This window comes from Ictidomys tridecemlineatus, chromosome 4 (genome assembly GCF_052094955.1).
Source record: "Ictidomys tridecemlineatus isolate mIctTri1 chromosome 4, mIctTri1.hap1, whole genome shotgun sequence".
Taxonomy (NCBI): Eukaryota; Metazoa; Chordata; class Mammalia; order Rodentia; family Sciuridae; genus Ictidomys; species Ictidomys tridecemlineatus.
The window spans coordinates 10,576,873-10,648,961 of record NC_135480.1 but is presented as its reverse complement, the minus strand read 5'-3'; the positions used below and the strand labels follow the sequence as shown (position 1 = coordinate 10,648,961).

At 44.5% G+C, this 72,089-nt stretch overlaps 1 protein-coding gene and 1 long non-coding RNA gene across 3 annotated transcripts; both read left to right on the top strand.

Annotated features, from left to right (window-relative positions):
• Nucleotides 1-41,960: 41,960 nt before the first annotated feature.
• Nucleotides 41,961-66,069, top strand: Asrgl1 (asparaginase and isoaspartyl peptidase 1). Of its 2 annotated transcripts, none has more exons than XM_005331507.5 (7): nt 41,961-42,120; nt 42,699-42,899; nt 53,673-53,815; nt 54,429-54,586; nt 62,236-62,357; nt 64,220-64,330; nt 64,719-66,069. In XM_005331507.5, the coding sequence occupies exons 2-7, from the start codon at nt 42,710-42,712 to the stop codon at nt 64,922-64,924; spliced, it is 930 nt and encodes a 309-aa protein (XP_005331564.1). In that variant the 5' UTR covers nt 41,961-42,120; nt 42,699-42,709; the 3' UTR covers nt 64,925-66,069. The 2 variants fall into 2 exon arrangements, with proteins under 2 accessions (XP_005331564.1, XP_040140155.1); XM_040284221.2 differs by having other exon boundaries at nt 41,996-42,120; nt 42,648-42,899.
• On the top strand, nt 42,906-47,070 carry LOC144376997 (uncharacterized). The gene is made up of 2 exons (XR_013437461.1): nt 42,906-43,194; nt 46,820-47,070. It is a non-coding gene; the product is annotated as an uncharacterized LOC144376997 (long non-coding RNA).
• Nucleotides 66,070-72,089: the final 6,020 nt, after the last annotated feature.

The following is a 72,089-nucleotide window of genomic DNA, read 5'->3' as shown; positions in this document are numbered from 1 at the left end:
GTTCGAAGCAGGTGGCTTTATCATCTGCTCTCCCATAGCCCCAGGGCAACCCCCACCTACGGGTGGCCTCCAGAATTGTTCTCCTTTTGTCAGAACCCACTGTGCCTGGAAATGAGACACATCCATGAAAACCCAAAGCTCAGAAGTGAACTGAAACTGCAGGAATCATTTCTAGTAGAACTGGAAGGTCACCTGCAGGACAGGCCGAGTTGCCTCAGGGCTGTCTCCCTGGGACGTGCTCCACTCAGGATGCAGGAAGGAGGCTTGGGGATTGACACTGGGGGATGGGTTTCCTCAGGAAGGAGGGCCACAGCCAGACCTTGAGATCTGCCAAGGGCCTCTGTGGGCAGGGCCAGTTACACTCACCAGGTACAAATAGCCCTGGGCTCAGTGGCCCTCCAGCCTCCTGAGGTGGAAGTCAGATCCCTCATCCTTGCTAAAGCTCAAGGCCAGTAAGGCACCATGAGGCTGTCTGTGTCCCTCCTGCTGGTCACTCTGACCCTTGGCTTCTTTGAGGGTGAGTATCACTTGTGGTCAGCCTAGAACCAGCCTCTGGTAAGTTCCTTTCTCTGAACACTAATAAGTACATTGGGGGTGAGATTGTGTTAAGGAAGAGAGCAGAATTTGAAACTTCCTCAGGAGCCTTGAACACACACACACCCCAGTTGTGAACTAACCCCTGAGATGGCAGCGCTACTTGGATCCATTTCCTAACACTTCAGTTGCTCACAAGGAAATCACTGGAGGCGGGTCTCGGGAACTGTGCTGCGTGTACTCTCACCGCTGGACTCAGGCGTGTGTTCCAGAAGCAACACGGTGAAATAGAATGTGGTCTCTGCCCCGACCTTCTAGGCCAAGTGCTCAACCTCCCTGAGCTGCTTCTTATCGCTGGTGCTTCAAGCCACCAGGGAGGACCCTGAGAAGCCTGTTAGATCAAGCACATCGACAGCTGAGCTGTAGGCACACACCCAGCCTCTGGGCTGACCAGAGGCTCTCCTCCTGGGGCGTATAGGTGCCAAGTGAACCCACAACTCCAGCCCCTTCGTTTAGACTACTCATAGAGTGTGACAGCTGGGGAGGTGATTGGCGGGCTCCCTGTCCAAGAAGAGCCACTGTTCTCTGAAACTGAAAAAGAAACCTTCAAACGGGCCCTGAGAATAAGCAGCCCTACAGGGTCCCATCAACTAACTGGGAGTCCTACCCGCACTGGCAATAGAACCCGAAAAACCCTTCGCACTAAGATGTCTGTGTTTGCACATCCTGCCCACACTACTCTTGGACGTATGCCTTGCCCTCAAGAACGAACTCTGTCTCCCCGATGCTCCCTTTCCCTTTCGGAACCTCTTCCGTTTCTCTGTGCTGCGTCTGACCCAACCCTGTCCGAATTCTCCTCGTAATGTGATGTCATCCTACTGGGGTGAGATCAGAGCCCTGATTGGGGACCTGTTTACAGTAGATGCCAAAATCTTGGGGGAGCAGAGCCTGGTGGCTGTGGCCTGGATCCCAGCTGCTCAGTGGCTGCAGCAGGAGGATTGTGAAAGCGAGGGAGGCCTGGGCGACACAGGGAGACCCCGTCTGAAGGAAAAAGTGATCCAGAACGGAAACATGGCTCCTCCAGGTCTCCGTCCAGTTCCCAGTGACATTAGGTTTCCTGCTCTCACATCTCTAAGGATCTGGACACAGGGCAGGAAGGAGTCGGCCACCGCCTGCCTCCTCTGTAAGCTCCCATGTGTGTTAGAAGCCCATCATCTGATGTAACTTCAGGTTTGTAGCTGTAACTGCGTGCCACGGAAGAATCCGAAACACAACCTCTCCCACATTTCCACCATCTGACCCGTTCTTTTCCAGATTTACTCTCACCTGTCTGTTGCCTGCTAGGATTCTGATTCTAATGTTCACTTCACACTGGATACCCAAAGGCTCTCCTCTCCACTGTTCAAGACTAATGAGGTGCTGCTACTCAGACAAAACGCACTTCCTTCGGATTTCATGCGGGAATTTCAGTGAACCAGAGACAGTTTTAGAATAGACAGTTTTAGTTGACGGGCTTTAAAAACAGACAGAAAAATGACGGGGAAATCTGGCTCTGTTCCTTGCTGAGTAATCTTGAGGAAGTCACCAGCTTGAGGGCCTGACCATGTCACGGGCACCCTCACGGGATGGGAACCTCAACCCTGCCATGCTGTCTAGCGTCCAGGGGGCCTCGGGCAAACACTCAACTCGCATCAATTTAGTTCTATTTTTTATTCTCTTGCTCCAGCAAATGCAGTGCCGTGTCCAGAACTTCTTAAAGAATGCACACAATTTATAATTTCTCCTATACAATTGTACAAGTTAGAGCTTTCCAAATTCGATGCACCTCCGGAAGCTGTCGAGGCAAGACTGGCAGTGAAGGGATGCGTAGATGAGATGTCCTGGATAACTAAAGCACGGCTTACAAAAATCATGGTAATTTCTTCCTCTTTGATACACAGTGATTCTCATCGACCACACAGGCAGAAGGGAGGTTAGCCTGCTGCGCTATGGGAAATGCTGCAGGGGTCACCCAGCTAGCCTGTCACCTCTTAATGGGACAACCCAGAGCCACAGGGAAGACAGTAACAGCACAGCTGCTGCATGAAACTCAGCTGCACATAGCGGCCTGGGCAGTTCCCTCTGACTCTGGGTGCTCCCTGCGTTTCACCATCCCTTGGTGTCCTAACAAGGAGGCCATTTGGGCCCCGGGCAGGGAAGTTTCAAGGCCAGGCCCAGCAGCCTGTCTGCCAGAGCTCTCCCCAGGGTGAGTCCCCCCCCAAGGTATCACAATCCCCATGGACTGCCCTTTGGTGTGTGGGTTGGGGTGTGTACAGCAGGCAGGTGGGAAGGACTGGGAGCGAGGGCTGGTGTCTGCTGCGGGAGCCAAGAGGTGGAGGAGTGGATATCGTCGCTAGCTCGGCCAGCTCTGCCAGGGAGGCTGTTCTCCTGACAGCAACCTGGCACCCAGTCCTTCCCGGGACCTGGGCGGCCCTGGGCCCACATCGGAGGGGAAAGCATAGTCCACAGTCCTGAGGTGGCAGTGGAGCGACTGCTTGGCTGGTCTTTCCCACACTTCCCTCCCGTCTGCCACGGAGCCACCCTCCTGGGTCCCCTCTAAGTGTCCGCCTGGCTTTGGAAAGGTCCCTCCCCAATGTGCCTAGTTTCCTGTGACTCCACAACCTGTGCCCAAGCACTCTCTCTTTTGCCTCTTGGTTTTGTTGGCCAAACCCCAGGGACTTCTCGGAATGTCCTCTCCGTGAGCAGCATGGTCGTGTTCATCTTTCCTCTTTCCTCCCTTTTGTTCTACTTCAGGGAGAACTCACCACGAAGTGTTTTTCTTGAGATGGGAGATGCATTTGTTCCCGGTTCCTCTGCTCTCCCGGGATACTCGCATCTCTGCTGCCACATGGAAAGATTTCAACGTCTTGCCATAATAAACTGCTTGCCCTGCACTTCTCTGTTTGTCTAGTTACTGCCCTGTGCTCCTGCGTCTTGCGTTGAGGGCGTTTACTGAGGAATCTGATTTTCTCTGTTGGGTAATAATCAACTGCAGAGGCAATGACTTCTGGGTAGCTGGTGTCACAAAAGAGGGACATGTGGTCAGGAATCATTGTGCATCACCTTGAAGAATTCCTTCTCCTGAGGCCTGAGTGCAAGTGAAGATTCAGGGTCAGAGACAACGTATCCCTATCACCTTGTGCCCAGGAGATGAGAATAATCTTCTCCTGGCACAGGCTGTCGATCTCTGTGTAGTCCACTCTCCACAAGTACCTGCCCCATTCTATCCATCAGGAAACCCATGTTGATCACGATCTTTCTTCTGTAACCAAAGCCCTGGGTGGGGTTGTCATGAGCTTGGTAAACGTAGACCTTCAATGATGGCCTCCTCTTCATGAGACCATGTGTTCATGAGTCAGAGGTCAACACCTCGATTCAGCAACTAGGATATTCAAGCTCTAAACATCCCATTACGATTTCAAAGTGAATGGTTTTACTTTCTCTCCATACACTCCACCCCTCCTCTCTCAGCTAACCAGCCATAATAAGGTCTTGCTGAGTTAGGGCCTGGGAAACGCGGACGGAGAAGGGGTACCGAAGCTCTTCATCCACTCCCTCAGCTAAGCGACTAGGCCAGGTCCTCTGGGTCTGCAGGGTGCCTGGTCTCCATGGACCGTTTACAGACTGGTTCAGAAAGCCCCCATTACTAAGATGTCACGTTGTTTACCAGTAAGCAAAGAAAGAAACAGTTCTAGAGAATCAAAATGTGATAACTGGAAAAGGGTGGGGAGGAAAATTGGAATAGTGCCGTGGAAGAAGGATGTGTGTAGTGGAAAAGGTGAGCAATGAAGCAAGAGAGTGAACAGAAGGAGTGGTGGGTGGTGAGCCCACTATGTCCAATGAAGGGAATGGAAACTGAGGCGTACTGTGGAGGAAGAGAGTCACCCAAAATACTACCAAGAAGTTTCCCAGGGTTTAAGCATACGGGCTTGAGAAATCCACAGAAACCCACTCCTTCTGCCCACCTATAACACTTAGGTATTTGCAACATCAAATGTATCGAAAAAGTCTTCCTGAAGGAATCGGAAGTCGTGGGCAAGGTCCGCAGACCTGTAATCTCAGGAGCTCGGAGGCTGAGGCAGGTGGATTGCAATTTAGCGAGGCCCTACGCAACTCAGTGACACCCTGTCTCTATACAAAATATGAAAAAGAGCTGTGGATGTGGCTCAGTGGTTAAATGCCCCTGGGTTCAATCCTTGGTACCAAAAATTTAAAAATGAAATCACCCTGAGACAGTCAGGGAATCCTCAAGAAACAGGACCCTTAGCAATCTGAGATAAACCTCTCAGGAAACAAGGCAGCCAAGCTAGCTCTGGTCTCACGGAAACCAGAAAATGAGGTGTTAAAAAGCGAACCAGTCTTCCAGGCTGTGGGAGTAAGGGACCTGCCAGGAGCCTGGAGGCAGAGAGGTCGGCTCAGCCTTGGGAGGTCATGTGGTCCGCAGAAATGCTAAGAGGCTGGAGCCAGGAAAACAGTGCACTGAAACAGCCCCCTGTCTGTCCATACTGGAAGTGACAGTAGAGTCTCCCCAAGATGACGAGGGGCAAATCCCAGGCAGTGAGGGGCAACAGCAGGGACAGAAGAGTCACTGGAGCCAGCAGTCTTACCTGCACTGGTCAGCTCTGACACATCCCACACTCACTGGACTGATTATTGCATGGGACAGGCTGAAAGAACTAGAGGCAAGGCTTGATGCCCCTTTGGAGAGGTTAACTGGAACTGGGGAATTTACGGACCTAGAGAGTCAATTGAATCATGATCTGGCCAAGTATGAACAGATCACTGCGTGTGCCAAGAGGGCATAGCAAGAAATACCTTCGGGGCCAATCGACTTTGGATTTCCGTCAAATTAAACAGGAATCAAAGGAGTCTGCTGGGTTTCTGTTCTCGCGACTAAAAGGCTCAGGGGTCACTCCAGTTGAACGGGGCTAACTGGGCTGCGCAAATAACCACACAAGAGACACAAATACCTTTTTCTTTGGGGTCGCTGTGACGGCTCCTCTGACCTTAAGGGTCCGCAGGAAGAGAGAGAGCGAGAGCAGGCGCTGACCCCTTTCATGGAGGAGAAGCTGTTCAAATGAGGCAAGGGGTCAGGTTTCAGGAGGCTGAGTCTGTCTTCATGATGTCCACTGTCAGCAGGTTGACTGACACCTGGGTAGGCCACACCCAAGGGCACAGTAAGAGAAGGGGACACACACAAGGCACTTCCATGGAAGATTCCATCCTGAACAGGGCAAGGGGTTAGATTACAAAGGAACAGGTGAGCGTAGCTTCACCCACGGGGCTGTAGCAAGACACACCCATGTACGAGACACCGACCCTCGGACCCAAGAAGGGTGGGGAAAGCTCTGTCCTATTTCTGTGCCTGAGCGCCCCTGCACCCAGCCGGGGAGTGTGACCCAGTCACGGGCAAGGTGGGTCTCCCACAGGGTCATTTTCCGATTGCATGGAGCATCTGTACCAGGCAGCGAGGAACAGATCAATTGGAGACTCAAATGCCTCGGAGTTCCTGGTCAAGCAGCTAGCATTGGAGAACGCCAATAAAGTTTGTCGGAGATCCTTGGACCCCATCGGAAAAAGGGGACAGTTTCTGAGTTTACTGGCCTTTGTGCGCATGTTGGTCCTACACAATTACAAGGTTTTACACTCGCCGCTCTAAACAGGTACTCCAGCCTGGGTCTCGGAGACGCCATGCTCGTGGGTGGTGTTTCAATTGTGGTAGAACTGGGGCATTTGGCCTGGGACTTTGGGCCTCTGTGCATTAGTACAGAGACCTCTCCCAGTTCACACAGATGGTGCTCCCCTAGAGATGACCACATGGCGTGGGAAGACTGGAACAGATATGGCGGCAGGCCCCTATAGACAGATCCAGGCAGCCCTTATAGACAGATCTCCCATACTTGAACCAGTACCAGGTGGAGAACTGTGCCCCTGAGAGACAGACTTGTACTTTGACCTACAATACCACCCGCCATGTCATATGTCTGGGATGCACCCAAAGATTCACAGATCCCTCTGGCCATGAGACTCAGGTTTGGCCCAGCCTAGTGTCAGCCAGGGAGATCCAGAGAGTACCTCCATACTCCTTCCCCAATCTTGGGTGAGACACAGAAGCCAGACTCTGCAAGGTAGTAGGTAGGATTGAAAGTGAACACAGGACATTACCTTGGAATTCACTGCTGGGCTGTTAAAACTACCACTGGAAAAATCCTAATAGCCACTGTCCCCAGGCCTATCCCCATGGACAGAGCCTGAGGACCTACCCAGTGCCAGATGGAGACCCACAGCAGCAATTGAGCATCATCCTATTCCATCTAGCCTCACTCTGGCTTGTTGCGGTGGTCGTGGGCAATGAGGCCACACCAGCTGTGTGAGTATTGCCCTCAGCCCTGTGCTGCACTGGCTTCAGTGGGACGTGTACAAAGGGTGTGGGCAGCATTGCACTGTTGGAGTCCACAGTATTGTCAGCCAAACCTTTCCCAGTCAGCAAACCAGGTGGAATGATTGTCCACGTGGGGGAAGAAAAGGGACTTGGTCCCCAATCATTGCATAGTGGCCTGGGGCTAGACCCTGCATGGTGAGACTCTGAGCAGGTCAAAATCCCACAGTACCTGACCACAGGCCAGAGACCCAGGGTTACATAGAAAGCATCTCTATACTAATGTCCGTCTGAAGAAGTGAAGTGGGAGTAAAATCTCCCCAGTTGGGCATTACTGCGTTAGCAGTGAAATGTCCTTTTTTATTATGTTTTTATCAGTGCATTCTCATAGTGGGGTTTATAGTGACATATAAATATTTGCACATAACTTGATTCACACCAATTCATTCCCCAGTACTTTTCCTTTCCTTCCGCTCTTCCCTGCCCCTGTTCCCCTTCTGATAGTCCTTCTACTTATTTAAATATATCTTTCATTGATAAATTATAATTATGCATAAAAGTGAGAATTATAGTGGTTTATTCACAAAAGAATAAAGCATATTTTATTGATTTTATTCCCCAGTTCTTCCCACTTTCCCCCCTTACCCTTGATGCACTTCCTCTACTCCACTGTTCTCATTTCTATTTCTGTGAGATTCCCCTTTTTCATTCCTTTATGTCCTCTAACTTGTGTATATGGGAGAAAACACTTGGCCCTTGACTTTCCTGAGTCTGGCTTATTGCACTTAGGATGGTGTTCTCCAATTCCATCCATAACCAGCAAGTTTCATAATCTCGTTCTTCTTTTCAACTCAGGAGAACTCCATCTTCTTTACCCATACATCTGTTGATGGACACATCCTGGCTCCTAACTTGGCTATTGGGAATTGAACTGCCATAAACTTTGGAATGCGTGTATCACTATGGTATGCTGAATTCAGTTCTTTTCAATAAGTAACAACAAGTAGAACAAGTGGTTCCAGTCCCAGTCTTTTGAGGAATCTCCACCCTGATTTCCATAGTTGGGCTAATTTTGCAGTCATATCAATAATGTACAAATGTACATTTCTCCCTTTATCTTTGACAACATTTTAAATTATTTATATTCCTGATGGTTGTCATTTGAACTGGGGTGACAGGAAATTTCAATGCAATTTTAATTCAAATTTTCTTAAATGCTAAGGATCTTAAACACTTTTCCCGAAATTTGTTGCATTTTGCATTTTTTTTCCATTTCAGAAAAGAATTTTTAGTTCATTTGCTGATCTATCAATTGCATTATTTGTGGGTTTATGTGTGCATGATTTGTAGTTTATTTGTTTGTTTGCTTTGGTTTTAAGCATTTTGAGTTACTTATTGATTCTGATAATTAGTTCTTGGTCAGAAGAATAACTGGCAAAGATTTTCTCCCCTACTATAGGACCCTTTTTATCACTTTTGTTTCCTTTTCTGGGCAGAAGTTTTTTAATGTAATGCCAGCCCACTATTGATTCTTGGTTTTATTTATTGCCCTGTGGGGGTCTTATCAAGGAAATCAGTTCTCGTGCATACTGCCGCAGTCCGGCTGCAGCAGAATGGGGGGGGGGAGTGACGAATAACTTGTGTACTTTGATACAGCAGGAGTAGGAGCCGTTTATGGTAGGACAACAGAGGTATTTATACATTTTGCACAGCTTATCTTAATTAGCATAAACTAGATACATCAGTCAACCAATAAGGAATCTCCACACTTAATGGCTCGCTTTTGTTACTTCTCAAACCACTCCCTCTGGCAAAATGCCAGGCGCCATCCAGACTTGTTTACGAACTCTAACATTCCCCTGGCAAAATACCAGGTGTTATTTTGACTTGTTTACAGACCTTAACAGCATACATGTTGGACTTTTACCCTATTTTCTCTCATCACCTGCAGTGTTTCTGGTCTAATTCCGAGGTCTACCATCCAGTTTGAGTTGACTATTTGTGTAGGGTGATAATATAAAGTTTCCCCAGCATTATTTGTTTAAAAAGGCTAAGAGCAGAGGCGGGGAGCTGTTTCAGAACGAGGCTTTGTGCTGGTGGGCCTCGACTAGTTTGAACTATAAAGCAGAGTTCATTCCCTCTCACTTCACCAGTGGGAGGGGTATCTCTCCTTGCTGCATGGTCAAAACGGGGGGTAGGTGGACACAAGCCCCTCTTTCATTGCTGCCGTCTTCAATGTGCCTTTTGCTGATATTACACTGAAACAGGCACCGCGGTGTCTCACTTGCAATCGTAGTGATGCATCTGGTGTCTCTGTGGGAAGGCCATTGTGGAGAATCTACCCAGGTGCCATCTGGCTCCACCCCTCTTATTACTCCTTTCACTGCTGTCTTCCAAATCCATTTGACAAATTTAACTTCTGAAAGGTAAGAGAGTTGCATATTCTAAAATAAGAAGAGTGTCAAAAAGCTTCCATTGAAGAACCCGGCTTCTTTACCTTCCCATCCCGACCGCCTAGTCCCAGCTCACCTTCAACTGAACCCTACAAAAAACCGTGACGTGTGGGTAATGCAGGCTTCCTGAAGCACTCTCTAAGGGTGCTTTGAGAGCAGCACCTGTAAGACCAGGGGACTCGGCCTCCTCAGCAACAGTATAAGGCAATGAAGAGCTTCCTCGTTCCCTTCTCCTCCTCTTTTTCTAGAACCAACTCAATAAGACCTAATGGTTGGTTAGATGGGAGATGAAAGGTGGAAGCATATGGATGGGAGAAAGTGAAACCGTTAACTTTGAAACCTTAATTGGATTGACTGGAACTTGAACACTCTAATTTCTGAATTGAGAAGTTGAGCTTTTTTTCATGAAAACCGGAGAGACTTTGAAGGTCTTCTTTTGTCAAGCTCATGACGACACCAGGGCTTTGGTTACGAAACGAAGATTGTTACCATCATAGGTTTTATGACAGATCGAATGGGTGAGGTATTTGTGGGGGAAAATACAAAATACTGTAACCGTGGCTGGTAAAAATCTTTTAACTGTTATAGGAAAGTTGGAGATTTAAAATAAAGTTGACAACATATATGTTAAGAGAAAAACAACATAAGTAAGTGTAAACAGGGGCAAAAATATCTAAGAGTGGGTGCATGGAAATTGTAGAGTTTTGTATATAATTTAACTTATTATTAGCTTAAAAATGGTGTTATCTTTATGCAACATGTGCCATAATTTCATAATTTTATGCCATCATTTCATTCTTCTTTCTAGCTGAGTGGTACTCCATTATGTATACATACCACATTTTCTTTACCCATTCATCTGTTGAGGGGCATCAAGGTTGGCTCCATAGCTCGGCTATTATGAATTGTGCTGCCAGAAACATTGATGTAGCTGTGTCACTGTAGTTTGCTGATTTTAAGTCCTTCGGATATATACTGAGGAGTGGGATACGGTTGTTCATATGGTGGTTCCATTCCTAGTTTTTTGAGGAATCTCCATACTGCTTTTCAGAGTGGTTACGTTAATTTGCAGGCCCACCAACAATGTATGAGTGTACCTTTTTTCCCACATCCTAGCCAACATTTACTGTTACTTGTATTCTTGATAATTGCCATTCTGACTAGAGTGAGTTGAAATCTCAGTATAGTTTTAATTTGCATTTCTCTAAATTCTAGAGATGTTGAATCTTTTTTCATATATCTGTTGACAGATCATATTTCTACTTTTGAGAAGTGCCTTCTTAGATCTTCTGCCCATTTGTTGATTGGGTTATTTTTTTGGCGCGGGGGGGGGGGGTAAGTTTTTTGACCTCTTTGTATTTCCTGGATATTAGTCCTGTCTGAGAAGCCAGTGTAAAGACTTTCTCCCGTTCTAGAGATTCTCTCTTTATGCTCTTGTTTCCTTTGCTATGAGGAAGATTTTTAATTTGATATCGTACATTCATTGACTTTTATTTCATTTCTTGCACTTTAGGAGTCCTGTTAAGGAAGTCAGTTCCTGAGCCAACATGTTGGAATGTTGGGCCTACATTTTCTCCTAGTGGGTTAAGATTTTCTGATCTAATTCCTAGGTCTTTGATCTACTTTGAGTTGAGTTTTGTGCAGGGTGAGAGAGAGGGGTTAAATTTCATTCTATTACATATCGATTTCCAGTTTTCGCAGCACAATTTGTTAAAGAGGCTATCTTTTTTTTTTTTTTTTGTACCAAGAATTGAGCTCAGGGGCATTCAATCCCTGAGCCACATCCCAGCCCTATTTTGTATTTATTTAGAGACAGGGTCTCTCAGTTGCTTCGTGCCTCGCTGTTGCTGAGGCTGGCTCTGAACCTGCGATCCTCCTGCCTCAACCTCCCGAGCTACTGGGATTAAGGCATGCACCACCTTGCCCAGAAAGAGGCTATCTTTTTTTAAGTGAACTTTTTAAAAAGATCCAATTCTCTGCAGTCTAGAAGCAGGTTTATTCATAATTGCCAAAACCCCAAGAAATTAACATCTGAAGAGGCTGTATTATTTCACTATATGACATTCTGCAAAAGGGAAATTGTGGGGAGCCACTCTGAATGACCCTCGCCTTCCATCCTGAAGCGGAGAGGCTCTGACCAATTCCTACATTTCATAGTGACTTGGGCGTTGTCCCCGTTCAGGAAGTTGAAGGTGTGTCTGTCTTCAGATCTATGCTCACCTGTTCCTTTGTGATACTACCCCTTTGCCCTGTTGGGGATAGAATGTTCCATGGAACCTCCCTTTGTGTGTCTCCTTCTCTTGCTGTGCCTTTGGGTGTGGCCTTCCTAGGTGTCAGTCAACCTGCTGACAGCAGACATCACGGAGCTAGACTCAGCCCCCTGAAACCTGACCCCTGGCCCCATTTGAATGGCTGCTCCTCCATAAAAGTGGTCAGCACATCCGCTCTCTCCCTTTCTGTGGACCCTTAAGGTCAGAGGAGCTGTCCCAGGACCCCAAAGAAAAAGGTGTCTCTTATGTGATTATTTCGTGCAGCCCAGTTCACCTGGAGTGACCCTGAGTGTTTTAGTCATGAGGAACGCGACAGAAAATAATATACGTACATGTATGAATATATCACAGTGAATTTCACCTTCATATCTAATAAAGCATTTGTGGGGGTGTACACACACAGAGACACACACACACATATACACACATTATGATTATGTCAAAATAAACCCAGGGGGCTGGGGTGGAGGCCAGTGATACAGCACTTGCCTAGCACATGTGAGGTTCTGGGTTCGATCCTCAGTACCACATAAAAATAAATAAGTAAAATAAAGGTACTGTGTCCATCTACAACTAAAAATGTTAACCTCAATATTATGTATACCTGTAATGAACTAATAAAAATAAATGTGTGAATTTTAAAAAAATTATCCCCAATGTATGTATAACTATAATGCACTAATAAATGAGGAAAAAGATGGGGCGGTGCCAGAGGCCAGGGAGAGGGCAAGATGAACAAGCACGGAGGATTTCTACAGAAATGCAGTTATTCTATATAATAGTATAATGATAAATAAAGTGTATTAAACATTTTTCCAAATCCTTGAAATGTACAAGATTGAGTGAACTCTAATGATAAATCATGAGCTTCATGTGACATTAATATGTCACTGCAGGTGCACTCAGGTGTACATCTCCCTGGTGCAAGGTGTTAGACCGGAGAAGGTGCTGCACCTGTGCAGACGCAGATACAGGGAATTCTCTGCATTTCTGTTCAAATTTGCTCTGAAACTAAAGCCGCTATTTTCAAGCATCTATATTTTCAAAGTCCTGAATGTGATGTTAAAAATACTCTCCTCAAATGAAAGGAGAAATTCATATGAAAATATGAAGAAAAAATAAGTCACCATTTATACATGATCAACTATCATAAGTCTTGGGATTATTGACTGAAAATAGTATAATAATAAATAAACTTTTAATTACTCTTAATAGGGTCTGAAAACCCTGTTAAGATTGTAAAGACATCATTGGGTTCATTAAAGACAAACTCAGCATCTCAGAATTGACTGATCTCCTATAAACCAACCATAACCACTACATAGCATGTTGAAAAAGGCGATATCATTGTCAACAGTAGCAATAGCAGCACCAAAAAATAAGTTGAAGTATACCTAAGTGTAAATAGGCAAACTTTTGAAATAGAAACGTGTTTAAGTTTCCTCTGGACATAAGAGGGAATCATGGAGCACATATATACACACATTATGATTATGTCAAAATAATTGATTAAGTCCTTAGGGACATATCCGAAAAATTTTAAAGGTCAAAGTTTCTCAAAGTTTCTTGTAGCAGGCCCAGGTGAACAGCAGGAGTCCAATATCCATATGAATGCAAATCTTAACATAATCATATCATCTCAATGGCTTGCTGGCGTCACCTTTCAACCAAAAATGCCATGCATCCTATTACTTGGCTGTGGCTCTTAGCACACTTGGGCTGATTTCACCGAATTCTTACAACCACCTTGAGAGGAACTATTAATCCTCCTTTCGAAGATGAAGGAGATTGTTTGTGAGAAATTTTGTGATCAACTATCTTCCACAATGCAAGTCGCTGGTGCCAGGGCCCGGCCTAAAGCAGCAGATCTCGGCCGGCAGCCAGCTGAACAGCTCCCGTTCACCCTGGCTGCCGCACCCGACTGACAATTCTTCCAGCATCTGCACTTGACCTCACCAGGTTGGATTGGTCACCCCCATTTTTCTGTAGGAAAACTGAGTTCCATAAAGCTTTTGCCTACCCTCTTCTTACTATGCATTCTGACACTTGACACCACTGCAGCAATTAAAAAAAAAAAAAAAAAAAGGACTTTGAAGGTAACTTAAGACTGGAAAAGGACTGAGGATGTAGCTCAGTGCCTTAGCATGGGAAAGGCCCTGAGTTTGATCCCCAGGGCAAAAAATAAATTAATTAATTTAAAAATTTAAAAAAGATCTGGGAAAAAGGCATGCATGATTTAGAAATCCGTTCACTCAAACAATGAACTGTGACAAGGTTATTGTGCCGTGCATGGTGTCACTGTTTGGATCTGGAATGTCTCCCAGAGCCTCTGTTGAAAGCACTGTCCCTACTGCAGCAGGATTCAGATGTAGACCTTTAGGAAATGATTGGATCATGAGGGCTCTACCCTCCATTTGCTGAATTAATCCACTTCCATTTACTGGATTAATCCACAGACAGCTGAATGAATTAGAGGAAATAATATGGGTCTTGGGAGCACAATTCAAAAGAGCCACTCTAGGCCACCTGGACTTTCCCATGATGTGGCTCTGCTCCCTGCCTGAGGCTGGAGTACAGGGATAACAGATTAAAGAAACCACCCATCATTCTAAAATCATTAAATCTGAATAAAAAACTGGTTGAATATTCTCTGATTCCACATGTGTTTCTCGACAGAGGGGAAGACTACTTAATTGAAAATTTTATTACCCCTCCCTTTCAAATAAATGGCTGAATTATGGTCTAAGCTTCAATTTTGTGACTTAAATTCATCTAATCTTAGCATGTTCCTCGCCTTACTTTCCTTAATTTCATTTCATCTTCATCTTTTTTTTTTTTTTTTTTTTTTTGGCACTGGGGATTGAACTCAGAGGCACTCAACCACTGAGCCACATCACCAGCCCTATTTTGTATTTTATTTAGAGACAGGGTCTCAATGATTTACTTAGCTCCTTGATTTTTCTGAGGCTGGCTTTGAGCTCATAATCCTCCTGCCTCAGCCTCCTGAGTCGCTAAAATCACAGGTGTGTGCTACCACACCTGGTGACATACTATTTTTACAAGTTGTATTTAGACATAATTCCCATATTACCATATAATTCACTCATTTAAAACATGCAATTAGTCCATTCATAGATATCGGCAAACATCCCACAGTCAATTTTAGAACGTTTTCATCACCAGAGAGAAACTTGTACCTCCTACCTATCAAATCCCCAGCTCTAAGAAACCACTAATCTACTTTCTGTCTGTGTAGACTTGCCTATTTTGAACATTTCATATAAGTGCATCATATACTATCCCATTTTTTGTGAATAGCTTACTTCACTACCATACTGTTTGCAAGGTTCATCTGTGTTGACATGAATCAATACTTCGGTTTTTTTTTTTTTAAGAGAGAGAGAAGAGAGATAAAGAGAATTTATTTAATCTTTATTTTTCAGTTTTCAGTGGACACAACATCTTTATTTTATTTTTATGTGGTACTGAGGACTGAACCCAGCACCCCGTGCATGCCAGGCGAGCACATTACCACTTGAGCCACATCCCCAGCCCCAACTTCATTTCTTTTTATAGCCAAATAATATTCCATTGTATGGATATACCGCATTTTGTGTATTCGTTAATCAGTTATGGACATTTGGGTTGTTTCCATATTTTGGCTATTATGAATAACGCTGCTATAAACATTTACATACATGTTTTTATGTGGCCATGTTTTAATATCTTTTGAGTATATACCTAGGAGTGGAGTCATCTAGTTACACCATAATTAACCTTTAGGCTGTCAGACTATTTTTCAAAACAGTGCAAAATTTCACATTCCCATCATCAGTGTACAAGGGTTTCAGTTTTTCCACATCCTTGTCAACACTTGTAAGTATCTGGCTTTATTATGTAGCTATCCTAGTGGGTATGAAGTGCCATCTTGCACTTTTGATTTGCATTTTCCTGATGACTGACGATGTTGAAATCATTTCATGTGCTTATTGGCCATTTGTATATCTTGTTTGAAGAAATGTGATTGTTCAGGTTCTTTGCCCATTTTTTAAGTGTATTATTTTTTATTAATAAATTGTAAGTATTCTTTATATATTTTAGATGCAAGCCTCTTATGAAATATATAATTTTCATATCTTTTCAATTTCCTTTTTTCAACCCAGGTCCTAGTAAAGTATAAAGCAAAAAAACATATGCTGGCATTATTGTTATTCATATGATTTTATTAAACTGTATTTTTGTTGTTCGTTGTAAAGATGTTTTGGTGGGATGTTTCAGAAGCCCTGTTTGGTCTTTTATTTATTCTTGTTCTGATGTTTTAAATGCTTTTCATCTCACAAATCTGCCTACCAGATGAAACCATGTTTGGAGTGAGGTCCATTCCTCCCTAAGCATGGGACCCGAAGGTCATCCATGTCCCTAAACCCTGGACCACTACCTCTGGCCTCCAGCTCGTCACAGCTGGCTCATCAGTAAATCCTGTTTTTGTCTAGATGAGAAGGATCTCTTGGAGCCTGTCTATGTGGGAAGATTGACAACTGAAGTCGACTTAACAGGAGAGATCAGCCTGAGGTTCAAGGGAGAAAAGGAGATTTAAAAAAAAAAACTTTTAAAAATATCTTCTTATTTTTAATGGACACATAATAATTGTATGTATTTACAGTGTGACGTTTCAACACATGTATACAATGTGTAATGATATCTTTCCGTATCTATCAATCAAGTCAGACATGTCTTGTTTCTTTGCATTGGAAACATTCAAGATCATCTCTCTCAGCTATTTTGAAATATTCAATGTACTGAGGTCAACCACATTTACCGGGCAGTGCCATAGAAGAGTAGTGGCCATTTCTCCTATCTAACTCATGCCCGTGCCCATTAAGGAGATCATTCAGGGAATCTAAGAAACAAATGGACAGCAATGCCCATGAGCACCGCCACCACCACGCGGGTCTGTGCGCCGACGCACATGTGACCTGTGTGCGGCTCAGAAGCCGGAGGTTCTGTTATGGTCCTCTCCATGGTTCCTTCAGTCCTCTAAAAAGATCTTGTAAAAGACAGAACCACCCAACCAGACGGAGACAAAACCTGCTGCAGGTGAGGTGAGAGATACGAGTGCTCTGAGGATCTAAAGGGAGAGGCTGCTTTTCCCTGGAGGCGAACTGGGGTTTGTACAGAGAGGAGGACTGTCCAGCTTGCAGCATCAGAAAAGGACATTTTAGGGAGTTTGTGGGAGACTTGGGGAATTTGCCCACAAGTAAAAGAGATCATCATAGAAGGTGGAACCGTGCCCAAGGAGGTCTTGGGAAGGTGCTGTTTCCTCTGGGCCTCTGTGTCAATGGATTCCACAGAGCCTGCATCAGCTGGGCATGGCTGCCTCCCTGAGCAAGATATTCTAGAAAGGCTGTAAGAATTCACTGTCGTCTTATTTAGCTTCTCCTAGCATCTCTAAAGACTCTCAGCCTCTCGGCATGTCCTACTCCAGCTGACCATTTAGTAAAAAATACCTCCTTTCTGATAAATGAGAACTCCGAACAGTCTTGGTTGATGCTTCCTTGGTTCCCTAAGGCCGTCTGACTTCGATGGCTCTGAAAGAGGTGATCAAACTCTCCAAAACAATGTTAAATTCTTTCAGGTGTGAAGGCAGAGTTGGCCCACGGCCCATAGTTTGCAACCCCTGGTCCAGTTCACAAAAGGTAGACTCACTCAGTTTTCACAAACCTTCATCTCTGTGGCATTTTAACTGTTTCCGAGCGCAGGTCAAAACATTGGTTGAACATTTTCTGTGTTCCAGGCAAGGTGTTAGGTTTGTTATGTTCAGTGTTTAAAAGTCCAGGTTCAGATGTGTAAACTGAGGCTCAGGACCATTTGGCAAACGTCGCGAAGCTCGCAAAGGAATCAGGATTTAAACCTGGTTCTTCTGCTTCCAAAACCCACATTGCTGCTTTGAGGATATGAAGTAATTCCTTCTCTTCTAAGCTCTGAATCAAGTGGAAAATACGTAAGGGAGGAAACTCGTGGATTCCAGACCCAAAGGAACTCTCCCTAGCACTGGCTCAAGGAGCTTTGTAAGAACTGCAGACATGGTGCCCTGAAAGGGCAGCACCAGGGGAAGCAACGAGGAGAAAAACAGCCGGCTTCACTGCCCACTCCCACCGCCCCCTTGCGCAGCCAGGCGAGTCAGCCCTCCTTCCTGTGCACAGGTGAAGCGGGGTTCTAACAGCCCAGCTCCCAGCAGCACAGGCACCACCGTTTACAGCTGCTCAAAAGTAAAAACAGCCTAAGTTTCCACCGATGGCTGCACAGATCGGTGCCCAAGACAGAGATGACCTAGCGAGGAGAGGAAGTTACAGGTGTCCTGGAAGTCACAGGTGTCCCTTCAGTATCCAACTGTGGCCACAGACGGAGAAGGCTCCCCCCAGTGGCCCACTCGATCATCGCAAGTCCTCCGCCGGCCGGTGCTGGAGGGAACAGCGCCAGCTGGTGGCCAGGCTTCTGTAACTGCATCCCGTGCCTTTGAACTGCCCCTGGATGGCTAAAGACCATGCAGGAGGGCTGCTTCATTTCATCTGGCCCTGGTAAGGACAGTAAGAGATGATGATGTCCTGAAAGAGGCCTTTTCAGCCTGGTCTGTAATTCCCAGCTGAAGTAAGGCTTTGTTTATCCCATCAGAAGCCAGCGGATCAATTCACAATAGCTAAGCTGTGGAACCAACGTAGTTGCCCTTCAACAGATGAATGGGTAAAGAAAATGTGGTACATAGACACGGTGGAATATTACTCAGCCATAAAGAAGAATGAAATGATGGCCTTTGCCAGTAAATGGATGGAACTGGAGACTGTCATGCCGAGGGGAATAAACCAATCCCAGGAAACCAAAGGCTGAATGTTCTCTCTGATATACAGATGCTAACACTCAATAAGAGGTGGGGAAGGAAGAATACAAGTTCATTGGATTAGACAAAGGGGAATGAAGGAAAATTGTGAATTGATCAGCTCGATTCTGATGGGATAAACAAATAGGAAAGACAGTAGAATTAATCAGACATAACTTTCCCGTTAGGAGCTGTCCGTGGGTTGCCTGTGGGTCACTGCACATGGAAGCCTTATGGATAGAGATATCTGGTATCTGGAAATGACTAATGGAAATTTCCTCTGGTCAAGTGCTCTGGGACAATGTGAATCTCTATCTCGCTCTGCCTTGGCCCACAGAGCACCTGAGATGGGTGTGACCTGCCAAGATGTCACCCACCTGCCGATTGCAAGACATCAGGAAGAAAGACTCCACCCTTGAGACCTTATCCCTTTGATGTACCCCGTTAAATAAACCACCAGAGCCAATTTTCCTTTGTCTAGTTCCAGAACCCATGTGGACTAGATCTCTCAGGGGGCTTTGTCTTTTGTGAATATATTTCTGAGTATTTGTGTTTTGTTATTCACTAGTAATTTGAGATTGGGTGGCTTACACCCTTCTGGGCAGGAAGAAGAACCCCCAGTGAGATGCTGCCATCGACCCCCTATGTTCATTTCCTATGTTCATATATGAACACATGACCAGTGAAACTCCACGTCATGTACAACCTCAAGAATGGGAAGTTATACTTCATGTAGGTCTACATCAAAATACATTCCACTGTCATGTGTACCTAAAAAGAACATAAAAAACTTTTTGAAAAAGAAACAAGCTGAGAGTCCACTCCTGCTGTCACCCTGTCACCTCCTCATCATTATTAGGGCACAAAAGTTACTGAGAAAGTACTTGGGAAGAAAACTTGTGCCAAAGGGGCCAGATGAATTCCAGAGACAACCTCTGCCCAGGGAGAACCAACCGTCTAAAACGGAAAAACAAAGACTGAGAAGTTGATAGGTCAGAAGTCATCAATATTTGCCAATTCAAAGCAGAGGGTAATAAAGTAATAGAGAAAATAGGATGGATTTTATTTATGTCATCTTAGTTCGTTCAGAAACTGCCAAAGTGAGTTAGGACATTAGAATTCAGGGAATGCTGAATAATTTAGGGACAGGAAGAGCACAAGACTTGGAGCCAGAAGACGGCATTCCAGCCCTGGCTTCACTCTCGTGTGACTCTTTACAACCTTCCTACCTGGAATTCGGGGGCACCAGATTCTCTGTGAAAATCCTTCTACAATCTAACCTTTTACTATGATACTCAAGACTGTTAGGAAGGCTGACGTCAAACCATCCCCCAAGACTCACAAGTGGGTGGGGGAAATCAGGAAGCCGGACGTTGATGAAACTCCCTCTGAAACAGGGAATCTTATAAATCCTGTGGGGACACTTATCATGAACGTGATAAAGAAAGAGCTCCACTCAGGAGGATCCGGGTTGGGTATCTTGAAACAAATGGATGACGGTCTGGGAGAAAGGTGTCGCGGCACAGGAAAGGCCTGGGGAGCAGCGATGACCGTCAAATCAGAGGGGCAAGAACATAAACTGCATCGAGAAAATGGGAGGTGAAAGGAAAGATGTGACTCAGACTAAACGTCAGAGGGTCTGTGCCGTCCTCCTTTCTCCTCTACATGACTTTCTTCTATTGTGAGAGATCACAGAAAGCTTTGCAACACACTTAGCAAGGCTCAGGCAGGCTAGAACACAGAAATGAGTCTCCAAGGGAGTCACTTGAAGACATGCTCTGACATAAGGAAGAAATAAATCGACAAAGTAGGAATGACCTATGAATTCATCAGAGTTGTCCAGAGAAACAGAACCAATAGGTTTCATATATAGGTATATGAGGTATTTATCATGGGAATTGATGGCATGACTATGGAGGCCAGGATAACCCACCCAAAATGCCAGGTCCAACCCTTAACAGTAATGGGAGGCTATCAGGAAAGAGTGAGTGACAAACAGAGGGAGCAACCAATGCAGATAAACACAAGGGGAAATGGGGAGGAATCCAGCAAAATGAGAGGCCTGCAGGATTTTATACTGCACTTGGGAACTGCAGCAACTTACAGATCTGATAAGGCAGATAATGAAAAAAAAAAAGGAACAGAAACTCTAGGAAAAACAAAGGGCAAACAAAACAAGAAATGTCATCACAAACCATGGCCTGGATCCACGATGAGCACACTTTACATCCTAACAACGAAGCAGACACAAGTTGTTGATCTCCAACTCTTAAGAGTCAATCTCTAGTCAAAATATTAAGACTTCTTTGTAGATCTGTATTAAAGGAGGGTAGAGAAAAATGGAGAAGGATTAAAGGGAAGGATGATGTGGCACCTACAGATCAAGAAGGCAAGAAATGCGATTCCCTGTTGACATAATAGAAATTGAGAATAAGTATATTACTTAAATATACAATGATACAACTCAAGAAGAATAAAGCAGAAATGGCAAAGAAGCAGTAAATGGGTTAAATCTGCATGAAGTAATGACATATACTGTTAAATCAGGAAGTTGTATATACAAGTATATATAGAAAACACCAGGAGGATAAAGCTAACAAGTTGTTTTTTGATTTGTTGTTATTGTTGTCATTGTCATCTTGGTACTAGGGATACACTGTAGGAAAAGAGGAGCTCAGACTATCCTCATTTGCTGAAACAAAAATCTCCACCAGGAAGTTTCTAGAACTCATACACAAATTCAGAAAAAATAGCAGGATTTAAAATAAATACCCATAAATCTGTTGTTCCTACCAATGACGTCTCTGCTGAAAGAGAAATCAGGAAAACTATCCCATTCGTGATAGCCTCAAAGAAAATCAAATATTTGGAAATTAATCCTACGAAAGAGGTGAAAGACCTTGAGAATGAAAACTACAGAACACTAAAGAAAGAAATTGAAGAAGACCTTGGAAGATAGAAAGATCTCCCATTGCCGCGCCCCTCCCCTGACTCAGGCAAAGGCAAGGCCCTACTGAGGTGGATGGCGCAAGGCGTCCATCCTCTGGAGGAACGCAGTGTTTCTGGGAATGGGCTGGTTTGTTTCTGTATTCCTTTAATAAGTATAGTTGTGACTTCTCATAGGACCATTAAGTATGAAGGAAAAATCATGACTTTCCCAATTACTTCTAAAGCATAGATCTGTTTGCTCTAAATGCAATGATTCAGCTGTGGAGTGTAAATTGTTAATGTCTAATGAAAAACTCCCTGTATTCCTGTCAGGGAAGTTTTTGAGAAATTAAATTAAAATCTAGAGAAGAAGAATTAATGTTAAGAAGACAGATAAGTGCTTAGTACTGGGCAACTTGTTCTTGTTCCTGTGCACAATGGTTTGTGCTCTTACTTTCGTTTGATTAAAAGTAATAACAAGTCAACCACTTGCCGTAATCATGGCACCAGTTCCAGTCAGTAAGTCAAGAAAGAACAGTCAAGGTATAGGCCAATAGTTTGGGACATTTGTAACTATTATTAAAAGTTAACTAAGCAGAAACAGCTCAAACAAAACTCAAACTGAAAGTACAAATGCTTGCTTATGCATAAGCCAAGATACATTCTTCTATTCTAATTGTAGCTACGTAATATTTTGTTTCTTTGAATAATGATTCCTGTTTTGTAACCACAAAGTACTGTAAGCCTGCCAAAATGAAAAGTATATATGATCAACTTCACAAGTAAAGATTGGGATCAACACCTTCACTTTGGTGTCTGTGTTGTTTCTCCACCCCCTCTTTCGCCGACTCCTCACCATCTGTTCGTCTCCTGAGACCCCCTGTTGGAGCTGGTCTCCGACATCCCATGTTCTTGGATAGGAAGAATTAATATTGTCAAAATGGCCATACTACCCAAAGTCCTATACAGATTTAATGCAATTCCTACTGAAATCATAATGATGTTCTTCATAGAAACAGAAAAAAGCAGTTATGAAATTCATTTGGAAAAATATGAGGCCCAGAATAGCCAAAGTAATCCTTAGTGAGAAAAGTGAAGCAGGAGGCATCACAGTACCAGACCTTAAATTACAGAGCCATAGTAACAAAAACAGCATGATTGACACAAAACCAGACATGAGGACCAATGGGACAGAGCAGAAGACACAAAGTCAAACCCACATGAATACAGTTGTTTCACACTAGACAAAGGTACCGTAAACATACACTGGAGAAAGGGTAGCCTCTTCAACAAATGGTGCTGGGAAAACTGGAAATCCATATGCAGTAGATTAAATTGAACCTCTGCCTCACCCTGCACAAGGACTTAGGCATTCAACCAGTGACTGTGTGCCTGCTAGAAGAAGTAGGTGTAACCTTCTACCACGTTGGCTTAGGAACTGACTTTCTCAATAAGACTCCTAAAGCGCAAGAAACAAAATCAAGAATCAATAGATGGGACGGTATCAAACTAAAAAGCTTCTTCACAGCAAAGCAAACAATCAAGAACATGAACAGAGAGCCTACAGAATGGGGAAAATCTTTATCACCAGCACCTCAGACACAGGATTCATCTCCAGGATATAAAAAGAACTCAACAAACTTAACAGCAAAAAAGTAATAACCCAATCAATAAATGGGCAAAGTAACTTAACAGGTACATCACACAAGAAGAGATATAAATGGTCAAAAAAATATATGAAAGAATGCACAACATTTCTAGCAATTAGAGAAATTCAAATCAAAACTACACTGAGATTCCATCTCAGCTCAGTCAGAATGGCAATAATCCAGAATACGGCAACAAGGACGGGGGTGGGGGTGTGGGGTAGGAAAGACGGTAGAATGAGAGGCCATCATTACCCTATGTACATGTATGATTGCACGAATGGTGTGACCCTACTTTGGGTACAACCAGAGAAGTCAGAAATTGTGCTCTGGTCTGGGACTATAGCTCAGTGGTAGAGTGTTTGCCTAGCACAGGTGAGGCAAACACTGGGTTGTATCCTCAGCATCACCTAAAAAATAAATAAATAAAATAAAGTTATAAATAAATAAATATATATAAATTGTGCTCCATTTGTGTATAATGAATCGGAGAGCATTCTGCTGTCATGTATAACTGATTAGAACAATAAATAAATTAAAATTAAGAAAAGATTACAAGCAACAATAAATGTTGGTGAAGATGTGGGGAAAGAGGTTCACTTATACATTGCTGGTGGGACTTCAAATTGGTGCAAGAACTCTGGAGAGCAATATGGAGATTCCTTATAAAACTGGGAATGGAACTACCATATTAGCCAGCTGTCCCACTCCTTGATTTATATCCAAAGGACTTAGAATCAGCATACTACAGTGACACAGCCACATCAATGTTTATAGCAGTTCAATTCACAAAAGCCAACTTATGGAATCAACCTAGGTGCCCTTCAACAGTTGAACAGATAAAGAAAATGCCGGTACATACACACAATGGAATATTATTCGGCCATAAAGAATGAAATTAGATTGTTATGCTAAGTGAAACAAGCCAATCCCAAATAACCAAAGGAAGAATGTTCTCTCTGATATGCAGATGCTAAACCATAACAAGGGAGGGGAAGATTAGAAGTTCATTGGTCTAGACAAAGGGGAATAGAGGGAAGGGAGGAGGGATAGCAATAGGAAACACAGTAGAATGAATTGAACATATCTTTCCTATCCTCATATATAAATACCCGACCCAGGCAACTCCACATCATGTACAACCAGAATAATAGGATCCTAATTGAAACAAGTTATACTTATCCTATGTATGTATAATATTTCAAAATATATTCTACTGTCATATAATAATAATAATATTATTAATAATGGTTTTGGGCTGGGGATGTGGCTCAAGCGGTAGCGCGCTCGCCTGGCGAGCGTGCGGCCCGGGTTCGATCCTCAGCATCACATACAAAGATGTTGTGTCCGCCGAGAACTAAAAAATAAATATTAAAAATTTCTCTCTCTCTCTCTCTCTCTCTCTCTCTCTCTCTTTAAAAAAAATAATGGTTTTAAAAAGTTGTTTTTTTGTTGTTGTTGTTTATTTTTGTTTTGTTTTTTGTTTGGTTTGGGTTAGGGTTTTTTGGTGCCAGGGATTGAACCCAGAGGCACATAACCACTGAGCCACATTCCCAGCCTTTTTATTTTTTGAGACAGGGTCTCACTAAGTTGCTTAGGGCCTTAGTTTCTGAGGCTGGCTTTGAACTTGCAATCCTCCTGCCTGAGCCTCCCAACCTGCAGGGATTACAGGTGTGCACCACCACACCTGACAAGCTAAAGTTTTTTTTAAATGGTTGCATCCGATAGTGCCTGGATTTAGACAGGTGGAGGTGCAGGGTACAGGGAGGACAGGAGATGGTTGCTATATTTTCACTTTAAATTCTTTTGTATCCTTGTTTTTTCCCCACATTTTTATAGGTGTACTGTAGTTGTGCGTGATGATGGGATTCGTTGTTACATATTAACACGGGCACACGATATAACAGTAGAATTTGGCCAATAGCATTCCCCAGATCTCCCCCCTGACGTTTTTGTAACTCTGTGCAGTGGAATGAAGACATGTCCTTTTCTCCCCTCCTCTAACATGACTCCCCTCCCAAGGAGATTCTCAGAACTGAAAACCTCTTTCCCCTGTGGCTGGGAGAGGTGGGCATGGGGAGTGGTCAGCTGCTGGGCCTGGGAGGGCCTGAAGCCATGGGTAGGAGGATGAAGCGGATGCTCCCTGGCTGTTTGGACAGAGACCCGTCAGAACTGGGACGTTCGCAGGGCAGCTGAAGGTTTGAGGTGCAGGTTGCCGTGTGCAGGTGGCTCCTAGTGGGCCTTCTAGAACTGCTCAGGCTCCTTCTCTTCTTTCTCTTCCTCCCTCCCTCAACCCCCCTGCTCCCTCCACATCTCTTCAATACTTCTCCTTCATTCTGTCCCCAGACCCTGCCTGCCCAGTGCCCCCTCCTCTGGTCCCATCCCACCTCTCTGCTCTGGTCCCATCTGGCCTCCCCCACCCCACCCCAGGTACCCCGTCCTGGGACACTCGGAGACAAGGTGGTTGGAATCTCCTCCTTGGGCTCTAGGCAAATCAGAGGATATTCCCGTCCAAATCCTGCTAAAGTAACAGCAAATGATACTTAAAAGCATATTGCCCACAGTCACAAAGGGAGGGACAGAAGACAACGGAAGATACGAGGTCACTGTTTGAGTCAGCTTTTTTGCTACTGTGACCAAAAGACCTGATAAGCACTCATCCAGAGCCCCGCCGAAGGAGACTCCACCACACCCCAGACTCGGGGACAGCTGGGTGACCCTGTTCTAGCCCATGAAGGTCCACGTGGCAGGACTTCCAGGGAAATAGAGAGCTCTCCTGAGATCAAGGGGGAAACCGAGCAGGCCTGAGTCTTTCTCCTTTTGCGGTTCCCCAGTCCTCCTCCCGCCCCAGGAGTGACCAAAGTACCTAGAGGGCTGCCGGGACCGCGAAGCCACCTTTTGAGAGAAAGACGAGGAACTGGCCTCTGTGTCAACTTGCAGCCACAGAACTAGGCTTGATGGCTCCCGCTAGATTTCTTGTTTTTTAAAAAAAAAATCAACAATTGTCCGTTTAAATCACTGTGGTGGAGTTTTGTCAGGGAAAGTTGAACATAACCCTAACTGCTAGTCATTGATTCAATGCTAATATAAATCATATTTTATACATGATTGACAGATGCCAGAGAGAAAGAGAGAGAATAAGAAACAGAAACCAGTTGGATAGATGCATAATTATCTCCACCATGTTGGTCACGCCAGCTTCTCCAGAGAATCACTTGATATAAAGGAGGATTCTCATGTACTGTTGGCAGAAATATAAATCAGTACGGTCATTACGGAGAACACTGTGGAGGTTCCTCAAAAAAACTAAAATTAGAACTACCATACCTGCCACTACTGGGTGTATATGGCCAAAGAAAATGAAATCAGCATTCCAAAGAGATATTTGCATGCCCATGTTTATAAAAATACCGTTTTGGAGAAATCTGAGGTACTCAGTGCAGAAGAAACATGGCAATCATCCATAGATAAATAGATGAAGATGTGTTCTATACACAATGGAGTATTTTTCATCCAAAAAGAAGGATGAAATTCTGTCACTGGCAACAAAATGGATGTCACCGGAAAGTGTCATGTTGAGTGAAATAAGACAGACACAGAAAGACAAATACCACATGTTCTCTCTCGTTTGTGGAAACTAAAACAGTCAACCTGAATGTAGAATAGTGATCATCAGAGGTTGGGAAGAAGAGGTAGGGAGGGCAGATAGAGGGAGGCTGCAGGCAGGTATTGAAATACCACACGGAACCCCATTAGTATGTAGGATGAGAACATGCTACACAAAAATAAAGCGAAGTATTTTTAAAATTAAGTAAATAAATTAAAACTTCACTTCGACTTTCCTTTCCCCAGAGGTCTGTGTCTTCCATCCTAACTGGGCAACTGGACTCTAATAATTCGGGAGCTTGCTCACTGTGTAGTTTGTTCCCATTATTTTCCCTCTTATTACCAGAGTCCTAGGCCAGACATCTGACTCTGGGGGGTCCTAACAAACCAGATACAGCCCCCTGCCCCAAAAGCATAATGATGAAAATCAGGAAAGGGTGCTTTTATCAAATTTGGCCACATCGGGAAGGCAAAGTGAGATCCAGCATCTCAGCCCTATCTGTGAGTTGCTGTCAGGAGTTTTAGGCTTAAATAAAGGAAGAATTGGGGCAGGGGTGAGAGGTCTGCATAACTCAGCAGTCCTGGTCAAACTGTGGTCTGGTCGATCGTTATCTCAGTTCTGGTTCTGTGAGACAGCACCCAAAAAGCCTTTATCACTGGAGAGGGCAATTTCTTTACCTGTCAGACCCATGATCCTGGAAGAGGGCAATTCCTAGGAGATGATTCCTCTAATTAGGGCCAGTCTTGTCTTGGGGTGACATGGCTGCCCCCTGCTGTTCCTGGAAGAGCATGTCAGACCCATGATCCTGGAAGAGGGCAATTCCTAGGAGATGATTCCTCTAATTAGGGCCAGTCTTGTCTTGGGGTGACATGGCTGCCCCCTGCTGTTCCTGGAAGGTATAGGACAACGACTGAATCCAGTAAAAGCAAGGCCTGATCCAGTAAAAGCAGACAGTCAATATCCCTGCAAATCTTGTCCCAGTCTGGAAGGAGGATGAGCGAGTTTAGGTAAGTTTAGGGCTAGCAAACCTTGTATCATGTTGTGGTTTAGATACGAGGTGTCCCCCAAGAGCTCGTGAGAGAGACGATGCGGGAATGTTCAGAGGTGAAGTGATTAGCCTGAGAGCCGTAACCTCTTCGGTGGATTCAACCACTTGACGGATTATTAATTTTAAAGGATTACTTCGCTGGGAGGTAACTGTGGATGTGGCTGGAGGAAGCAGGCCATGGCAGCCTTTGGAGTTTATATTTTGTCCCTGGCATACCTCTCCCACACACATCCCTCTCTGGCTGCCCTGAGCTGAGCAGCTTTCCCCCAGCACACCCTCTCCACCAGGATGTTCTGTCCCACCTTGGGCCCAGATCAAGGAGCCCGCTGACCATGGCATGAGACACTAAATCGTGTGTCAAAACCAACTTTTTCTCCTCTAACTTGCTCTTGTCTGGTATTTTGGTCACAGTGCCCAACACATCACTGACTCACACACATTAGTAGATTTTAGATGAACGCTCCTTAAGGGATTAACACGTCTATGTGCGGAGTTAAGTGGTTCACAAAGCTTAAGGTAATAAAGGAGACAAATACATAGTAAAGACAGAAATGCCAAATTTTACCCTGCATTCAGTTACCCAAGGGGCATCTGCCAACCTAAGAGACACTGCTCTAGCCAGGCACGGTGGTGCACACCTATGATACCAGCAGCTCAGGAGGCTGAGGCAGGAGGATCGAAAGTTCAAAGCCAGCCTCAGCAAAAGCGAGGCGCTTAGCAACGCAGTGAGACCCTGTCTCTAAATAAAATACAAAATAGGGCTGGGGATGTGGCTCAGTGGTTGAGTGCCCCTGAGTTTGATCCCCAGTACCAAAAAAAAAAAAAAAAAAAAGACACTGCTGTTAACAAAAGCAGCCTCTAAGTCCCTGTTACACCCTCTTTAGGCATCATGAACCTAGAAAAATTTTTCATTGTATGGCAATAAACCATGCAATTCATGAAATCATATTTTTAATCATCTTTTTATTTCCACCATATACATACAAATTATGCAAGTAAAATAAATACTTTTTCCTACTCAGATATAGAGATTTGAATTATAGTTTCTTTATTCATTTATTGTTTTTAGGTATACATGACAGGAGAGTGAATTATAATTTTTAATGTGCATTGAAATCTTTAGCAGCCCTAAGCCTCAGCCCAATGCCTGCTCAAAAGCTAAAGCATCACTGTCTGGACTTGGTGCATCATTTGTTCAATATCCTTCTGGGTGGGTAGGTCACCCCTTGAGTATGCTAGTGTAGAGGTTTGTGTATCACTTGGGTCAAGGTTATTGGTCCAAATTTATGCAAATTGGGTTTGGGGAAAGTACCAATGCTATTGGTTAGCCCCGCGATCTCCATTTGGTTCTGACCTCACTCCCATTTTCTTGCCACTCATCTCTGGCTTGGCAGGCTCTTGTGCTCTAACCCACCGGGGCTACCACTCCCCTCGCTGCTTCTCCCAGGACCAGAGCTTGGATTCAGCCACACCTCACCTAACTGAACAGCTCACCAGCACCCAAATTACCCTAATTTCATTCCACCTAGAAGCTGTCACCCCAGTCTTCTGGGATTTACCTTTTTAAGTTACTGAACTATTTGTTCTTTATACAACAGATGCTCATGAAACCCTTCTAAGAGTTGGCACTGCACGAAGTCTTACCCAAAGAACCGCAGAGGCTCCTACCCATGATGCACATGGGTTGGCTTGGAAGACAAGCCCCCCCACAGCTGCAACCAGAGGGGGGATTTCCCTGGAAAACATGGAAATGGTGCTGAGCTGGGAGGGAGCCTGGACTGTCGTTGGCTTTTGTAGTCACTGCCTCTTCCTTGAGAACTGCCATTGGTGCTGCACAAGTACTTCTGGGGGCTAATTGTAGTCATTCAGTTCCCCCAGCCTACCCATGCCTGAATTAAGCCTGAATTAAGCCTCTAACACTCAGCACTTAAGAAATAAAAGAAGCTTATTCATCATTCATTGGACACTTGAATGAAAAGAGGAAAAACTAAAAATGGCCAAATTTCCCAGCCTCCTATTCGTGAACTCTGAATCCCACGAAGAAGACTGTTTTCAAACTCAGATTGAATATGTTGACAAAGACCTGCTGAATAAGAAATGCTGGGGGCGGAAACTAGCAATCTGTAGTTTGCTTTTTTTTTTTTTTTAATTTTTTTTAGTTGTAGATGAACACAATACCTTTATTTTATTCATTTATTTTTATGTGGTGCTGAGGATCCAACCCAATGCCTCACGTGTCCTAGGCAAGTGCTCTACCGCTGAGCCACAACCCCAGCCCCCAGTTTGCTTTTGATGTTAGCTGGATTCTGACACCTACCAGCTGGGACCACAGCTCCACTCTTCCTGTGAGGGGAGGGAGCAGAGTCAGGACTGCGAATTGCAGGCATCCTTCAGGATAGAGTAATGTTGACTGCTGCTAAATCGAAGTTCTGAGTCCAAACGATCTCTAAAATAAAAGTGTATATTTAGCTGTTGTTAACAGATGCTGGCAAAAAAATAAATAAATAAAATAAAATAGCATGGCCAGGAAACAGATGGGGAAATATCCATCAGATCTGAGGAAACAGGTTATTTTGGAATAAAAAAAATATGGGACGAAGAAGGCATAAATCTTTCAACAAAAAATTCACTAGAAAAGAATTTAAGACCAAAGGGGAGGCATCATTTCAACAAGCGGTTTGCAAACACAGGAGATGCAGTCTTTGGTGAAAAGGGAAAGCGTGCTCAGAAGGAAGGAAAGAGGGGCTGGGCGGGTGCAGAGCCTCCCCACCCAGTTCCCACTGTGTACTATGTAAATGAGGGGGCAGATTTGACTGAAGGTCCCAGCTCATTGGTCAGATCCAGGTGTCAAAACAGACCTTCCCAGAGGCTGTTTATCCTGGCAGTTCAATCAGGAATGTGCTTGGGCAAGGGCCGCCAAGTTCAGACCGTTCTTCCCAGGAGGAGTACAGAGCACTGTGTGACTCCTGATCGGCAAAGGGCTAGCAGGTGCCAACCTGAATTTAGGCCCTCACTCCATACCCACAGGCATAGGCACAGAAACCGAGCCTGCTGAGGATGGTTCTGCATTTGTTTGGCAACAGGAAGTTGGTTCAAGAGATGGCTGTGTTCCAGGTCTTAGCTTGTTTCAATACCAAGGCTGAAAAATAGCTTTGGTGGCCAGAGACTGGTAATTGGAACAGCAATAAATTCTAGAATGACACTTTTCTCTCACCAGCTTCTACTTCTCTCCCATTATCTCTTAGTAACATCCTAGAAATTTACTACTCCAGGACAGATATCCAGCTGTCCTGCCATTCCTTCCCAAACTTGTTAATCTTTATCTAAAAGATATTAAATCAGCATGCTTTGGTCTTTTTTTTTTTTTAACTTCATTCTCTTGTGAAGATCCTGGTGTACAGTGGCCCCCAGGTCCAGCCAAAGAACCCACATAAGAACCAAGGGAGGTAGAATAGATGTCTCTCTCTCCCTCCCTCCCTCCCTCCAATACTGTGTAGCTTAAATCAAATGAAACTTGTTCTCTCATAATTCCATAGGCAACTAGTTGAAATTAAGGTATCGTGGGGCCAGTCTTTCTCTGAAGGCTCAGGGCAGGATCCCTGCCTCTCCCCGGCTCCAGGGGTTGCTGGCAATCCTTGGCTTCTCAGGTTGTAGATGCTGCACTCCAATCTTTGCCTACGTTGTCACATTCTATCCTACCTCTGTGTCTGTCCAGATTTCTCTCTTTTTATGATGCTGTTGTTAGGCCATCTGGCATGGCCCAAGGCTGAAAGGAAACACTGACATTAAATCAAACAGGAGAGTTTAGAGATCGACTCCAAGGAGCCAAGGATAAAAGCCAGACCTTTCTTTGTATAAAGTTAATTCCTTTTTTTTTAATTAATGCATATTATACAAGTTAGTGTGACTAAGTGTGATAGTTCCAAACAGGCATATGGGATACAGTGACCACATCCTGTAAGGGTCCGGCGGAGCGTCGAAGGAGGAGACCACACAAGAGACTGACTTCATGCAATTGGCAAAGGGGATTTATTAATTCAGCATGCTGAGGTTCCAGGCTCACTCAGGAGGACAGAGCAGCCCAGAGCCCCGAGCAGAGGTCAAGCAGAGCTTAAGTACACTTTTTGGAGAGGGCGGGGGGCTTTGCATACATCAGAACAAATCATCATGAGGCGCGGGAAAATTGAACAACAACTCTGGGACATGATTAGTACATTCATTGGCGGGAACAGTCTGGGTGCCAATGTCCGGGCTTGGCACCAGAATGACGAGCCACCACACAGCTTTGTAGGTTCAAACAGCAATTCTTTATTCCAGCTCTCACACCACCTCCACACAGGTCCAAGGGCAATCACGTTCTGCCCTCTCCCGCACAATTCACCTACTTCATGAGGCTCTCTCCAAATCCCATTTTAATCTCACGAGAACTCAACGGGAACAAGCAGCAGGAACACCCTAATCCCAGCAATAATCTTCAACCTCTAACTTCCCTAAAACCCATTATCTTAAACTGGCAACGCCTTAAACTCAAGGAGCCGGTTACTTCCTCAAACCTGATCAGCTCTAAACCCAGATCCGCCTTGGTCCTTGAGCAAGGTCACCTCATTAAAGCATGCATGCAATGTCCCATCGAATGTCCTCTAAGCAGCATGGGGTACGCTTGGCAAGGAAATTTCGATGCGTCATTCCTACTTGGTAATGGCCCTCAGCACTGGGCAGGGGTGATTGGTCACCCCTAAGCGGGGTACACATTTAAACTTGGTTTTGGGGCCTGGATGCCTACGTGCCGAGCTACTCAGAGCCCTTAGCTATTAAACAACCAGGGAATCAATGGAAATATTTACTGGGCAGTTCCAGTATTGTCCTAACAGCTGCAGAGATTACAGGTTCTGGGGGTAGCAGAGGAATTTTAACAATACCTAGTCTTTTACTTTTTAGCCCAAGCCTTGCAATTTAGAAATTTTACAATGCCTGGACTTTTACACTTTAACTCAGGCTTTGCAGCTTAGAATCAGCTTAGAAATTTTACCTTTACAATCCGACCCTCTTTCTTCCACCCTTGCCCCCACTCCTCAACACTCTTCCTAGCACCTAGTAATCACTATTCTATACTCAAGTTAACTTTTTCTTTTTCTTTTTCTTTTTTTTGGGGGGGATGCGTATATGAGAGAGAACACATAATATTTGTCTTTCTGTGTCTGGTTTATTTCACTTGATGATGTCCTCCAGTTCCATCCACTTTGCTAAATGAAGATTTTTATTCTTCTTTCTGGTTGATTAATACTCCATTGTGTTTTGATACCATATTTTCTTTATCTGTTCATCTATTGATGATTCCATATCTTAGCTATTGTGAATAGTGTCACATAAAAAGGAGCAAGGAGAGAGCCTACAGAATGGGAGAAGATCTTTTCCAGCTACCCTTCCAACAGGGGATTAGTAATCAGACTACAAAAAAAAAAAACTCAAAAAACTTAACACCAAAAAAACTAATAAATCACTCAACAAATGGACAAATTGCCCAAAGAAATGTTTCTCAAAAGAAGAACTAGAAGCTGGGGTTGTGGCTCAGAGGTAGAGTGCTCACCTGCCATGTGTGAGGCACTGGGTTCAATCCTTAGCACCACATAAAAATGAAAAATAAAGATATTGTGTCCGCCCATAAGTAAAAAAAAAAAAATTAAAAAGAAGAAATAGAAATGAATAACAGATATGTGAAAAAATATTCAACCTTCCTAACAGTCAAGGAGACACTAATCAAAACTGTACTGAGATCTCATCTCACCCCTGGTAGAATGGCAATCAGAAAGACACACTAGAGAGACACAGGTTGCTGTGTTGTGCAGGAGCTGAAGACCCCAAGCAGGCCCAGCTCCTGCACCAGGCAATGGCCTTCAACCAAAGTGTCCTATTGCTGAACATATCCTCAGCTCTGTTTTAAATTTTATTTCCAGGTTAAGATGAATCCAATTTTTGCAGCCTTATGGAGGCCTAAGTGACACGTAATTACCTGTATGGAGATTATTCAAGGAATGGAACCACCACTTAATCCAGTTTTCTGACTTCACAGTGTATACCTAAAGGACATAAAAATGCTACATTGATACAGCCACACTAATTTTTATAGCAGCACAATTCACAATATAGCTAACTATAAAACCAACGAAGGTGTCATTCAATGATAAATGGATAAAAAATTGTGGCTTAAGTACACAATAGAATATTACAGCCATAAAAAATGACTTTATGACACTTGTCAGTAAATGGATAGATCTTGAGATTTTATGTTAATTAAAACAAACCATTTTTTTAAAACCAAAGGTTGAATATTTTTGCTGATATGTGAAAACTAAAGCTCATAAAGTGGGGGAGGGTAAGAAGAGAAAATCAGTAGATTATAAAATGGTGAACAAAAAAAAGGAAGATGGTAGGAATATGAAATATATGTATATTTATTTAAAAAAAAAAAAAAAAGAACCTAAGTGAATCTTACCATCATGGCTACCCACAAGAATAGGGTCTTCATTAGAGTAAGATATATCCCATGCCTGCATAATTTCAAAAAAAAAATTGTTACTATCAGGTAGAAGTAAAAAGAACCAATAGAATAAAAACACAAATTGTATTTGTTTGAAGAGCTATATGTGTATCTTATTATAAACATCATACAATATATTGTATATCAAAGTATTATTGCATAAATATGCATATTTTCTATTATATATATTTAAAATTTTTAAGATTAAAAAAATAAAAAGAAAAAAATAAAAAGAAAGACACACTAATACATTGTTGATGGTACTGCATTAGTGCAACCACTGTGGAAAGCAATATGAAGATTTCTCAAAAGACTAGGAACCACCATATGACCCAGCTAGCCCACTCCTTGGTATTCATCCTAAAGAACTAAAGTCAACATACTATAGTGACAGGCACATGAATGCTTAGAGCAGCATGATTCACAGCAGCCAAGTTATGGAACCAGCATAGGTGTCCATCAACAGATGAATGGATAAAGAAAATACTGTATGTATACACTACACAGCAGTGTAATGTATGATATTTGCTAGTAGATGGATGGATCTGGAGATTATCATGCTAAGTGAAACAAGCCAATCCCCAAAAAACAAAGTTTAAACGTTTTTGTTGATATGTGGAAGCTAACCCAGAATAAAGGGGTGAAGGGAACAATAAACTCAGTAGATTAGACAATGGGAGGGAAGGCAGGGGATAGGAAAAAGAAAGACAGTGGAATGAATCTGACATGATTCTTCCATGTACATTTATGAAAACATCACAGTGAATCCCACTGTCGTGTACATCTACAAGAATGAGGTCCTAATTAGAATAAGATATATTCCATGGTTGTATAATTATATCAAAATGGATTCTATGGACACATAGAACTAAAAATAATCAATTAAAAAAATTTTTTTTTTAATGGTGATGGAGTTGGAGGTGAGGAGTCCATGGGAGACTCCTGGGGTTGGTTTAGATGAGCAGGTGGGTGAACTGCCATTCATTAAGAAAGGTAAGTGAGGAAGAGAGAGGTCAGGCTGGGGCAGATGAGGGAGAGGTAATGAGGAGTGCTGAAGATGACAAGGGACCAACCACACAGACATGTCAGGTGCAGATGTCAGACGTCAAAGGCCTGCAGCTCAGTACAGGTTAGCAACATAGATTTGGGAGTTTTTGTCAAATGGAGGGTAAGTGATGACATGGGTAGAGATAAATTGCTGAGAAAGAGAAACTGGAAAGAATAAAGAAAAGAGCAACTAACAGAGCTCTAGGAATATCCTCATTTATGGCTGAAGAAGCAAATACGTGCAGAAAATTGAAGCATTTGCCAGGGAAGGAGGAGGGAAAGCAAAGAATTCAGAAAGACAGAATTTCAAAAATAAAGGAATAGAAAAAATATTATGGGAAAGACCAACAGTGTTAAACTCTACAGAGATGTCAAGTAAGGCCTAAAAAAATCTCCTTAAATTTGGTAATATCATAGACATTGGTGCCCTCAGCAAGAACAGCTTCAATAGAGAGTGAAAACAGAGAAACAAATAACTGTAAGTTGAGGATAAAGACAGATCCCACTTCCATAAATTGTCATGGGGATTCAAAGGGAAAATGTAGACAAAGTCTTTAGCATTAACCTGTTATATACAGTAAGTGCTTAATAAAAGTTGCTATTAAATGAAGATAAAATATATAATCTTGAAAATAGAGTTGACTACAAAGAGGAGATGTTAAGAAACCATGAACAGAACTTCCAAGAAATATGGGATAACATGAAAAGACCAAATTTAAGATGTTGGGGGGGTAGGTGAAGGCACAAAGATATAAACCAAAGGAATGCCCAATCTTTTCAATGAAATAATATCAGAAAATTCTCCAAATCTAAAGAATGAAATGGAAAGTCAAATACAAGAGGCTTATAGGACCCCAAATGTACAAAATTACAACAGACCCACATCAAGGCACATTATGATGAAAATGCCTAGCATACAGAATAACAATAGAATTTCAAAGGCTGTGAGAGAACAGGGGGAAACCAATTTGGATCTCAGCGGATTTCTCAACCCAGACCCTCAAAGCTAGGAGGTCCTAGAATAGCATATACCAAGCTCTGAAAGAAAATGGATACCAATCAAGAATCCTGAAAGAACGAACAAGGCTTGTTGTCGGAGAAAATGCCCGTTTATTGAGGAACAGCTCTGCATATTTATAGAGCCGGGGTGGTTTGACAGTTATGACAGTTTAATGGTTGAATGGTTTGACAGTTGGAATGGGGTGCTTTCTGATTGGTGGGTAAGGATCATGTGAGCCAGCAGGGCTAGTCTGCTGAGAGCCATAGCTAAGTAAGAATGACGCGTGGCATGACCCAGGTCATTTGCAGTGACATTGCATGAAAGGTGACCTTGCTCAAGGACCAGGGCAGTTCCAGGTTTAGAGTGTATCCTGCTGGGATTAGGGAGTATCCCGCTCCTTGGGTTTAGGGCGGTTCCAGGTTTAAAGTGTACCCTGCTGGGAATAGGGCGTATCCTGCTGCCTCAGGTGTGCCCGTTCCTTGAGTTCTCGCGGGATTCAGAGAGTTTTTTGGGATACAGAGCCCAGTGGAGGTGTGGATTTCCCCAGAACGTGTGTGTAGAGGGCCAGTGACAGTTCGAGAATAAAGAGTTGCTGTTTGAATCTACAAGGTGAGAGTGGCTCGTGATTTTGTGCGCAGCCAGACTGCGGCACTAGTCTGATTGGTGGGTGAGGATCATGTGAGCCAGCTGGGCTAGTCTGATTGGTGGGTGAGGATCATGTGAGCCAGCAGGGCTCACCATTGGATGGCTCTTCTCGGGGGATGGGAAAGTTAGTCTTTGGAGCCAGGGTGACTCCCAACAAACCCTGTATCCAGCAAAATGAAGCTTCATATTTTTTTTCAAAATTTATTTTTTATTTTTTAATTGCTTTTATTTTTTAAATACATGACAGCGGTATGCATCACTATTCTTATTACGTATATAGAACACAATTTTTCATATCTCTGTTTGTATACAAACTATGTTGACACCAATTCATGTCTTCATACATGTACTTTGGATAATGATGTTCATTCCATTCCACCATCATTTGAAACTTCATATTTGAAGATGAAATGAAAACCTTCCATGATAAACAAGAGCTAAAGGGATTTGCAACAGAAAGCCTGCACTACAGAAGGTTCTCAACAAAACATTCCATGAAGATGAAATGGAAAAAAAAAAGTGAAAGCAAACAAAGCGAGGAATTACACTAAAGGAACAGTCCACCAAAGGAGAAACTAATTCAAATTAAAAACTAGAAACTCAAATGACCAGGAATATAAATCATATCTCAATAAGAACTTTGAACATTAGTAACATAAACTCATCAATCAAAAGACACAGACTGGCAGATTGGATTAAAGAACAAGACCCAACAATATGCTGTCTCCAAGAGACACCCCATTGGCAAAGATATCCACAGACTGATGATGAAGGGATGGGAAAAAATGTATCACTCCCATGGATCACGTAAACAAGCAGAGGTTTCTATCCTCCTATCAGATAAAGTGGACTTTAAGCCAAAGTTTGTCAGAAGGGACAAAGAAGGACATTTCATACTGCTTAAGGGAATTATGCATCAACAAAACATAACAATCATAAGTATTTATGCCCCAAATAATGGCGCATCTATGTACATCGAATAAACTCTTCTCAATTTTAAGAATCAAATAGACCACCACACAATAATACTGGGTGACTTTAACATGTCTCTGTCACGACTGGATAGATCCTCCAAACAAAAAGTAAATGAAGAAGCTATAGAAGTAAAAATATACAATAAATAATTTAGACTTAATTTAGACTTGAGACATATAGAGAATATTTAATCCATCAATGACTGAATACACTTTCTTCTCAGCAGCACACAGATCCTTGTCTAATATAGACCATGTTATGTAAGCTATCACATATGTTGACATACAATTGTAATGTTACCTTAATATATTTGAAGCATTGGTAGGGTTATTTTGATAGCTCCCTTTCCATTGATATTAATTTTTGTGTTCTTGCTTTTTTCTTGATTAGATTTGTTTGATTTTTATCAAATCTTAGCTATATTATTTCTTCTCTATTTCATATATTTGTGCTCCTACTTTTATTGTTTTCTTCCTACTACATAATTTGAAAATAATCTGATTGTTATTCTAGCTTCTTTTTAATACAAGTACTTTAAGGAACAAATGTTCATCTGAGTACTGTTTCATCCCAGAGATCCTGATACTTTATGCTGAGGGCCATTGCCAAGTAGGATTGACGCATCAAAATTTCCTTGCCAGCGTACCCCATGTTGCTTAGAGGACATTCGCTGGGACATTGCATGTATGCTTTAGTAAGGTGACCTTGCTCAAGGACCAGGGTGGATCCGGGTTTAGAGCTGATCAGGTTTTAGGGAGTATCCCGTCCTTGGGTTTAAGGCGTTCCTGGTTTAAGACAAGTTTAGGGCGTTCCCGGTTTAAGACAATATGGGTTTTAGGGAAGTTCGAGGTTTAAGTTTATTGCTGCTGGGAATAGGGCGTTTCTGCTGCCCGAGTTCCCGCTGAGTTCTCGCGGAGAGAAAGTATTGGGACGTGAGTTGTGCGGGAGAACTCGGATTTCCCAAGAATGTGTGTAGAGGCCGGTGTGAGTTCGGGAATAAAGAATTGCTGTTTGAATCTGCAAAGCTGTGAGTGGCTCGTGATCTTGTGCCCAGCCAAGACATTGGCAACTTTAAGCTTTTATTATCACCTAGTTCAAAGCACTTTTGATTTACCTTTCCTGTGCTTTCTTCCTTGGCTTATGAGATATTTATAAGTGCACATTTCATTTTGAAATAGTTTGTGTGGGGTGGGGTTCTATATATTCTAAGGTGATTGATTTCTTTTTTTTTTTTAAAGAGAGAGTGAGAGGAGAGAGAGAGAGAGAGAATTTTTAATATTTATTTTTTAGTTCTTGGCAGACACAACATCTTTGTTGGTATGTGGTGCTGTGGATCGAACCCGGGCCGAACGCATGCCAGGCGAGCGCGCTACCGCTTGAGCCACATCCCCAGCCCGGGATTGATTTCTAATGTAATAAATTATGTAAAACACAGTCTGCATGATTTCAAAGTTTTTAAAAAGTAATAAAAATTTTTTATATTGATTGTAGTGATTGCATACATATCAAAACTGATCAAATTGCATACTTCAAATATGTGCATTTCATTATACTTCAATTTACCTCGATAAAGCTATGAACAAAATAAATAATTTTTTCTATTATAAACCAGGTGTGGTGGTGCACTCCTGTAATCCCAGTGATTCAGGATCACAAGTTTGAGACCAGTCTCAGCAATTTAGCAAGGCCCTAAGCAATTTGGTGAGACCTTGTCTCAAAATTTAAAAAAATTAAAAGGGCTGAGGATGTAGCTCAGTGGTAAAGTGCCCTGAGTTCAACCCCTGGTACCAAAATAAGAAAAGAGCAAACATCAGTGGCTAGGAGTCTAACTCAGTGGCAGAGCATTTGCCCAGCATACAAGATACTCCTGGGTTCCATCCCCGGTATCAAAACAAACAAACCAGCTGTAAACATCAGCCCAAATTTTTAGGCTTTATTTTATTGGGACAATGTTTGTGACTATTCATAATTTTTTAATTTGATCTAAATTGTTAGTTTTTCCTGAGGGTCAAATTAAAATGTAATTTGAAGTTATTACTGCTATGCCATTTTATATTGATTATTCTCTCACCTCCGCTCCATCAGGGGAGAGGAGTAACTGGTTCCCTCTCTCCCCACACTGGTGGAGAAGATTGAGAACCCCTGGAGAACAAAAGACATGCAGAAGGCAGCCCTGCACTCCTCAGCTGTGTCAAAATAATTTGCTATTGGCAAAGATTAAGAGTAAAACCTTCCTTTAAAATTAGGGCAGTCAGTCATTCCAATAGCAAGGTCACTCTCAGGCACTCACATGCTGATTTTGCAATTTGTCAAAAGGAAAAAAATGGGGGGGGGAGTGAGGTCTGTTACTAGCCAGAAATAGTAATCCAGTGTTTTACTGGGGTCTTGCTGCACAGAAATGTAAATTCTCTCCATCGTCTTGACTACTGGAAGGACAAAACCATCATCTACCTAGGTCTTGTCTCTGGAGGAGTCAATCTTTAATGAATGGTCTGAAGCAAGAAGGAGGGGAAGTGTCAACAAAAAATAAAGGATGAAGAAATTTAGAGCTCGACAAGCGGTAGCACGCTTGCCTGGCATGCTGTGCGGCTGGGTTCAATCCTCAGCACCACATACCAACAAAGATGTTGTGTCTACCGAAAACTAAAAAATAAATAAATATTTTAAAATTTAAAAAAAAAAGAAATTTAGAGGTCGAGTCTAGAGGCCCCAAGTGTTACCAAACCCAGGTTTGAAGGCTCATCCAAAAAAATATATATATATATCAGCATCCAAGTGAGGAGTGCTGGATTGGATTACACTTTGAGCTTTCATTCAGCGACCAAAGAAAAGAGGGAGCTTTGCTCACAAATCAGCATCTCTTCCCCATGAGGTTGAAGACTCAAACGTATAGGACAGGAATAATGAGAGAAAAGGAAAGCTAATAAAGGGCTTCATAATTCTGTCTTCTCTGGGAATAGGTGGAGATCCTCCAGGACCTTTAGATATCCTTAGCCTTCCGCAGGGGCAGGGGAACTAGGCAAGTCTAGGTCAAATTAACCCTATACCACAGTTCTGGACAAAACATTTCTGAAACGCCAACGGGTCTATGAGCAGAGCTGAGTATAAACTAATCCAAAAGTTAAGGCAACAAAGGTGCAATATGAAACTACTCCTGGGCCACCTGGAGGTCCAGCTGCAGAGTCAAAGAGCAACCTTCTGGTTCCATTATCTAGGCAGGTTATCGTTATAACCCTCAGAGGTGTCATCTACAGCAAAACTAGTGGGAAACTAACAATGGATCGCCCAGCTGCGTCACCTCCAAATCGGTTAAGAGTGAGTGGAGGACCGCGCCCGGTGGTGAGCGCCTGTAATCCCAGCAGCTCGGGAGGCTGACACAGGAAGGTGGCGAGTTCAAAGGCAGCCTCAGCAAAGGCAAGGCGCTTAGCAACTCAATGAGGAGCTTAGGAATTCAGTGAGACCCTGTCTCTAAGTAAAATAGAAAAAGGGCTGGGGATGTGGCTCAGTGGTCGAGTGCCCCTGAGTTCAATATATGGCACCAAAAAAAAAAACAAGAGGAAGAGAAGCTAGAGGCTTTACTTGGGTTTTGTCTTGGTAAGAAGTAAGCTGGGGTTTTAAGACTCTCGGTGCCCGCCGCCCACGGAACCTGACCAATCAAAGAGGTTTTTACCGTTTAATCTTTCTGTTCTTTGTAGTAGATTTTAAAAAGAGACAATGAAAGGGACGAGGATCTCATTGAAAACGATAATCAGCCAGCTCCGTACTCAGAGCGTCGCATTTAGATAAGCAATTCCAAAATCTGGGCCAGCAACCCGGCCACCCGCCCCCAGCCTATCGGGAGGAGTGTGCCCGTTTGCAACTAGAGGGTGGAAGTCCGGAGACGCCGGGTTCGAAGAGGCGCACAACGCGGACGCCGCGGGGCGCTGACCCGGGAAAGGTGCAGGACGCAGCGCCTCGGACGGGGCGGGGCGGGTTACGGTAACCCCGCGGCGCCGGCCCCGCCCTCGTGCGCAGGCGCGGAACCGTTGCCCGCCGAGCGGTTGCGGGCCGAGCGGTTTGCAGAGCCGGCCTGGGAGGGCTGCGATCGGCTGCTCCACCTGCGTGACACCCCCGCGCCCGCCTCCCGCGGCGCCCTCGGTAAGTCAGTCCGCCGCCCTGCGGGAGCAGCAGCCCACGGTGCAGGGCTGGTGGGCGACACGGACAGAAATGACCTTTCCTGAAGGTGGGAAGCTCTCTGCTTCGGTGCTGCGGGTCCGAGGCTTGGACGCCGAGGAGGTTCGGTGCTCAGACGGCCCCGACCCCACGGTGGGAATAGGAAGGGGCCACACGCCCCCGGGGAAACCGAGGCCCGGCGAGGTCACTGAGCGCTCTTCCCGGAGGGCGACCAGACTTGAGACCCGGACTGGGGTTGTTCGGGGAAAATGAGGTCCACTGCAGCTGGTGTGGCTGGGGCGCAGGCTTGGGTCCCGAACCCCCGACATGGGGCGCTCAGGTACCCCAGGCCCGGGCCAGCGGGGAATTCTGAAGGTCAGGGGTCGCCTTGGGCTTTTGGTACCAAGGTCACACCGAGTGCCCCTCGGCGCCACCGTCTCAGGAAGTTGCCTCCCGAAGTGAAAAGTTGGACTTGGCCTCTCCCGGTCTCCAGCGGAGATCTTGCCCTGCAGTTTCAGAACTCGGACCTGTCGGAGTGACGCTTGCCTCTTCCTGACGCCTAGGCTCGGTCAAGATGAATCCCGTGGTCTTGGTCCACGGCGGCGGAGCCAGCAGCATCTCCCAGGACCGGAAAGAGCGAGTGCGCCAGGGCATCTCGAAAGCAGCGACTGGGGGCTACAAAGTCGTCAAGGAGGGAGGGAGCGCAGTCGATGCTGTGGAAGAAGCAGTGACCATCCTGGAGAACGATCCCGAGTTCAACGCAGGTAAACTGCGCCTCCGCTAGTGAACAGTACGCCGATCAGATCAAGCTCCTACCCCAAAACATACTTGGAGAGTCTAAGATGTTGCCTTTGGGGGTTTTGTTTGGTATGGCGGGTCGAACCCAGGGGCGCTTTACCACTGAGCTACATCCCCAGCCCTTTTTACTTTTTATTTTGAGACATGGTCTGACAAAGTTGCTGAGACTGAGGCTGTCCTTGAACTTGGGCTTCCACCGCCTCAACCTCCCCATTCACAGGGATCACAGGCAGGCTCAGCGGTGCCCAGTGAAATAACATGGTAAGGGGAAAAGCAGTATTTTTCTTTTTACCTGTTGATCAACTTGTTTTGGGAGGAGTCCGGGATTTTAAATGCACTAATTCACCCTTTATTTAACGAGTTTCTGAGAATTCATATACCAAAAGGCCTTTTATTACATTGAAGAGGGGGGCCTTGAGGGAGGAAACTTTACAGATCATAAACTGTACCCTTTTCAAATTTTGAAAAAAGGTGTACACCTGTATGACCACCGCCACACCCAAGATTTAAAACATCTCTATCCCCCTCTGTGCTATTATGACAGAATAAGAAATGTGTATTTGGTCTCTCTCCACCCTTTCAGGAACACAGCACCTGAAAAGTAATTCCTGAGCACCATGAGAGTGCTGGGAGATTTGTACAGGGGAGTGAATCAGGGGCACTCCACTGAGCCATATCCCCAGCCCTATTTTGTATTTTATTTAAAGACAGGGTCTCCCTGAGTTGCTTAGTGCCTCTCCCATTGCTGAAGCAGGCTTTGAACTCTCAATATTCCTGCCTGAGCCTATCAAGCCACTGGGATTACAAGTGTGCGCGACCATGTACCAAAGATTGAACCCAGGGGCACTTAACCATTGAGCCACATCCCCAGCCCATTTATTTATGTGTGTGTGTGTGTGTGTGTATGTATAAAATTCTAGATAGGGTCTCACTAAGTTGTTTAGGGCCTCACTATGTTCCTAATTGCTAAGGCTGGCTTTGAACTTGAAGTCCTCCTGCCTCAGCCTCCCAAGCCACTGAGATTACAGGCATGTGCTGCCATGCCCAGAGCTAGGAGAATCTTTTATTCTAATATTTGATCTTTGACCCCAGCTACTAACACAAAGTACCTATCTCTTGTAATTTCCTGGGTGATAGGATAGGAACAGCTTTTGTCCTAATGAGGTGACTTTGGGTGGGCTTCTAAATGGAGGCCTGTCAGTATACAAACCAAGCCATAATTAGGTTGAATTTTGCAGCCCTTCACCCCCATCCCCTTGGAAAGGGAGATGAGTCAGAGACAGTTTATAATCCATCATGACTACATGATGAAGCCTTCCATAAAAATCCCAGAATTGCAGGTTGGGGGAAACTTTCTAGTTAGTGAACACACCCATGTACCAGGAGAATAGTAAACACCAACTCCACAGGGTCAGAAGCCCCTGTGCCCAGGAGCCTTTGCAGACTTGACCCTGTGTATTTTTGTTCCTGGGGTTTTAGGACAAAGGCCCTGCTCCAGGGGTCCCTGTAGGTTCTGCCACTCATCCCAAGATGCCAATATAAGAGATGGTCAGGGGCAAAGGAAGGAAAGAAATTTTATCAGTGTAGTTATACTAGGAAGACAAGGGACTGTGTCTTCAACCTGTTTGGGGGGGGTGTGGTACTGACATGAATTTAGGATTAAATGGAGAAAGATGTGGAGGGGGCAAGAGGGGCATAATTAAGCATCTTAGTCAAACTGCTCTCTGGTTGATAGTTATCTCAGTTGTGGTTCTTCCAGGTAGCTCCATAGAAGTCATCCTATGAAGGGACAATCCCATTCCCACCATAGGGTAATATATCTGTGAGGCTCCCCTGATCCTGGAATCCAAGGTAACTGAAGATTTAGAGCAATGACTGGAGACTTCTAGGCACTGCTGCAACTGGTCTGGGATAGGATATTGTAAAAAGCTGTTATTTAAATCCTGAAAATATTTTAGTTACTCTCCTCTTGATGCCTCCTATCTTGAAGGGGGATAAAGAGGCTAGGTAAATTCAAGGCTAATCAACTTTTTATTACCAGTTTTCAAACATATACTCCTTAAATGCCTACGTGCAGAGTTGAGCAGGAATTTTATACAAAGTTCAAGGTGATAAAGGAGACAGATACAGAATGAAGGCAGAGATGCCAAGCTTTATTTGTTTTTAGTTATTTAGTGGGCATCTACAGGCTGAAGAGAAGAGTCAGTGCTTTTAGCAAAAGTAACCACTAAATCCTTGTTACATTTTTCATCTGGCTGTTCATCTGTGTCCTTTATCCTATCCGTTACTCATATTCTAAACCAGTAAACTCAAGAAGGAGGTTGCTGGGCATGGTGGCACACACCTGTAATCTCAGCAACTCAGGAAGCTGAGACAGGTGGATCAAAAGTTCAAAGCCGCCTCAGCAAAAGCGAGGTCTTAAGCAACTCGGTGAGACCTGTCTCTAAATAAAATACAAAATAACACTAGGGATGTGGCTCAGTGGTGCCCCTGAGTTCAATCCCCAGAACCGCCCCCCCCACCCAAAATGGGGCGAGTTGCAGAAACCCATCAAAACCTTCCATTTATAGCCAAGTGAGGCAGAAGTTTTGGGTAATCTACCTGTAATTGGCTTCTGAAGTAGGAGGCAGTCTAACCTGTGGGATCTGACTCTAGCTCTGTGTAGATGGTGTCAGAAGTAAATTGAATTATAGGACATCAACTGCAGATGAATTGATGTGCCAGGGAAAGAAACCCACACATCTGATGTCAGAAGTGAGATATTGAGAGCTAAGGAACCCTAAAATTCCTTCACACCACTTTGCATTTATTCCCTTCTTCATCCCTAGCAGCAGTCCAGATGCGCTTCTGTCACCATAGATTAGTTTACATTTCCTAAAATTGCATATAAAATTGCAGAGTATGATGCTTTTGTGTTTGGCTTCTTTGACTCAAATCTGCTCATTTTTTAGAATAATAATCATCATAGCTGATATATGATGTACTGTATTCCATAGTCTAAGAAATTTGCACAATTAGCTCATTAAATGTGGACTGTAGTCTGGTGAACAAGTTATAATTATTATGCCCATTTCTCAGTTGAGAACACTAAGGCACCAAAAATTGACTAACTTGCTGCAAGACATTTGCTTCCTCTTTATTCTAAAAGAGAAACCTAAGATCTCATGATTAAAATACTTCTTGGAATTACACCACCCACCCAACATCGTTCAGCGAATATTGACTGAGTATTTGTGCTATCTCCTTGACTCTGCTGATCACTCACCAACTCTTAAAAACCTTTCGAAGGGGCTGGGGTTGTGGCTCAGTGGCAGAGCACTTGCCTCACACATGTGAGGCACTGGGTTCGATCCTCAGCACCCCATAAAAATGAATAAACAAAATCAAGATATTGCATCCGTCTATAACTAAAAAATATTTAAAAAAAAAAAAAAAAAAAACTTTCGCAAGTCTGCCTGACCACAGAATGAGACGTGACAGTGCACTTTTATGGCTGTTTGTAGAACCAGAGTTTACCAGCTGGGGACCAAGCAGCCAGCATGGGAAGCAGCCAGGTTTGTCAGTGGGAGACCTGTAAACCAAATCGCTGGCTGACAAACCCCCACTTGTTTGCAGAGGACCTGGATTTGAAGCAGATTCTGGTCCCCGCCTAGCTAACAGGATCCCTCATCCTCATTCATGGGGAAGTTGGGATTAGGAAACCCAGCAGCCAGCTCTCCTTTCTTGGCTACCTTCTGGGTACCTTCCTCTAATGCCAGATGTCTGCTGTTCAGCTCTTGGAGGGAGATGAGTAGAGCTTTAAAAAAGGAAATGAAAGATTTGGGGGAATAGATGGGCTCTAACAGTATGCTGTCTATCTTGGCTGTTTTTCCATTTGCTTTTGCAGACAGATTCAAGCAGCCTCTACCATCATCCCCTGGGATATCTATTTGGGAAACTTCATACAAAAAGCTGACTCCCAGCAGTTACTAGGTTTTGTGATGATAACTAGCACTCACAACAACTTATCTGAGTGTCAGTGAAAATGCTGTCTGTGTTTCCATTCCTGTTTTAATATGGATTTTACTTTATGTTTACTGCTTGTTCAGTGTTTGAAGTCGTTTGTTTGATACTAATGGAATAAAAATTGAACTTTGAGATTTGACTGCCAGAATTTCTTTTTTTCCTTTTTCCAAGCCGGGGTATCACTATGTTGCCCAGATAGGCCTCAAAAACCTGAGCTCAAGTGATCTTCCCACCTCAGTCTCCTGAGTCGCTGGGACTAAAGGCACCACCACACCCATCTTAGAAATATTGTTTAAAGTCTTACTTAGATTTTCAGCCTTTACATTTCCTGGAATAGAGCAACGTTCACACAGCACTTTAGATTGTTATTTATTCTGTCTATTATTAAGGCTTTTTTTATTTCCTTTAGTGGTAGATGGACACAATGACTTTATTTTTTTTAATATTTTTTTTTATTTTTTAGTTGTACACAGACACAATATCCTCATTTTATTTTTATGTGGTGCTGAAGATCGAACGCAGAGCCCTGCCTGTGCTAGGCGAGGGCTGTACCGCTGAGCCACAACCCCAGTCCATGACTTTATTTTTATGTATTTATTTTTATGTGGTGCTGAGGAGCAAACCCAGTGCCTCACACCTGCTAGGCAAGTGCTTTACCACTGAGCTACAGCCCCAGCCCCTCTGTAAATTCAGTTTTACAAGTTGTCAAAGAGTCTTTGAGGTGACAGGATTGTTTTTATAATTCTAAATTCCTCATAGCTGTCTATAATCCTTTATAGCATTTTTAACTCCTTTACATCTAAATGGCAAACGTCTATTGTGGGGTCTAGGAATTGTTTGTGGTTTTTCTGTTGTTTGTTGTTTGTTTGTTTCTTTGTTTTGAAGTCTCCCGTGTGGTTCTAAGATGCAACCAGGTTTAGGAGCCACTAGCCTAGTACTCTACAATTTTAATGATTGGGTTTTTTTCTATAATTTACATTACAATAAAATTCCCTTTTTAGCGTGTAGGCCGATGACTGCGATAAATACATATGGAGGTGCAGCCCCTGCTACCATCAAAAAATAAAATGGTTCTCTCCCTCTCCACATCCTTTGGGTTCACACCTCCATCCACTTCTGGCCCTTGGCAACAACTAATCTGTTTTCTGTCCCTAGAGTTTTGTCTTTTCCAGAATGTCATACATGGATTCATGCAGTCTGTAGCCTTTGGAGTCTGAATTGTCACCCAACAGTGCATGAGGATGTCCACATAGATCTGAGTATCCTCCCAAGTGTGTCCTTGAGGTGGAGAAGCGTTCTGGTTTATAGGTACCCCACTCATTTAGCCGTTTACCAGCTGGGGGACTTGTTCCACTTGGGATTGTTATAAATAAAATCACCATGAACATTTGTACACAGGTTTTTGGGTAAACACAAAACCTAGGTATTTTGTGTGAATACCTAGGAGTATATTGCAAGTATGTATTTAACTTTATTAGAAACTGCCAGACTTTTCCAGTGAGACTGCCGTTTTCCATTCCCACCAGCAATAGATGAAAGTTCCAGTTGCTCAGAATCTTGACCAGCTCTGGGTTTCATCAGTATTTTTTAAAGTTTAGCCATCTTAATAGGAGCATGGAGGAATCTCATTGTGGTGGTAATTAGCATTCCCCAAAATAGCAGATGATATTGAAGATCTTTTCATGTGTTTTTTTTTTCCCCAACCACATTTCTTCTTTCATGAAGTCTCTATTCAAATCCTTTGTCAATTTTATTGGTTTTTTTCCCCCTTATTATGAAGTTTTAAATGTTCTTTATATAATTTGGTGTAAACCTTAGACATGTGATCTCTAGATATTTTCACCTTGTCTGTGGCTTATCATTTCTGTTCTGTTAACAGTGTCTTTGAAAAAGCAGAAGTTCTCAATTTCATAGTAGTCCAATTTATTCATTTTTATTGTAAATAGATCATGCTCTTCATGTCGTAGCATAAGTATTTACCTAACCCAGGGTTACAAACATTTTCTCTAAGTAGTCTTCTAGAAATTTTAAGTCTCTGATCAGTTTGGGATACATTTTTGTTTATGGTACAAGGTATATATCAATGTTCTTTTTTTGCATAATTATTCAAGCATCAATTGTTGAAAAGGCCTATAGGAAGAATAAATTGGTTTTCTTCTCTCCACTCACAAAATACTCCTGGTAGCTTAATAGATGGAAGTTTTTTTGTTTTTATTTTTGTTTTTGTTTTTTCATACCAACTAATTCTCTAATAATTCCCTGGACATCAACTGGGTATCCTTCAGTTCAATTATGACTCTAAGTAGACCCCACAGATTAAGGACAATTAGTGGGTCCCAGGTTGCTCACTTCTGTCTAACATATCGGGGGCTCCCTGTTCCCCTCCTGAGGCTCCGTATATTTCTAGGAAGGCTTGCAAAATCCAGGGAAACACTTGTACTTGCTTATTTATTATAAGGAAGATGATAAAGGATACAAATCATAAGCCAGATGACATGGCAATGTCTAATCCTTTCTAACATCTACCAGGAGTAGAGTCAGATCACTCAGGTTAAGGGCTTAGTTCCACAACATGTCCCCCATTTACCTTCCAGGACAGGTCACAAAACTCACCCTTTTACTGGCTTATTCTATTAATATAATAAAGGATGCACATGAAGAAAGGTACGGGTCAAGGTTATAGGAAGGGTGCAGAGTTTCCATGCCCTCTTTAAGCTTGCTGCCCTCCTGGCACCTGCATGAGTTCACCAACCCCAGACCTCTCCACACCCATCCTGAGGAGTTTGTATGGAGGCTTCATTTTGTAGGTGTGATTGATTGTTTAAACCACAGCCATTGGTTGTCAACTCAACTTTTAGACTGTTCCTCCCCCAGAGGTTAGGGCAGTGGTTGACCCTTTAACCACATGGTTAGTTCCTCTGGCAGCCAGTCCCCCATCCTGACACTATCTGGGAGCCCCTAGCCACCAGCCATCTCCTGAGCACACAAAAGACAATTCCTACTCTCTGTCTTCCAAGAATATTAGCAGCTGTGTGCCAGGAAACTGGGATGGTTAACTAAATGCTTATCACTATCTCCATCCTCCCTAACCTCTGTCAGTCACTCATCTGTTTCCCGTCTTTATAATTTTATTACTTTCAGAATGCACAGTTGCCGCAGTCTTGGCTTGGCACAGAATCACGAGCCACCACACACCTTGTAGATTCAAACAGCAATTCTTTATTCCCAAACTCACACCGGCCTCTTCACACGTTCTGGGGAAATCCAAGTTCTGCCCGCCAATTCACGTCCCAAAATACTTTCTCAATTCCACAAGAACTCAACGGGAACTCAGGCAGCAGGAACGCCCTATTCCCAGCAGGAATAACCTTAAACCTGGAACTTCCCTAAACCCAGATTGTCTTAAACCGGGAACGCCTTAAACCCAAATTATCTTAAACTGGGATACTTCCTAAAACCTGCAGGATACACCTTAAACCTGGATCCACCCTGGTCCTTGAGCAGGTTCACCTTTCTCAAAGACACATGCAATGTCACAGCAAATTTCCATTTAACATGGGGTACGCTGGCAAGGAAATTTAGATGCGTCATTCCTACTTGGCAATGGCCCTCAGCACACAGTAAAGGGAATCATGCAACTTTTTGGAAATTTTCCCCCCACTCAACATAAGCCCTGGATCCATCTAACATGTTATCCATGTCAAGTTTATTCCTTTATAGGGCTAAGTAGCATTGTCTGGTACAGATGTACTGCAGTTTATTTAAACATTCACCTGGTAAAGGGTATTTAGTTGTCTCCAGTTTGGGGGAGGGGACTATGCCAGTAAAGCTGCTGAGAAGGTATGTGAACAGACTTTAGTGTGAAAATGAGTTTCTGTACCTCCAGGATAAATGCCCAGGAATAGGGTTGCCAGGACATAGAGTTGGGTAAAGTTTTTATCCACTCTGCCTATGTCTGTCTTTTAATTAATCCATCTAGAATATTTGCATTTTGTATAATTATATGTGATGACTTAAATCGCCTATCACATTTTAGTGTTGTTTGCCCTGTTTTTCAGTTTTCTCTTCTGGCCTGCCTTTGAGTTACCTGAATGTTTTTTAGAATCCCATTTTGTTTTACGTGTCGTGTTTTTGAGTATCTGTCTTTGATTTCTCAGGTATTTGCTCTGGGTATTTGTTCTATATACACCTGCCACAGTGCAGTGGCGGTGGCGTCCTTGACCCAGGAAGAGGGGAGGCTTCATTACTGCTGGGCTGCGGCTGTGAAGGCCGCTGCAGCTCTGCCCTGCCTCAGAGAGTGAGAACTGCGGATTTTTGTATATCGATTTTTCATTTAGTCCATTTGGGCTTCTATTACAAAATACCGCAGAGCGGATGTCTTATGAAAAACAGAAATGTCTTACAGTTTCTGGTAGCTGAGAAGTTCAAGAGCAAAGTGCCAGCCGATGAGGTGGCTGGGGAGGGCCTGCCTCCTCGTAGACAGGCGTCTTCTCATTCCAACCTCGCATGTTGGAAGAGTCCCTTTGTAAGGACACTAATCCCATTCATGAGGGCCTCACCCTCGTGAAGTAATTACCTTTCAGGGACCCACCTTCTCATACAATCGCCTGAGGGGTAAAGGTTTCAACATTTGAATGTAGGGCCACATAATAGCAACTTTGAATTCTGTGGCCTTGGTAAATTTATTGATACTAGTAGCCCTGGGAGATTCTGTTAATTGTTCACACAGTTATGTCATCTACAGTTAGAGACAGTTTTGTATCTTCCTTTCCAATCTTTATGCCTTTTATTTCTTTTTCTTGGGGGGGGAGGGTCTTATTCCATTAATAAACCCATTCAATATCATGTTCAATAGAGCTAATAAAGGCAGTGGGGGGCGGGGGAAGCACCCAGTCTCTGACCATTAAGTGTGTGTAGTTACAGGATTTTATAGATATCCAGGTTGAAGCAGTTCCCTTACTAGTTTGCTAAGATTTTTTTTCATCACATATGCATGTCACATTTTGTCATATGAGTTTTCTTTATCTATTGAGATAGGTTTTTGCTTTTGTCTTATATGGTGACTACAGATTGATTGATTTTTTTTAATGTTAAACCAGGCTTGCATACACCTGAGATTAACACCACTTTGTCAGGATGTAGAATCTTTTTCTTTATATTGCTGCATTTGATTTTTAAAATATTTTTAGTCGTCAATAGGACTTCATTTTTTTGATTTATATGCAGTGCTGAGAATTGAACCCAGTGCCTCACACATGCTAGGTAAGCGCTCTACACTGACACAATCCCAGCCTCACTGCATTTGATATTTTAGCATTTTTCTTTTCTTTTTTTTTTTAGCTTGTGTCTTATAATATTGGGTAAAATATTCTTCAGATTTCCATGTTTTTAATCTACTTGTGTCTCTATATTTAAAGTAGATTTCTACAGGTAGTATATCTTTTTATACAATTTGATAATAGGCATATTATAAATAGCAGGGCATGTCATTCTATGCCCAAAGGACAACTTGTGCTGCTTTGGTAATTACTGTAACTAATTTTAAGATATTAATCTTGCTTATATTATCAGTCTTGCAAAATTTTCTAGTGTAATACTCTCCTGTAACCCTAAAATAATTGCTTCTGTAAAGATGGGTTTCATGTCACAACCCGTGAAGGCTCTAGGAGTGGTGGAAAGATGGGAGCTGCCTTGGCAGAAAGAAGGAAAAGACCTGGATCTAATGGACATTCAACATGGGGAAAGTTGCTTTGCCGGTTTCCTCACCTGTTCAGTTTGCACACAATCGAAGCAGCCAGTGTTCCTGCCTTCCCGCAAGGCCAAGCCAGGGGCTATTCTGACTGAGTGCTTAAGGTGCCTTTCTGCCTCGCTGAAGCCTGCAAGGATGGCCAGGGTGGGTGTTCTTCCCTGATCTTACAAATGAGAAGATGGAGGAACAACAGGGTTAAGAGATTTGCGGGCACCCTGCAGGCAGCGGGAGTTGGAGAAAGGGAGATTGTGATGAGGGCTGAGGTGTGTGCATGGAAGCCCCAAACTTGAGTGAAGTGGATCCAGAGAGGAGCTGGAGTGGACCAGGAGGTCAGAGGCCAGATCAGGAATGGCTCCACACTCTATTTTGTAGGTTGTAGGATGCTGTCCTAGTCCATTTCTTATAGCTATAACAGAAGATCTGAGGTAGAGCTGGGGGTGAGGCTTGATGGAGAGCAGGGCACTGGCCTGGTGTGCACAGGGCTCTGGGTTTGAATCCAGATACCACAAAGGAAAGGGAGGGAGGAAGGGGAGGGGAGGAAAAGTGGGGTAGTTGGCTCACAGTTCTGGGACTCAGGAGCTTAGTAACCACCATCTGCCCAGGGCTAGTGGGGGCCTCATGGCAGATGGCATCACACATCTGGAGAGCAAGTAAGGAACCAGGGAGGGGACAGGAATACTGTTTTATTAAAAAAACAAAACAAAACGCTGTGTCCTAGCATGATGGCACACTCCAGTCACTCAGGGCCAGGAGGATTGCAAGTTCAATGCCAGACTGGATCACTTAGTGAGTTCCTATCTGAAAATCAAATAAAAAGTAAAAAGGACTCAGGATAGATTTCAGGGTTCAATCCCCAATACCAAAAAAAAAAAAAAAAATCCCCTTCCTCTGGCAGTGGAATAGAGATGGATTGAAGTGGATAAATTACAGGAAAACCTGGATTCTTCTCTAAATTCTTAATTTTTGCTTTTCAACTTGGTTGTAGGTTGTGGGTCTGTCTTGAACACCGAAGGTGAGGTTGAAATGGATGCCAGTATCATGGACGGCAAAGACCTGTCCACAGGAGCAGTGTCTGCAGTGCGCAATATAGCAAATCCCGTCAAACTTGCACGGCTTGTTATGGAAAAGGTACATATGCATGGAGTGCCATGTTCCCGCGGAGTGTCCACCCCAGGGCCTCAGTGACAAACAGAGGCTGACTGAGGGGAAGTACTTGAGATCACTGTTCTAAAAATATGTACAGAAACAGAAATAGCAGCATCTGAGTTCTCAAATCGGCCAGAATTCCACCAAGCCACCATCTCCAGCCCTTTGGGGTTTTTACCTAGAGACAGGGTCTTGCTCTGTTGCCTAGGGCCTCACTAAGTTGCTGAGGCTGGCTTGAACTTTCGATCCTCCTGCCTCAGCCTCCAAGCCACTGAGATTACAGGCGTGCACCCCTGTGACTGGCTCTTCTTGTATTTTCTTCAGGCCTCTTTCAACACCTATAACTCAGCAAACACAAATTGAGCAGACCAGCTATTTAGGAGCATGTGTTAAATACAAACATGTTAAGTTTTCTAAATTTAAGATCATATGTAAGTCACATCCCTTTTTCTGCATTCAGAAAAGCCAGTCAATGAAATATGCATTTTGATCCTTTGTACCCAAAGAGAAACAATTATTTCCACACAGTTGGTACAGGTAAGAAGATTAGAGATTTTCCATAAATTAACCATTTTTCCTTTTCTGGCTGGCTCAGACACCTCATTGCTTTCTGACGGGTGAAGGTGCGGGCAGGTTTGCAGCAGAGATGGGGGTTCCAGAGGTTGCCATGGAAGAACTGATAACGGAGAGAAGCAAGAAGCAGCTGGAAAAAGAGAAGCATGGGAACGGCGCCCAGAGATCAGACTATCCAAAGTGAGTCTCACCTGCCGCCCATCCTTCCGGGAGTTATTGAATATCTACATTTCTTAAATGATCCAAACCAAATACCAGAAAAGCTACTCTTGTTATTCTCAAATTTAACTTTGCTTATTACTCCTATGAGCCAGGCGAGCAGAGTTCCTTTCCTGACATGATTTAAGGAGAGAATGATTTGCATTAGGGTGTCATTTACCCAGAGGCTTCTCCCTTCCCTGACTGGGTACCAGGGGTTGAACCTAGGAGCGCTTACTCTCCGAGCCACATCCCAGCCCTATTTTGTATTTTATTTTGAGACAGGGTCTCACTGAGCTGCTTAGTTCCTCACCTTTGCTGAGGCTGGCTTTGAACTCGGGATCCTCCTCTCTCAGCCTCCTGAGCTGCTGAGATTACAGGCATGCGCCACCGTGCCCTGCAAAAATCCTCTTATTTAAAGCAATTTTGAAAATAAAACGTGAAGATGGCATGGGAAGTCATAATGGAACTCACTTTAGTGACTCTGCCTAGTTCTTACTTGGAACCACCTAGAGAACTTTTTCAGAATATTCATGCTTAAGCCCCTCCCTAAAGAATCAGACTTACCAGATCTACAGTGATGAGGCCAGGCAGGTGCCAGATGGAAAAGTGTCCCAGAGAATTCTGGTTAAGAATCCGATTTACCTGGGGGGGCTGGGGTTGTGGCTCAGCGGTAGGGCACTCGCCTAGCATGCACAAGGCCCTGGGTTCAATCCTCAGCACCACGTAAAAATAAAAATAAATAAAATAAACATTAAAAAAAAAAAAAAGAATCCAATTTACCAGGCTGGCCATGTCCTGGGAACTGGTGGCAACCTCAGGAGCATGCCAGTGTGTCAGTGGGCTAGTGGAGGAAGGGGGTGGCTTGATAATGATTCATGTTTATATCCAAAGATGTTGCCACATGCATCCCAAGACTCTGGAACTCTGCATCTCCACCAGCCAGCCCTGCTCTTAGATGTAAGCAAGCAGGGCTCCTGCCTGGGGCCTGGCACTTTAGAAGGGTTTCACGCCATGAATACACCTTTGTCGCTCAGTATTGGCACCACACAACCCATAACCCTCCGCCTCCCTCCTCATCTGCTCCTGTGACTGACTCCATTCAGCTACCAGGGGAAGGCTGCGCCACCTCCCTTGCTCTGCGTCTCGGAAGCAGAGGCCGCCTGAGTCCAAATCTGTGGGTTGTGCCACTGCCAACAGCAGAGATGGATACTGCTCTGGAATGTGGGAAGACTGGAACAGCAGGACTCAGGTAAGAGAAAACGCAAATTCATGAAAAGTTAACTTGTCACAAAGTATTGATTCCCTCTAGTGCCAAGCACCCAGTATCTCGGCTCTGCTGTTTCAGCTTGAAGTTCTGAAGGTACTGAATTAGTAGCATGTGCACAGAGTTAAATTTGTGTGCATGTCTGACTAGGATAGCACTAGAAACATAATGAGAGCCACTTACATCACTTTTAAAAATAAAAGAAAACAGATGAAATTAATGATATATTTTATTTAACACAGTATATTATATTACCATCCAAAATATTTCCATTTCATCTGGTAATCACTATAAAAATTATGTATGAGCTATCTTACACTCTTTTTTCATACTAAATCTTTAAAATCTTACATGTGTTTTATGCCTGTGGTGCACCTCAATGCAGCCTAGCTACATGTGGCTAGCAGTCACCAGCGGCCACCTGTAGCTGGCAGTGACCACAGTGAACAGCACGCTCCAGAGTCAGCTGCCCAAGGGGCTAACTAAATGGACCTTGAATATAGAATATTGAGTGGTTCTGTTTTATTTAATAAGAGATGATTAAAACATTTACTTAATTTCAAAAATGTAACATTAAAATTCTCAGCTCTTAAGTGATTTTGACGTAAGACATTATTTATAACCCACGTTTTTATTGTAGTATTAATAGACAATTTTTTAATATTTTACAAAAAACTAACTTGAAAATTAAGTCTTTAAATTACTTTTTATATTTTTCAATTTCTTTAAATTACCACTTCATTTTTTTATGAAAATATATCCTAATTTTTTGTATAGTTTGGATATAACTTTATTTTACTTTTTAATCCCTAGATTATTGAAATTGAGTATAAGTCAAGATTTTGATAGAAAAAGACTGAATACTAAAATGGATCTCACAACAGGAAAAAAAGTGAAAGAAAAAGAAGTAAAAAAATTCTTCAAAGAAGAGTCTGCTTCCACTTTAAAAACTGGAATCCATAAAGCCAGCCATCTCCTTCCAGGATGAGCCACGTGAAGTTCACAACAGGACATTACCAATTCTTTATTAAATGAAGATTACGTTTCTTATCCAAATAGTGGAAATCAGTAAGAAGTTTATTCTTGTGGAATTCACAACTTGAACAGATCAAGTGAAATCCCTGAAGCTCGATATTCTTCATTAAAATATTGAATTTCTGGTGACAAAGAATCACACACACAAAAAAAGCACAGGGATTGGGAGGAAGAGGCTGACCACACAGTGGACAGTTGGTGACACCAGGAAAATATAGCGCTGGAAACGTGACCTGCTGTCCTGGAGAGGACAACACGTGTGTCCAGGATTTAGTCAAGCCTCATGGTTCAAGACACCACCAGGGTTTACAGCACAACAGAAATGTTCTTGGTTTAGTAAAAATGATCTCAAAATTCGGCAAAATGCCAAACATGATGTGAAGACAGAAAATAGTGAAATCGTGCTCAGCGTGTAGAATGGGGAATTCAAATAAAGACATTAAATCTTTTTTTTTTTTTTTTTTTGAGATAGAGTTTCATTGTCCCAGGCTGGCCTCAAACTCCTAATCCTCCTGCCTCAGCCTCCCAAGTAGCTGGGATCATAGGCAGGCAAACTGGTGAGTGGTTTGTTGGTTGGCTGGTTTAGTGGTAGTTTTTTCATTTTGTTTTTGGAGGTGTTTTGTTTTTGCAGTGCTAAGGTTGGAACCCAGGACCTTACACATACTAGACAAACACTCTTCCACTGAACCCAGCTAAAATGTGTTAATCTAGAACGTACTGTGGTCAGAAGACGTGCTGGACAACTGACATCTGCCAGAGGCTCATCGCGGTACTCGAGGAAGGGAAACAAGTCTAAAGCAACCTGTGTTTCACTGGCTTTACGTCAGCTTCTTAAAATATGGTTTTAAATTAAATGAAGAAGTGGGTGGGGAAACTTTGCTGTAGGCGTTAAGTTAAAGGACTGTTGGAGGCGGCCAGCCTGTGATAATGGTGATGACGGATCTGACCGGGTTGGTAATGGAAGCATACAAGCAGGAAGCTTGGCCGGGAGTCCACTAGGTTGTGTGTCTGTGCGCAGCTGTGTTGGATATGTGACCTCAGCTGTGCCAAGGGCAGGGTGCTGTGGAACACAGAGGGATCCTCCAGATATGCCCAAAGGGGGAGCATCTTGACTGGATTCCTGTCTGACCCTATAACAAAGACACATGGTGGGGACACCTGCTGAATGCTGCTGAATGACATGACTCAACTGGATTTAGACGGGAAGAGCTAAGCAGAACCACAGAAGGTGTCCAAAGAGTCAGGCATGGGCCTCCGCAGAAGGTGAAGGGGATTTTTAATGTGTGCTGTCTGTAAGTGCTTGAATACACTATGGGCTGTTTTTGTTGTTTGTTTGTTTAATTCATACTGGAGAGTGAACCCTCGGATGCTTTACCACCGAGTTACATCCTCAGCCCTTTTTCATTTTTTATTTTGAGAGGAGTCTAAGTTGCTGAGGCTGGCTTTGAGCTGGTGATCCTCTTGCATCAGCCTCCTGAGTCACTGGGATCACAGGCATGTAACACCACGCTGGGCTCACACTATTGTCTTCTCATAATAAGCTTAATAAAAAAGATCTGAGTTGGCCTATTTCTCCTTTAAAAGAATTACAGACATTCTTTGCCTAATTCAAGGAAGAACTTATGCACGAAAAGTCCCCAAACCAATTTCTGCAGACACTATTTTTAATCGGTATGGTCTCATTTGAAGAGAGAGATATGAACAAAATTGAAGAAAATGCTTCTATCTCTGGTTTTCTTTATAATACACCAGCATTGAAATTTAAAAGAATTTATTTACGTGGAAATAGATATCACTTAAGAGATGATGAAATGACAATAGTAAATGGTTGTGATTTATACGACCAACTTAAAGTATGTAATATCTTCTGTGATAATAATTTATCATGTATAGATCCATGCGGTATTTTTGCATGATGATGTAAAAGTCAGGATTCATTTCCAAATCTAAGTATGCTTTAAGAACTACATTGGGCAATTCCATATTTATCCGAAGTAAGGCATCTCCAGATTAAAATTGCTTAAAAATGTATTAAGAATACATCGACTCCAAAAAGGTGGTCCTATTTTTCATTTTTTGTCAGTAGAATTCAAGAATGTGTGAACATGTTGAGTGTGAGAACATGACAAGTGACCCCTGAAACAAAGACAAGAAAAATGGATTGTCTGGAGGAAGTGCACAACCATGGTGACTCCTGCTGCCATCCCCAGCTAATCCAGTGGTGCAAGTGTGCACAATATTAATCCTAATCATAATTAAGTCACACCATCGTTAGTAGTATGTGAACTTTCAGTTAAATGAAAACGTAGCTTTACGATACTTTTCAAGATCAGACAGCATGGAGATTCCTAAAGAAATCTAAAATAGAACCAGCATGCGACCCCACAGCCCGTCTGTGCCGTACACCCCAGGGAGATGAAATCAGCGCGGCCTAAGACTTCTGCACTCCCCCCTTCGTTGCAGCATCATTCTCAATAGTCAAGATGCGGACGTGTCCGTAACGGATGCATGGATCAAGAAATTATGTGTGGGGGGGGTGAGTAATGGAGTATTAAAAAGAATCGGGCTGGGATGTAGCTCAGTGGCAAAGCGTCTGCCTTGCATTTGCAGAGCCCTGGGTTTGACCACTGCCCCCGCCCCCCAGCCCCAGTTCCAAAAAAGACAAAAAAAAGAACCCCACCAACAAGGGGATTCTGCCGTTTGCAACCTCATGGATGGGCCTTCAGGACATCAGGCTAAATGAAATCAGACAAAGAAAGAAAAACAGCACGATCTCAGCCGCGTGCGGCATCTGAAATAAATAAATAATCAAATACATAGAAAAGAATAATAATTCCTAGGGACTGGGAGAGGGTGGGGTGAGGGAAGTGGGTCCAAGGGTACAAAGTAACAGTTCCGTAGCATGGATAAATCTAGAGACCCGACATACAAAGTGCAGATGGTCATTAATGGTATTATCTACTGGAAATTCGCCAAGAGTGGATCTCAGGTACTTTTACCACACACAAAAAAAGGTAACTCTGGGTCCAAGGGTACAAAGTAACAGTTCCGTAGCATGGATAAATCTAGAGACCCGACATACAAAGTGCAGATGGTCATTAATGGTATTATCTACTGAAAATTCGCCAAGAGTGGATCTCGGGTACTTTTACCACACACAAAAAAAGGTAACTCTGATAGTTATATAATTTTGATTGACTGTAATAATAATTTCATTATATCAAAATATACAGTATACCTTTGTTTTATGCGTATATATTATTTTCATATATATATGTGTGTGTGTATGAAAATATTTTCAAGATAGTTTACCATGGTAAGAAGGTAGAGAATATTCATAAATTCTGAGTACTGACCATATATGCTGTGTAGGCCTCTGACTCCATATGTGCTCCTGCCCTGTCCCTTGAAAATGTTGGGAGCCAGCCCGACACTGGCAATGCCTGAGGGCACCTCTTTACTTACCTACTTTTACTTTCTTTATGGCATTTTTTACCATATAAAAGTTTACAAAACTAAAACTCGGAAAGCATTTCCCACTTGAGACACACAGCCCCCTAGATTGAGGTCTTTGGCCACCCGCAAGTAGTGTTTGAGGTGACGGAACCGGGGGCTCCTCCTGAGTACATGCCCTGAGGGCAGGCAGTGTGGGGCTGTGGTCCAGCCTCTCCAGGTGACCACTTAACCAGCCTGGGTCCAAGACAGAGTTTTTATTTCTCAGCCCTTCCACACTCCTCCATACACACACCAACAGCAAAACAAAAAACTCCACTCCTAATGATCTCCACTGCAATACATGCCTTTTCACTTGTGAGGCCAAACGCCTTCAGACTCTTCCTCACATCCTGTCCACCTGCAGACTCAGGGCTGCCTTCAAAATGTCCAGCCTCTCATCACCCCTTCCACCAAAACTGCCCTAACAAACCAGCGCCTCCTCACACCTCCTCCCGGTCTGTTGCTAGTCTGGACTCTCAGTCAACTGCACACCACAGCCAGAGGAGCACGTACACAAGCACACCAGTCACGCGGCTGCACCTTGATGGATTTTCACAGAATACACACACCCACATAATCAGCTGCCAGATCAGAAAACAGGATGTTGCCAGAAGCCCCACCTCCTGCCCCTTCCTGCCTTCCCCCCCCACCCCCCAGGTAGCGGCTGGCTGACTTCTAGCACAGTGGATGGTGTGTTGCCTGTCTTTAGCTTGGATTGAGTGGAACCACACAGTGTGTACTTAGGGGCCTGCCTTCCTCCCCACTGGGGTGTGGTATTCCATGAGTATCCCATGGTTATCTACTCATCCTGAGGTGGGGAGGGGGATTTGTGTCTTCTGTTTGGGGTCATTACAAACAGTGCTGCTAGGAACATCTGTGTGCTCTTTCTGGTGATCATGTGTCCACGTTTCTGCTGGACAGATTGGCGGTGTGTGATTGTAGGGTCCTGGAGCGCCTTTATGTTCAGCCTTAGCAGATGTTGCAAAGTGAGATTTCAAAAGGGTCCAGCCAGTGTACACCTGCGGCCTTACTGAATGAATGATGATTGGGGTTCCTGCACATTTTTTGTTAGCGCTTTATATTGTGCTTTTGAATTTTAACAGTCCCGGTAGGTGGGTGCAGCGATAAGAATGATTATTTTTAAAATCCAACTCAGATAGCGACGCTTCTTGGCTTAAACTCCCCTATCTCCTATCTCACATTTGCTGCTGTGACTCAGCGCCTCGGACCTGACGGTATTCCAGGATGGTTTACTGTGGAATCTGGGTGGAGGCACGGGTGTTAAAACACGTTTTCAACCATCTCATCGGAAAATTCATAATAGAATGTCAGGAGGGAAATCAACTTACTAGATCCTCACAAAAACTCCACAAAATAGGTACCTGGCGGCTCCACCATACCTGGGCGGTGGCCACCCTGGAGCTACCAACTCACGTCTTCCATTTTTTTCCGTTCTTGGTGGCCGCTTGAGAATCTCTTGGGGGCAGGCAGGGATCCAAGGGAATCTCATGCACACCCAAGTTTGAGATGCAGTCATATTTATAAATCTGTTATATTTATCCCCATCTCGTTCATGGGGACAGTGAGACACAGGGAATAAAATTTAAGCCACACAGGGAGATAATGGTGGTGCCGGACTGGATGTCCTCCTAGAGGACGTCTGGAAACCTGCCTGTGACTGACATGTGGGGTAAGAAGCAAAGGAGAGTGTTGGCATGGAAGGTGTCCCCACACGCCAACCTGTCAGGTGGGAATTCAGTGGCTGTAAGCCACACTGGTGCTTGTGGGAGCGTTTCTCATCTTCAAACTGTCAAACTCTTTTTGTTTTTGGCAGAAACTTGGCGGGCACAGTGGGTGCCGTGGCCTTGGACTCCAAAGGAAACGTGGCTTATGCCACCTCGACAGGGGGTATCGTTAATAAGATGGTTGGCCGAGTTGGGGACTCACCATGTGTAGGTAGGTCTGGGGGACCGCTCCTGCCTCTGCCCCTTTCCCTCCCTGTCACCAGGTCCCCTTCGTTCTCTCTTCTCCGCTGTTCTCTCCTTTTCTTGTTTTATTTCCTCTTCTCAATGACAGCTTCAGAATTGGGGGCTGGAAGGGTTGTCTGGGGCACTGCTTTGAGAGGGTGTTTTCATCCAGTGGGCACTCTGTTCCCTGGATTGCATTTTGGGGACGCCTTGGGGAAGGAAACAGAGATGGGCAATGCATTAAATGCTTAAAATGCCCCGGGCTTTTAACCCTGCAGGCTGCCTGTCTTCTCTTTAGCCCCGGTTCAGAATCTGCCAACTTGCCTGCAGAGGGTTAAGCACGCAAAACCTCTTCCCAGGCGTGGGCTCACATTAATGATATAAGAGAGCTGGGAACTTCAGTTTGCAGATATTAGAATTAAGTGGCACAAATTTGACACACTTCTACAGAAACATTACAGATTGAAGTGTTCTTGACATTAGCACGTCCTCTCTTTTCCAGGACGTGTGATTGGCATGGTCGGGGGTTTGTATATGTTTCATCCCGTGCAGACTTTTCAGAGTTTTCTTGTGAGAAATCTGATTGAAGTTTCAGGAACAGCTAAATTGTTTCAACAGCTTGTACTTTGGGTGGAAAACTAACCCTGCCCTCCCTTTTTTAATGTGTTGCTTTAGTCTTTGGTAGTAATCTGTACTCTTGACAACTCTTGACATCCTTTGTACTGTCATGAACTTGGAGGAGACCCTGGAAGCCTCTTTAAAGAGAAGATGTCTAATTACTTATCCCAGAGAAATGAAATAATCTTTTCTCCTTAGCAAAAAAAAAAAAAAAAAATCCTCCCAAATGTCTGGTTGGTTGTGCAGTTTGCCTGCAGCTGGGTTCAGCCCAGGCTCCAGAGGCACAGCAGATCAGGTCCCAGAAACCGAATTCAAATTCGTTGCGTTGCGATGGTGACATCTTGAGAGAGAGAGAGAGAAGGTGTCACCCAAAGTCCTTGTCTTGGTTCTAACCTGGCCTTTCTGATGAGCATTCCCTTGGGACACCCCAGCCGGCCCCAGAGGACTCTGGGTGGACACTGGGCACGCTGCAGAGTTCTCCCAGGTGAGAAGGGGGGGGTGTCTTTGCAGTCCTGCTGCCCACGCCAGGACCCCTCTTGGCATCACCCTGGCCTTTTGTGCTCTTAGGAGAAGTGAAAGTAAAGACTTGGCTGCCTCAGCCCTCTGGACACCATGGGGTCTGTCCAGTTCCTCCCACAGCAAAAGCTTATAAGAAAAGCCACCTCCCTTCGCTAGAGTTGACAGCCCTACCCTGTTCCAGCTCCCTCTAGAACCAGGGGTTATCTGCCTCTGAAAACCCTGGGGACCCGTGACATTCCACACAGTGTCTCCATTCCAGAGCCCTTTCCCCCCATGCCCCATCAATAGCGAAGGCAAAAATCAATATAATGCTTCTGAGAGACCAGGGGAGAGTAAAGGCTAACTGTGCCAATACTGCGGGACTCTCAGGCCAGTGGCTGTGTGTGAACAGGTTCAGGAGTGGAGAGACCACCACAAAGTCACTTCCAGGTGGGGTGTGGGAAGGAGACCGGGAGGGGCAGGTTCACTGAGCAGGACGGGATGGATATGCTTTGAGGCAAAGGAGACGCTGGCCTGGTGTAGCTGCTCTCCCTCCCCAGGGCTCCATCCTCCTGGATTCCAGTGCCTTGACACAGTGCATCCTGGTCCACCGTTGCTTCAGTGGCTCCTGGCTATGAACCTGGCCTTTGCCTGGTCTTCAGCACTCTGAGGTGATATGTATTTGTGCTTCCTGACCATTGCTGCTCAGTTAGAACCAATCACTTTTTTGAGCAGGATCTGGAGGTTACGCTGACAATAACATCGGAGCCATTTCCACAACGGGGCACGGAGAGAGCATCCTGAAGGTGAATCTAGCCAGACTCACTCTCTTCCACATGGAACAAGGTATGTGGAACAAAGGACAAGTTCATAAGCTGTGAAGACAAGTACAGGAGCTAGATGATCAATCTCTTATTGGCTGCAGATGTTTCTTTCAGGTAGTTTCCACGATTTGACTCCTCCCCACCTTCTAGTCGGATCTGGACTAGGAGAGCACTTAGAATACTCTTTTCTCTGCATCTCAGGAGATGGGGGCTGCAGAGGCATCCAGCCTGGGTGGGATAGGGAGGGCAGCTCTGCTTAGCTGATGCAGGAGCTCTGTCTCGGCAAGAAGGTGAGGATCCTCATTTTAAGCATGCAGATAGAAATCATTAACTCACTTTGGCTTCTCATACTGCAAAGGATGATTCCTTTCAGTAACCTGTGTTGTTTCTCAACTTTCCTTTGTTCTCAGGAAAGACTGTGGAAGAGGCCGCGGACCTGTCGCTGGGTTACATGAAGTCAAAGATCAAAGGTTTGGGTGGCCTCATCTTGATCAGCAAAACAGGAGACTGGGCAGCAAAGTGGACCTCTACCTCCATGCCCTGGGCAGCCGCCAAGGACAACAAGCTGCACGTTGGCCTTGACGTTGGTGACACCACGATCACAGACCTGCCCTAAACCCCTGAAATTTGTATTCTAGGTGATAACTTGGAGGTAAAATTCATCTGCCTGCTGGGGAGATGCCACTTAATCAATTAGATTCAGAAATGGAAAAATTACGCCATCTGTCCCTCATTTTGTTGCCTTGATCAATAAGTATCTGAATGTTTGGTTGAGGGTGTGGTTCCAAAGCAATGAGAGAAATGCCCATATTAATATCCAAAAAAAGGAGGCCGGGGTTGTGGCTCAGTGGCAGAACACTTGCCTCGCACATGTGAGGCGATGGGTTCGATTCTCGGGACCACATAAAAAAATAAACAAAGATATTGTGTCCATCTATTAAAAAAAATGTTCAAATAAGACCAGTGAAGATGACAGTGTCTAGCGAGCAGTCTCCATTGTGTAAGGTTAAAAAGAAGGGAGGATACCTTGGCCCAGTGAACTGCCTCAGAGCAGGGAGCCTTTGGAGATTGGGAGACCCAAAGCTTGCAGGTGAGGGACCAGAAAGGGACCAGTCCAGTGAGGTGGGAGAAGCTGCAGGAACGTGACAAGGACACTTGGCAAAAGCATGAACATTCTCGAAGGGAGATGTTCTTCATCTGAGAGAGGGAAAACAGATTTTTCTAAGAAAGCTCAGTTCTCCAGCTTACCAACATGTTTCCCGATACTTGCAAAGGACCCTCTGATCACCTGTAGCTCCCCCAGCTGGAGACAAGGGGCAATAATGGAAACTTGGGGTGGGGGGTGCTTTGAGTCTTAAGGTTTTCTTGGTTCACCTAGCATTCTCCCACAAGCCAGCCCCTACCTGCCACAGACCCCCGTCCCCACACAGGGAGTAACAGGGCTCCCAGCCTCTCCAGCAGCAGGGAGTGGCCGATCAGTGGAGAAATGACACCATAATTCACTGAGGACACAGACTCTCTAGAGCTTTGGGACCCCCCCCCCACGAATGTACTGAAAGGGCATTGTTCAGTGTGTTCAGCCTGATAAAGTCATTTTCTTGGTGAGGAATCACCCGTCCTCTCATTGCACTGGAAATGGTCTTTCTCCTGTGACATATCTGCTCAGTTTTTTAGTCTGCCAGGGCTTACCTTCTCTCTGGAAACTCGTTGCTTAACTCTAAATTCCATGTGCCACTAATAAAATGTGTTTTGAAAGAATAACAGTGTGGTTAGGAGTCACTGTTGACCAAGACCAGACGCATGCAAGCTCTCCCCGGGTCTCAGTGCAGGCAGCTGACCAGACAGCGTACTTCTGAAGTGAGGATGGCTTGCAGGTGTGGTAACACGTCCTATCCTCAAAGAGCGTAATCAGGAGTTTTTTGGAAGAGTCAAACTTTTTCTGAATGAATTAAAGAGAAGAAATAAAAACCACCATTTGCAAACAGCAACAGGCCATCTTCCTACAGTTTGGCAGTAAAAGACTCAGAATTCTAGCTTCTGATCTAAGATCCTCCCTGGGCTCCCATCCGCTGCTCTGAACTAAAAACAAAGAGACCAACTGCATCTGGAGTCAGAAATGAGCTTGAAGCCTGTTTCCACCCACTACCTGGGTGATCCTGGGCATGTCAACTTCCAGGAATTTTTCACCTATAAAATGTTACCATGAAGATCAAATTAAAGAAAAACTGCTTGGTGTTCTATCTTAAGGATCCTATGGGCAAATATGTAGAAACTACGCCTTGCCCAGGAAGAAGGTTGTGGGTTCATAGACCTAAAAAACACCTTTAGAAGTATTGTGTTAGAGGGAGAATTCGTTTTCTAGGGCTGCCACAAGAAATGTCCATCGACTGGCTTAACCAACAGGAAAGAATTTTCTCAGTTCTAGACGTTAGAAGTCCAAGATCAAGGTATCGGCAGATTTGGTTTCTCTCCTTGACTGGGAGATGCCTGTCTTCTCCCTGTGTCCTTTTCTCTGGGCATGCACAGGCCTCTTCTTGCAAGGACACCAGTCAGATTAGGTACCATCCCATCAGTCTCATTGAAAGGCCCCATCTCCAAATGCAGTCCTTTTCTGAGGCCATGGGGATTAGAGCTGCAACATGCGACTTGGGAAGATGACGGAATGCAGCCCGTGACAGCCCGCAGCGCAGGATGGTGTTCAGGATTAGAAAGGCAAGAGACCCTTTGGAGAAGAGAATAATCACCAAGTACCTAAGAAAAAGGGGGAGAGGAATAGGAAGGCCACAGTGAAAGAGCTGCCAGAGCTTATCTGTCATTTCTCCCACTCACCAGGGAGGGGACCCTAGGTAAACACTGCCACGGGCTGGGCTTGTGGCCACTTGACCTCTTCAAGCAGTTGCCACACAGAATCATCCGCCCATTCTCAGCCACAGTGTATCTTTTTGCCTCAGACCTTTGTTTGGCCAAAAAACACTAGCCTGGAAATTCCGCAAGGGGAGACCACAAATGGTTGTGACTTTTGCCCCACGCCACCAGTGGCCTGCTCCATAACTGTCAAGCAAACAAACCATCAAGATATTATCTGCACCCGAATGACGGTCCCTTTATCCCTCTGTGCCGCAAGAGGGCAGCAAACTACAACATGTCCACAAGGGTCAGAGGCCCAAAGAGGAGGTAATTTATCTTATCTGGAGCAGAACCGCCTCTGGGGAAAATGTGGAACCAACAGAGGGTCCATGATCCCAGCCCGCCTTTTCCTCCAAATACTTCAATTTATTTTAGAGCAGAACTATCAAAAAAATGAACGCTTGCAAATGCCCAGGGAGCCATCTAAATCAACACTTAAACCTCCTCTGCTGGGGGTGGGGGCTGCGGCAGGGGCCCCGATACACAGTGAGCAAAGTCGGGCTGCCCAGCCCTGGCCTTGGTTGCTCCTTCCAGCCAGGAGGACATAAATTGCCACTTGGCCTCTGCCCGCCAAATGGTGAGACAATGGGAGCACAAGAGGGTCCCACAACCAAGGTCAAGTGACCACCCCAACAGGAGGTGCTGGGCCAGACACCTGCCGAGCTGCAGAGGAAAGCCCTGGGAGAGGAGGAGCCTCAGCCTGGTAGCTATTGCTCAATAAAGGCTTTTTCTAAATGCATTCTGTCTTGACTTGTCCTAGCATCGAGATGATAAACTCGGGGCAAAGGAAGGTAAAGCAGGTGTGCTTCATTTCTCCTCAATGTCCCTGTCACCAGAAATGGAGGGTGTGGGGAAGGAAGTCCAGGCTGCTCCTCCCCCAGCCCCACACCTTCCCCCTGGAGGCCTCCCATCAGCCTTCACCTTGGCACCAAACCCCCACTGAATTTGGATTCTGCAGCTGTTTAGAGGAACAGGGAGTGTCCCCCGAGAGGGTGTCCAGCTGTGAGAAGTGGGGGTGTCCTCTCTCCTCTCCACAGAATTGGAGGCACGACCCAGAAAGGAATGAGCCAAACGGAAAGATACAGGCAATACCAGGTCAAGAATGGGGTTGGGAGGAAATCTGGGCCTGGAACGTGGGTGCGGTTGGGTGGGAGTGGGTGTGGTCTGGCTGCCATTAGTGGCTCCATCCAGAGCATAAATACCATTCCGTGGGAAAGCAGCCTCTTTACCTTACCCTGCCCCACACCAGACCCCAGAAGGAGCCGAGCCCTAGTTGTAGATAGCACATCTTAGAAATGTGCAGCGGAGGCTCCGGGAGGCCCCGAGAGACTGGATCCCCCACCCAGGGCATTCCTTCCACTCTTGTTAACCCAAGGTGATCGGCCACCCTGAATCCTGGGATTCCGACCTGCACGTGACCATCCTCATCACGTCAGCCGTGACAGCCAGCATCCTCCTAGTTCTGGGGAAGCCCAAGAGTGCTCCGGCTGGGAAGCAGGGAAGAGCAGCACATCCTCAGCTTCTCCCAGGCCACCATTAAAGTGAAGTTGGGTTTCAGTGCCATCAGCCAGACGTGAACTGGGTTGATAGAGGAAACCATTCCTGAGCATGTCAGAGTTAACTATTTTTTTGTTGTGCATTTCTCCACTGCACAATCCACTTTCTGGATTCTGTGCCCAACTCTGATAGAGGGTTGGGTTCTGAGCTACGACTGGGAGCCAAGGAGAAGAGGCTGGATCTTCCCGTCTTAGTGCCCACTACCTAATGCCTAGTGCAGGCAGCTCCAGGGTTGTTATCTCAGGGTAGCAACTTTTTACTAAGCTTTTTTAAGTTAAAAATAATCATTGAGGGGCTGGGGATGTGGCTCAAGCGGTAGCGTGCTTGTCTGACGTGCATGTGGCCCAGGTTCGATCCTCAGCACCACATACAAAGATGTTGTGACTGCCGAAAACTAACTAACTAAATAAATAAATAAAAATAATCATTGAGCAGGGCACAGGGGTGCATGCCTGTAATCCCAGCAACTCAGGAGGCTGAAGCAGGAGGATTCCAAGTTCAAGGCCAGACTCAGCAATTTAGCAAGGCCCTAAGCAACAAAATAAAAATGGCTGGAGATGTGGCTCAGTGGTGAAGCACCTCTGGGTTCAATCCCAGTGCCAAAAAAAAAAAAAAAGTAACATTGAATCTAGGCCCAGAAGCACAAACCTGTGGTCCCAGCTACTGGGGAGGCTGAAAGGCAAAAAGATAATGCTTGAGTACAGGAATGCAGGGAGAGCCCGGGAACGTAACAAGACCCCATCTCAACAAATAATAACACTAATAATAACCTCTACTGCAACAAAATCAGTATATGTGAATTGTAGAAGTTGGAAAAATATTTAAAATAACTATAACAAAAATCTTAAATCACCTGTAAGAAAATAGATCCACCAAAAATAAAAAGGGGGGGTGAGACATTTCCTATCACCTGGTGAATATCACTGTTAGTAAATTATCATGTATTTTTCCAGATCTGTTTGCATATATTTATATACATAATTGCTTTCTGGTATGAGACTATACCACACATACTGACACATACTATGGGATAACTTTTATGCAGTAAACATTCTTCACTTTTTCATGTCAATAAACTGCTGTCATCTTATGGAATATTTGTTCACTATTCAAATTTCCCTAGTTTTCTCAAAAGTATTCTTTACAATACGTGTACCCAAATGCCCAGCTTTTTAAGTGGTACTGACAGGTAACTAGGCCCCAGCACTTCCGAGGGGGCACCTTCTGGGTTGGTCAGGTTGCCCCCCTAGGTTGAGGAGACAGTGGCCTGGACACGGCCCAGGGGGTCCTGAGTGCCAGGAAGACCATTTCCAGCACAAGTCCAGCAGTGCTGGGCTACCAGACAGGCCCAGGCAGAAGGCTTGGAGAGGGAAATGTGGGTCATGCCCAAAGCACAGGGCCCCACCCCAAAGTTTGGCAAAGGGTGAGCAGAAGTGAGAAGAGCAGGTGGGAGCGAGTCCACTCCCTGCAGCCACCAGGAAAGACCTCCCCACCCTCTTCCTCCCCAGGTCACTTCCCCTCATACAGTGAGTCTGTTTGCTCTCCTCCCCAGCTCCCTTCACCTTCAACCTTTCCCAGGGCCCGTTCCCCTAACACAATAGCCAGGGCTACCCTGGTGCATCTTGGGCAAAGGACAGTTTGCAGAAGTGTTCACAAATAAGTCCACGTGGACACCACTCACACCAAATCCAGGAACATTTACCATTCGCTAAGGAGTTGCGGTTCCTTGGGCTTGGAGAACAGCCTGACATGTCTACCCTGTGCAGGTCCCTGGGGACTGCACTCCTGACCTCCCAACATTCCATTCAGACACCAAGTATTTAATCTTAAAAGTAAGAAAAATCAAGGCCGGTTTTTCCTTCCTTCATCCATCCCCGCCCCTCCCAGGGCTCACTGTGGGCCCCACATGCCTGCCACCTGACCTCACCCCGTCCAGCCCTTCTGGGCTGGCTCCCCAGTCTTCCCAGCCATCTCTGTCTTATCTCTGGAATAGATCACGCAGTTATCACTCCCTGGAGGCCTCATGACTAAAACCTTTGCCACTTCCCCAAGCGCCTTCCCACCCTGTCCCTGTCTTAGTTGGAAATTCCAACACATTTGTGGACTACTCTCAAGCAGAAAGGGTCTGGACACAGGGTGGGGCGCCCACAAATAGGAGAAGTCTCCCTGCACACACTGTCTCAGCATTCCTGGCCCAAGTCCGGACTCGGATGGGCTGCAGACAACAGGGGTAAATGTCTGACTTCTAAGTTATCTGGGTGCTGTCACCAAGATTGCAGAGTGGAAGGCCAATGTCCTGGCCAACTCTACGGTGGCTTCTCTGGCAAGGGAATCCATTGTATTTGGGAGGAAAGGTACCAACCCTGCTTCCTGTCTCTAACCCCCACAGCTATTGCTCTACCACCCCTCCCTGGCCCCAGCCAGTCCCTGACCAGGTCCTACAGGGGACTCAGACAAGAAGGCACTGTGTCAGGCCAGGGTGGATGGAATGCTCCAGGCTCCTCTAAAACCCAGCAGACAGCTCCCAGGGCAGGGTGCAGACGGCCCCTGGAGGGCTGCGTGTGAGACTTGGCACATGCAGGACCAGACTCCAGGCCATTGGCTGCCACTCTGGCCCGGGGTGGTGGGGGGGTGCTCTGAGGCCATCTCAGCATCAAGGCTTTTCACGGGGCTGCTTGGATGGCAGCTGGAACCATGCTCAAGCATGAAGACAGAAGAATGAGGAAACCCACCTCCCTCCTTGGACTCTGCACCCCACAGCCAGCCCGTCCCCGCCCCTCCTAGGAGCCCCATCTGGCCCACCCTCAAGGATTAGATCACTCAAGAGCCTCCAGCGGTTCCTGCTGCTGACTGGATCAAATCTAAAACTTGCAGCTGGGGGTCAAGGCCTCTCCCCACCCTCCCCAGGCCTTTGCGCACCCAATTCCTGCTCCAGAAATCCCTTCCACCTCAAAGGTACTTAAAGGAGGAATGACAGTCATTCTCCCAGAAAGGTTATTATGCAAATCAATTAACACATTGAAAATTCTTCAACATGGGCCCAGTGTAGTGCGACAGTGCTCAGTTAGTGTTTAGCTAGTATTCTGTTATTTTCTTCCCAAATCACACCAACCAGAGTGAGCCCCTCCTTCCCTGAGCCCCTGTGGCTCTTCAAGGTCACCAACCAGAAGCTTCTCTGGGCTGGGACCTCGGAGCTCAGTGGTAGAGCTCTTGCCCAGTGTGTGTGTGTGTGTGAGGCCCTGAATTCAATGCCCAGCAACACCATGAATAAATAAATAGAAATAAAATAGGCCTCTGTCCCATGGGACCCAAAAGTC

Excerpts from the sequence above, each read along its gene's own strand:
- Asrgl1 (XM_005331507.5), top strand. The coding sequence starts at position 42,710 with ATGAATCCCGTGGTCTTGGTCCACGGCGGCGGAGCCAGCAGCATCTCC. Across the intron at positions 53,816-54,428 it reads CACGGCTTGTTATGGAAAAG|ACACCTCATTGCTTTCTGAC; the intron begins GTACATATGCAT and ends TGGCTGGCTCAG. Across the intron at positions 54,587-62,235 it reads CAGAGATCAGACTATCCAAA|AAACTTGGCGGGCACAGTGG; the intron begins GTGAGTCTCACC and ends TGTTTTTGGCAG.